The 71321-nt window shown below is 45.5% G+C and overlaps 5 protein-coding genes and 1 non-coding gene across 8 annotated transcripts; 4 read left to right on the top strand and 2 right to left on the bottom strand.

Annotated features, from left to right (window-relative positions):
* Positions 1 to 43435: 43435 nt before the first annotated feature.
* On the top strand, positions 43436 to 43509 carry TRNAI-GAU (transfer RNA isoleucine (anticodon GAU)). Its single transcript has one exon. It is a non-coding gene; the product is annotated as a tRNA-Ile (tRNA).
* Positions 43510 to 43775: 266 nt separating this feature from the next.
* LOC123093297 (methyltransferase FGSG_00040-like) lies at positions 43776 to 46784 on the top strand. Its single transcript, XM_044515217.1, has one exon. The coding sequence runs from the start codon at positions 43970 to 43972 to the stop codon at positions 45584 to 45586; it is 1617 nt and encodes a 538-aa protein (XP_044371152.1). The 5' UTR covers positions 43776 to 43969; the 3' UTR covers positions 45587 to 46784.
* Positions 46785 to 47076: 292 nt separating this feature from the next.
* On the top strand, positions 47077 to 49295 carry LOC123093296 (cytochrome P450 704B1). The gene is made up of 4 exons (XM_044515216.1): positions 47077 to 47464; positions 47555 to 47770; positions 47855 to 48151; positions 48242 to 49295. The coding sequence occupies exons 1-4, from the start codon at positions 47120 to 47122 to the stop codon at positions 49037 to 49039; spliced, it is 1656 nt and encodes a 551-aa protein (XP_044371151.1). The 5' UTR covers positions 47077 to 47119; the 3' UTR covers positions 49040 to 49295.
* A 3624-nt stretch (positions 49296 to 52919) lies between these two features.
* LOC123093294 (pentatricopeptide repeat-containing protein At5g15300) lies at positions 52920 to 59903 on the top strand. Of its 3 annotated transcripts, none has more exons than XR_006445235.1 (3): positions 52920 to 54632; positions 56983 to 57094; positions 59427 to 59903. XR_006445235.1 is itself a non-coding variant. In XM_044515213.1 (2 exons), exon 1 carries the CDS (start codon positions 52992 to 52994, stop codon positions 54630 to 54632), a length of 1641 nt encoding a protein of 546 aa, XP_044371148.1. In that variant the 5' UTR covers positions 52920 to 52991; the 3' UTR covers positions 56983 to 59903. The 3 variants fall into 3 exon arrangements, 1 of the variants encoding a protein (XP_044371148.1); XR_006445236.1 differs by having other exon boundaries at positions 59081 to 59903; XM_044515213.1 differs by having other exon boundaries at positions 56983 to 59903.
* A 161-nt stretch (positions 59904 to 60064) lies between these two features.
* LOC123093295 (uncharacterized) lies at positions 60065 to 62692 on the bottom strand. The gene is made up of 8 exons (XM_044515215.1): positions 62460 to 62692; positions 62136 to 62243; positions 61716 to 62024; positions 61465 to 61630; positions 61125 to 61353; positions 60731 to 60924; positions 60452 to 60661; positions 60065 to 60348 (listed from the first exon to the last, which is right to left on the bottom strand). The coding sequence occupies exons 1-7, from the start codon at positions 62651 to 62653 to the stop codon at positions 60464 to 60466; spliced, it is 1398 nt and encodes a 465-aa protein (XP_044371150.1). The 5' UTR covers positions 62654 to 62692; the 3' UTR covers positions 60065 to 60348; positions 60452 to 60463.
* Positions 62693 to 63115: 423 nt separating this feature from the next.
* LOC123090219 (uncharacterized) lies at positions 63116 to 67317 on the bottom strand. The gene is made up of 8 exons (XM_044511626.1): positions 67006 to 67317; positions 66454 to 66561; positions 66034 to 66342; positions 65762 to 65927; positions 65418 to 65646; positions 65042 to 65232; positions 64839 to 64970; positions 63116 to 63439 (listed from the first exon to the last, which is right to left on the bottom strand). Exons 1-8 carry the CDS (start codon positions 67197 to 67199, stop codon positions 63116 to 63118), a joined length of 1653 nt encoding a protein of 550 aa, XP_044367561.1. The 5' UTR covers positions 67200 to 67317.
* Between the last annotated feature and the right edge of the window lie 4004 nt (positions 67318 to 71321).

Below are 71321 nucleotides of genomic sequence, written 5' to 3'. Positions count from 1 at the left end.
TTTGGTTTCTTGCCAAACCACAGTTCATAAGGTGTCATCTCATCGGATTTTGATGGTGCCCTATTTAAAGTGAATAAGTTGTCTCTAATGCATATCCCCAAAACGATAGTGGTAAATCGGTAAGATACATCATAGATCGCACCATATCCAATAAAGTGCGGTTACGACATTCGGACACACCATTACGCTGTGGTGTTCCATGTGGCGTGAGCTGTGAAACTATTCCACATTGTTTAAAATGAAGGACAAACTCGTAGCTCAAATATTCATTTCTACGATCAGATCATAGAAACTTTATTTTCTTGTTACAATGATTTTTCCACTTCACTCTGAAATTCTTTGAACTTTTTAACTATTTCAGACTTATGTTTCATCAAGTAGATATACGCATATCTGCTCAAATCATCTGTGAAGGTCAGAAAATAACAATACTTGCCACGAGCATCAACACTCATTGGATCGCATACATCGGTATGTATTATTTCCAACAAGTCAGTAGCTCGTTCCATTGTTCCGGAGAACGGAGTTTTAGTCAGCTTGCCCAAAAGGCATGGTTCACAAGCATCAAATGATTCCTAACCAAGTGATTCCAAAAGTCCATCTTTATGGAGTTTGTTCATGCGCTTTTCACCAATATGACCAAACGGCAGTGCCACAAATAAGTTGCACTATCATTATCAACTTTGCATCTTTTGGCATCAATATTATGAATATGTGTATTACTACGATCGAGATCCAACAAACTATTTTCATTGGGTGTATGACCATCGAAGGTTTTATTCATGTAAATAGAACAACAATTATTCTTTAACTTTAAATGAATAACCATATTGCAATAAACATGATCAAATCATATTCATGTTCAACGCAAACACCAAATAACATTTATTTAGGTTTAACACTAATCCCGAAAGTATAGGGACTGTGCGATAATGATCATATCGATCTTGGAACCACTTCCAATACACATCGTCACTTCACCTCAACTAGTCTCTGTTTATTCTGTAACTCCTGTTTCGAGTCACTAATTTTTTAGCAACTGAACAAGTATCAAATACTCAGGGGCTACTATAAACACTAGTAAGGTACACATCAATAACCTGTATATCAAATATACCCTTGTTCACTCTGCCATCCTTCTTATTCACCAAATATTCAGGGTATTTCCGTTTTCAGTGACCATTTCCTTTGCAGTGTAAGCACTCAATTTCAGGCTTTGGTTCAGCTTTGGGCTTCTTCATGGGAGTGACAACTTGCTTGTCATTCTACTTGAAGTTCCCTTTCTTTCCCTTTGCCCTTTTCTTGAAACTAGTGATCTTGTCAACCATCAACACTTGATGCTCTTTCTTGATTTCTACCTTCGTCGATTTCAACATCACGAAGAGCTCGGGAATCGTTTTTGTCATCCCTTGCATACTATAGTTCATCACAAAGTTCTACTAACTTGGTGATGGTGACTAGAGAACTCTGTCAATCACTATCTTATCTGGAAGATTAACTCCCACTTGATTCAAGCGATTGTAGTACCCAGACAATCTGAGCACATGCTCACTATTTGAGCGATTCTCCTCCATCTTTTAGCCATAGAACTTGTTGGAGACTTCATATCTCTCAACTCGGGTATTTGCTTGAAATATTAACTTCAACTCCTGGAACATCTCATATGGTACATGACGTTCAAAACGTCTTTGAAGTCCCGATTCTAAGCCGTTAAGCATGGTGCACTAAACTATCAAGTAGTCATTATATTGAGCTAGCCAAACGTTCATAACGTCTGCATCTGCTCCTGCAATAGGTCTGTCACCTAGCGGTGCATTAAGGACATAATTCTTCTGTGCAGCAATGACGATAAACCTCAGATCACGGATCCAATCTGCATCATTGCTACTAACATTTTTCAACACAATTTTCACTAGGAACATATCAAAATAAACATATGAAAGCAACAACGCAAGCTATTGATGACAACATAATTTGCAAAATACTACCAGGACTAAGTTCATGATAAATTTAAGTTCAATTAATCATATTACTTAAGAACTCCCACTTAGACAGACATCTCTCTAGTCATCTAAGTGATCACGTGATCCAAATCAACTAAACCATGTCCGATCATCACGTGAGATGGAGTAGTTTTCAATGGTGAACATCACTATGTTGATCATATCTACTATATGATTCACGCTCGACCTTTCGGTCTCCGTGTTCCGAGGCCATATCTGTATATGCTAGGCTCGTCAAGTTTAACCTGAGTATTCCGCGTGTGCAACTGTTTTGCACCCGTTGTATTTGAACGTAGATCCTATCACACCCGATCATCACGTGGTGTCTCAGCACGAAGAACTTTCGCAATGGTGCATACTCAGGGAGAACACTTCTTGATAATTAGTGAGATCATCTTAAAATGCTACCGTCAATCAAAGCAAGATAAAATGCATAAAGGATAAACATCACATGCAATCAATATAAGTGATATGATATGGCCATCATCATTTTGTGCTTGTGATCTCCATCTCCGAAGCACCGTCGTGATCACCATCGTCACCGGCGCGACACCTTGATCTCCATCGTAGCATCGTTGTCGTTACGCCATCTATTGCTTATCAATTTGCCTTTGTGTACTTTTCATCTATCCTATTGAAACTTACATTCCATTTAATTCTATTTGGCACGTAAAACAACACATGAACAAACTACTTGACATCCACGAGTAGCACAGTAAAAATACTACTTACATCTAAGAGAAAGGCTACATCAAGTAGTAGAATCTGCATTGGCATGTGAGCTAACCTGGTCTGGATGATGTGAGTTAACGATATTGAACCCCTCTTATGTGTATGATGCCCCTATCAAACACATGCAACCAAAAATAGATGAGACACATCTATTAAGACTACAAAAACGAAAGCTGAAACATGTAACGCTTCGTTTGGATGTTTCCATTGGGGAGCTCTGTATCGTATTGGTCTGAATTCCAAATCAGTGAGGAATCTGAAATGGCACGAATATGAATTCACCTGTTTGGTTGTCCAGTGAATTGGCCCTTGAAATGCCTCTGAGATTTCAATACCAAATCATGTTTGGATGACAAACTTTGGAATTGCATAGCCATGGAGGGGTTTGACAAGAAGATCTAGGCCATGGATCCATGGTGGAGCAGTGTTGTGGCTGCACAAAAAGAGGAGCAGCTCGTACATCCGTAATGGTGGAGTGCTGTACAGAAGGAGCTGCAGCTCGTGGAGAAGGGAGGGTTTGAGCCACGAAACGATAGGCAAGGACGACGACCACACGTGACTAGAAGGGCGGAGCTGACGACGGGGCGCGCCAGTCCTGGGCCGCCGTCGACCTCCATGGCGGAGCGCAGCACAGGGCGACGGGAGATGGTGAGGGGGCGGCAGGAAAAGGGGTGGGGAAGAGGGGAGGGACGGACCTGCGCCGCCGCCGGTTGCCATGGTGGTCGCAGCTGCCACCTGCTGTTAGGTCGCCGCTGCCATGGCCAGGTCAGCCCTCGAGTTCGCCCCTCCCGTTCCCCTTCGCTGCCTTCTGTTTCTGTTCCGTGGGCTGAAGCGATACGTTTTGCGGAAGAGAGCGATTTCGGGCCAATTCTGAGCCCCACCCCTCTGAAACGTGGGAGGGAGATTTTCACGGGAGCGAAAACGGGCCTGAGTTGCTCTTTCATTTCCAATACGAATTCAGTGTCCAGCCAAACGTCAGTGTCCAGCCAAACGTCTGTATTGACCCAGATGATTACGAAATCCATTTTCTGGGCTCCAATGGAGACATCCAAACGCAGTGTAAGGGCATTTGTGCATCGTACAAAAACACACTGACCACTTGCTTTGTTTCAAGATCAAGAACAAAACATGCGAGCCTCTCCCATCAATTACCCCGAGAGAAATTACCTCGGCAGAAGCTTCATACATCTCTGATTTGTCGAGCGCCTTCCACATTCATGCGGCTGAAAAACTTCCAGGTCCCTCCCGCTCCGTCTTGCGTTGATGAAGACCCAGGCTGAGCTTTGATCCATGATGCACTCACTTCCGATCAAGTATGCGAACATCGGAACGGGGAGATGTTGGAGATTATTAAGAGGGGATTGAGGGGAATGGATCCTCACATCAGTGGAGCGCGCGGTGTGTATGCATCTGTGCCGAGTTTGATCAAGCTATAAAAAAGGAGCATAAGCATATGTTGAAGTAAAAGTAAAATGAACATGTACCTTATACCTAAATTATATCCTCCCCTTCCCTCAGTAAACAAATAAATTTACTCTCCTGCATATCGTCTCACAGGTATTAAGAAGCTAGCATTTTTTGCTCATGTATTCAATCTAGAACTTAAATTACGTAAGAAGACCAAAGTAAACAAAAACCAAAAGCTTTTCTAAGTATTTCTTGACTTCATTACTGTTTCTACTGATGATTTCAGTTCCACACTTCTTCCTATAATATTAAAGTAGACGTTAAACCTTGTAATATCATCATCAAAACATAAATACAGGACAAATAAAAATGCAAAAGTAAATCATTTAAGAAAAATTGCGGTACCAAATTTGAATTTTTTCAACACTCGAAGCATGATTAAACTATTTTTATCACACTTTATAGACTTCCCCAAGAAATGTTGCATTCGAAAAACGATCAGAATACAAAACCATGTCACACCTCACGCCGTGCCTTAGTTGTACGCTGGCGCCACCTCCGCCATATGTGGTGTTCGGTTTCGCAGCACGGGTGTGTGTGTGACTTAATTATGTGTGAGAGTGAGGCATGTGTGCCGGCTGGGTGAGGTACTTGGTCTGAACCTGTAACTGAACAATAACAAATCTGAATTGAGGAAATATAGTTCTGAATTCCTCCTCCTATTTTTCTTCTCTTCTTGCTCAGTCAGGCAAAAAGGAGAGGGACTTCACGCAGGACATCACACCGGCAAGGGTTACCAAATCAAATCGAGTATTATAATCCGGCAAGACATGCATGTCAAGTCAAAGGCTAACCTGCCGTGATCGATTCCTTCGCTGGCTGGATATGGAAGTGGTGAATTTTCTCACCGGCTGGAAGCGCACACAAGCAGCGGCAGGCATGAGAAACCAGTCATGGCGCTCCTTAATTCGATTGGACTCGTCAAGTTCGCTATGAGGGCGGACGTCCTGTTGCGGCGACTGGAATCATCAAGTTCTGTGTCAAGATCTCAACCTAACCAGTTGCGGCGACGGGGCGAGGATAGGTGGCGGAGATAGGCAGGGCGGTCGATTTCATTTTCGTTATTGATGGGTGGACCAGTGGATGGTAGAGAGGTGCTCATCCTCCTACTCCTCCATAAACATCGCCACCACCTCCACATCGTTGTCCGGTGGCGGCGACCATCCAGGTCACTCAATGGTTGGAGGGCCGGTCGTTCATGTGGGGGAGAAGTGAGAGAGTCGCTTGTCTAAGGATAGAGTCTCACCTTGGGCAAGCGACGTCGGCGGCGGCGGCGCCAACCCCGGCGAAGATGTAACAGGGCGGTGGCTGCGATATCGTCCCACAACCATGTGACGGCGGCAATGCGGTCGACGTTGAGCGGCGGAGGCTGGGAACTTCCGTGATGGTGGGGTCATCCCAGAACCACACCATAGGAAAAGGATTAAGGAGGGAATTGGATCGTGACAGGAGTTGGATCAGCGGCGGCATATCTTTTTTTTCTTATTAGTTTTTAAATTTAGATTTGGATGTGATTTTGGGGTGAGGGACGTATGGTAAGGTTAATTAATGTGATTGAGGGACGGGAGACCTATAGTAAGGTTGATTAATTTAGATTTGGTTAGAGACTAATTAATCGTGATTGATTCTTTTAAATACAGAATGAAAAATTATGATATGTTTAGATAAAATCGGTTTAAATAGATCATGGATAAAATCTGGTTTAAGTGTGTTGGTGGGATAAAAAACGATGGGGATAGATTAACCGGAGTGAGGCGAGACTACCAACTTAGACATTAGGAGTAGAGATTTTATTCCCGCCACAGTCGGTCTCTAAATTTATGGTCAAAGTTGAACCTCGGAAAGCGTGGGCGCACTATATTTTGAAACGGAGTAAGTAATTCATAATTATGAATTTTTTTTCTTGTATACTCAAGCTCCTCTAAGGTCAGAATACATTTTGTTTTAGAGGTTGATAATTAAAAAAACCATGCTGTATGATTTAGGCAAGCTCATGGCTTGCCTAACTTGGTTCTCCATAGCCGGCCCAAACACCTGAACTAACCAGCACTTTTCATATCTGGCTCATATCTGGGGCGGATATGATGACGCCCGGATGCGTCTGCCATGTCGGACCGACCGTAAGGGCCCACGCGGTCACATGCAGAGTCTGGCGGTCCAACGGGCGCCTCCTTCGGTTCTCGGTGCAGATAAATTCATGGCATCACGTGGCGCAGCTTCGACATGTCGCCCGAGGGAGCAAGCTCGTCTATTTAAGTCGAACGACGGTAACACAACCCTAGCTCATCCCATTCCTTCCCTCTCCCTCCCAGACGGACCACCAACTTCCATCCGCCCCGTAGCCGCTAGCCATGGCCCGAGAAAGGATCACCACCTATGCCATGTTGACGCCAGAACACCGGTTGTAGCTCGAGGAGGAGATCCGGGCCAGCAGGCGCGCCGCTCGTGTCGCTGCGGACCTGCCTCTGAATTCGCCGGAGCCAGAGGAGGTGGCGCAGTAGCAGCCGAAAGCGGAGCAGGATCCCAGGGGGGCGGATCCGGAGGCGGACGATGTGACGGAGCCGTGGGAGGAGGAGCCGGCTATTGGCTTCGCCATGGCGGAGTTCGAGGACACCCAGGAGGAGGTGATGATGGAGTAGACCACCATGCTCGGATCCATCGAAGATGAGGTCTGTGTGGAGTCCAACCGGCGCTTCATCCAGCAGTAGAGGGCGGAGATCGACAAGCTCTTCGTCTCTAGTTCATACGAGACGAGCCGGAGCTGCCACACGTGCCCATCTACCGGGAGCAGGACACGAAGATAGTGAACATCTCCGGCGATGAGTAGTTTAGATATGTATGTACTACATAAGTTTTTATCTGCATTGCTAGCATGGATTTAAGGTTTCATGATTGAGGTACATGAATGCAATGAATGATTTTTGTGTGTTCTTCGGTCACTCTCTGCGGACGCCTCCGGGTGGGTTTGCAGCGCGGATTTTGGAACTTCGGGTTGTAGTGTTGGCAATATGCTTTAGAGGCAATAATAAAATGGTTATTATTATATTTCTTTGTTCATGATAATTGTCTGTTATTCATGCTATAATTGTGTTATTCGGAAATCGTAATACACGTGTGAATACATAGACCACAACATGTCCCTAGTGAGCCTCTAGTTGACTAGCTCGTTGATCAACAGATAGTCATGGTTTCCTGACTATGGGCATTGGATGTCATTGATAACGGGATCACATCATTAGCAGAATGATGTGATGGACAAGACCCAATCCTAAGCATAGCTCAAAGATCGTGTAGTTCGTTTAGCTAGAGCTTTTCCAAATGTCAAGTATCATTTCCTTAGACCATGAGATTGTGCAACTCCCGGATATCACAGGAGTGCTTTGGGTGTGCCAAACATCACAACGTAACTGGGTGACTATAAAGGTGCACTACGGGTATCTCCGAAAGTGTCTGTTGGGTTGGCATGAATCGAGACTGGGATTTGTCACTCCGTATGACGGAGAGGTATCGCTGGGCCCACTCGGTAATGCATCATCATAATGAGCTCAATGTGACCAAGTGTCTGGTCACGGGATCATGCATTACGGTACGAGTAAAGTGACTTGCCGGTAACGAGATTAAACGAGGTATTGGGATACCGACGATCGAATCTCGGGCATGTAACATACCGATTGACAAAGGGAATTGTATACGGGATTGCTTGAGTCCTCGACATCGTGGTTCATCCGATGAGATCATCGAGGAGCATGTGGGAACCAACATGGGTATCCAGATCCCGCTGTTGGTTATTGACCGGAGAGGCGTCTCTATCATGTCTGCATGTCTCCCGAACCCGTAGGGTCTACACACTTAAGGTTCGGTGACGCTAGGGTTGTAGAGATATGAGTATGCAGTAAACCGAAAGTTGTTCGGAGTCCCGGATGAGATCCCGGATGTCACGAGGAGTTCCGGAATGGTCCGGAGGTAAAGAATTATATATAGGAAGTGAAGTTTTGGCCATCGGGAAAGTTTCGGGGGTTACCGGTATTGTACCGGGACCACCGGAAGGGTCTCGGGGGTCCATCGGGTGGGGCCACCTGTCCTGGAGGGCCCCATGGGCTGAAGTGGGAGGGGAACCAGCCCCTGGTGGGCTGGTGCGCCCCCCTTGGGGCCCCCCTACGCCTAGGGTTGGAAACCCTAGGGGTGGGGGGCGCCTCCACTTGCCTTGGGGGGCAAGCCACCCCCCTGGCCGCCGCCCCCCTTGGAGATCTCATCTCCTAGGGCAGCCCCCCCCTAGGGGGCCTGTATAAAGAGGGGGGAGGGAGGGCAGCCGCACCCATGCTCTTGGCGCCTCCCTCTCCCCTTGCTACACCTCTCCCTCTCGCAGAAGTTTGGCGAAGCCCTGCCGAGATCGCTGCTGCATCCACCACCACGCCGTCGTGCTGCTGGATCTTCATCAACCTCTCCTTCCCCCTTGCTGGATCAAGAAGGAGGAGACGTCTTCCTCAACCGTACGTGTGTTGAACGCGGAGGTGTCGTCCGTTCGGCGCTAGGATCTCCGGTGATTTGGATCACAACGAGTACAACTCCCTCAACCCCGTTCTCTTGAACGCTTCCGCTCGCGATCTACAAGGGTATGTAGATGCACTCCCCTCTCTCATTGCTAGATGAACTCATAGATTGATCTTGGTGAAAGCGTAGAAAAAAATTATTTTCTGCAACGTTCCCCAACAGTGGCATCATGAGCTAGGTCTATGCGTAGTTCTCTTTGCACGAGTAGAACACAAAATTGTTGTGGGCGTAGATGTTGTCAACTTTCTTGCCACTACTAGTCTTATTTTGCTTCAGCGGTATTGTGGGATGAAGCGTCCCGGACCGACCTTACATGTACGCTTACGTGAGACAGGTTCCACCGACTGACATGCACTAGTTGCATAAGGTGGCTAGCGGATGTCTGTCTCTCCCACTTTAGTTGGAGCGGCTTCGATGAAAAGTGTCCTTATGAAGGGTAAATAGAAGTTGGCAAATCACGTTCTGGCTTTTTCGTAGGTAAGAAAACGTTCTTGCTAGAACCCTATTGCAGCCACGTAAAACATGCAACAACAATTAGAGAACGTCTAACTTGTTTTTGCAGCATGTGATTGTGATGTGATATGGCCAAAAGTTGTGATGAATGATGAATGATATATATGTGATGTATGAGATCATGTTCTTGTAATAGGAATCACGACTTGCATGTCGATGAGTATGACAACCGGCAGGAGCCATAGGAGTTGTCTTAATTATTGTATGACCTGCGTGTCAATGATTTAACGCCATGTAATTACTTTACTTTATTGCTAAACCGTTAGCCATAGTAGTAGAAGTAATAGTTGGCGAGAAACTTCATGGAGACACAATGATGGAGATCATGGTGTCTTGCCGGTGACGAAGATGATCATGGAGCCCCAAAGATGGAGATCAAAGGAGCAATATGATGTTGGCCATATCATGTCACTATTTGATTACATGTGATGTTTATCATGTTTTTGCATCTTGTTTACTTAGAACGACGGTATTAAATAAGATGATCCCTCATAATAATTTCAAGAAAGTGTTCCCCCTAACTGTGCGCCATTGCGAAAGTTCGTTGTTTCGAAGCACCACGTGATGATCGGGTGTGATAGATTCTAACGTTCACATATAACGGGTGTAAGACAGATTTACACATGCATAAACACTTAGGTTAACTTGACGAGCCTAGCATGTACAGACATGGCCTCGGAACACAAGAGACCGAAAGGTCAAACATGGGTCATATGGAAGATACGATCAACATGGAGATGTTCACCGATGATGACTAGTTCGTCTCACGTGATGATCGGACACGGCCTAGTCGACTCGGATCATGTATCACTTAGATGACTAGAGGGATGTCTAATCTGAGTGGGAGATCATTAAATAATTTGATTAGATGAACTGAATTATCTTGAACTTAGTCTAAAATCTTTACAATATGTCTTGTAGATTAAATGGCCCACGTTACCCTCAACTTCAACGCGTTCCTAGAGAAAACCAAGCTGAAAGATGATGGCAGCAACTATACGGATTGGGTCCGGAACCTGAGGATCATCCTCATAGCTGCCAAGAAAGATTATGTCCTAGAAGCACCGCTAGGTGAAGCACACATCCCAGAGAACCAAGACGTTATGAACGCTTGGCAGTCTCGTGCTGATGATTACTCCCTCGTTCAGTGCGGCATACTTTACAGCTTAAAACCGGGGCTCCAAAAGCGTTTTGAGCAACACGGAGCATATGAGATGTTCGAAGAGCTGAAAATGGTTTTCCAAGCTCATGCCCAGGTCGAGAGATATGAAGTCTCCGACAAGTTCTTCAGCTGTAAGATGGAGGAAAATAGTTCTGTCAGTGAGCACATACTCAAGATGTCTGGGTTGCACAACCGCTTGACTCAGCTGGGAGTTAATCTCCCGGATGACGCGGTTATTGACAGAATCCTCCAGTCGCTTCCACCGAGCTACAAGAGCTTTGTGATGAACTTCAATATGCAGGGGATGGAAAAGACCATTCCTGAGGTATATTCAATGCTGAAATCAGCGGAGGTGGAGATCAAGAAAGAACATCAAGTGTTGATGGTGAATAAAACCACTAAGTTCAAGAAAGGCAAGGGTAAGAAGAACTTCAAGAAGGACGGCAAGGGAGTTGTCGTGCCCGGTAAGGCAGTTGCCGGGAAGAAGTCAAAGAATGGACCTAAGCCTGAGACTGAGTGCTTTTATTGCAAGGGAAGTGGTCACTGGAAGCGGAACTGCCCCAAGTACTTAGCGGACAAGAAGGCCGGCAACACTAAAGGTATATGTGATATACATGTAATTGATGTGTACCTTACCAGTACTCGTAGTAGCTCCTGGGTATTTGATACCGGTGCGGTTGCTCATATTTATAACTCAAAGCAGGAACTGCGGAATAAATGGAGACTGGCGAAGGACGAGGTGACGATGCGCGTCGGGAATGGTTCCAAGGTCGATGTGATCGTCGTCGGCACGCTACCTCTACATTTACCTATGGGATTAGTTTTAAACCTCAATAATTGTTATTTAGTGTCAAGTTTGAGCATGAACATTGTATCTGGATCTCGTTTAATACGAGATGGCTACTCATTTAAATCCGAGAATAATGGTTGTTCTATTTAAATGAGAGATATGTTTTATGGTCATGCCCCGATGGTCAATGGTTTATTCTTAATGAATCTCGAACGTGATGTTACACATATTCATAGTGTGAATACCAAAAGATGTAAAGTTGATAACGATAGTCCCACATACTTTTGGCACTGCCGCCTTGGTCACATTGGTGTCAAGCGCATGAAGAAGCTCCATGCTGATGGACTTTTAGAGTCTCTCGATTATGAATCATTTGACACATGGGAACCATGCCTCATGGGCAAAATGACCAAGACTCCATTCTCCGGAACAATGGAGCGAGCAACCAACTTATTGAAAATCATACATACTGATGTGTGCGGTCCAATGAGCGTTGAGGCTCGCGGAGGATATCGTTATGTTCTCACTCTCACTAATGACTTGAGTAGATATGGGTATGTCTACTTGATGAAACACAAGTCTGAGACCTTAAAAAGTTCATGGAATTTCATAATGAGGTAGAGAATCAACGTGACCGAAAGATAAAGTTCCTACGATCAGATCGTGGAGGAGAATATTTAAGTCACGAATTTGGTACGCACCTAAGGAAATGTGGAATCGTTTCACAACTCACGCCGCCTGGAACACCTCAGCGTAACGGTGTGTCCGAACATCGTAATCGCTCTTTATTGGATATGGTGCGATCTATGATGTCTCTTACTGATTTACCGCTATCTTTTTGGGGATACGCTCTAGAGACAGCTACATTCACTTTAATTAGGGCACCGTCTAAATCCATTGAGACGACACCGTATGAATTATGGTTTGGGAAGAAACCTAAGCTGTCGTTTCTAAAAGTTTGGGGATGCGATGCTTATGTCAAGAAACTTCAACCTGAAAAGCTCGAACCCAAGTCGGAAAAATGCGTCTTCATAGGATACCCTAAGGAAACCATTGGGTATACCTTCTACCTCAGATCCGAAGGCAAGATATTTGTTGCCAAGAACGGGTCCTTTCTGGAGAAAGAGTTTCTCTCGAGAGAAGTAAGTGGGAGGAAAGTGGAACTTGATGAAGTACTACCTCTTGAACCGGTGAGTAGTGCAGCTTAGGAAGATGTTCCTGTGGTGCCAGCACCAACTGAAGAGGAAGTTAATGATGATGATCAAGGTACTTCGGATCAAGTTACTACTGAACTTTGTAGGTCCACGAGGACACGTTCCACACCAGAGTGGTATGGCAACCCTGTCCTGGAAATCATGTTGTTGGACAACGGTGAACCTTCAAACTATGAAGAAGCGATGGCGGGCCCAGATTCCAACAAATGGCTTGAAGCCATGCAATCCGAGATAGGATCCATGTATGAAAACGAAGTATGGACTTTGACAGACTTGCCCGATGATCGGTGAGCGATAGAAAACAAATGGATCTTTAAGAAGAAGACGGACGCGGATGGTAATGTTACCATCTATAAAGCTCGACTTGTCGCTAAGGGTTATCGGCAAGTTCAAGGGGTTGACTATGATGAGACATTCTCTCCCGTAGCGAAGCTAAAGTCCGTCCGAATCATGTTAGCAATTGCCGCATACTATGATTATGAGATATGGCAAATGGACGTCAAAACGGCATTCCTTAATGGTCATCTTAAGGAAGAACTGTATATGATGCAGCCGGAAGGTTTTGTCGACCCTGAGAATGCTAACAAGGTATGCAAGCTCCAGCGATCCATTTATGGACTGGTGCAAGCATCTCGGAGTTGGAACATTCGCTTTGATGAGATGATCAAAGCGTTTGGGTTTATGCAGACTTATGGAGAAGCCTGCGCGCGTTTACAAGAAAGTGAGTGGGAGCGTTGTAGCATTTCTCATATTATATGTAGATGACATACTTTTGATGGGAAATGATATAGAACTCTTGGACAGCATTAAGGCCTACTTAAATAAGTGTTTTTCAATGAAGGACCTTGGAGAAGCTGCTTACATACTAGGCATCAAGATCTATAGGGATAGATCGAGACGCCTCATAGGTCTTTCACAAAGCACATACCTTGATAAGATATTGAAGAAGTTCAATATGGATCAGTCTAAGAAGGGGTTCTTGCCTGTGTTACAAGGTGTGAAATTGAGCTCAGCTCAATGCCCGACCACGGCAGAAGATAGAGAAAAGATGAGTGTCATCCCCTATGCCTCAGCTATAGAGTCTATTATGTATGCCATGCTGTGTACCAGACCCGATGTAAACCTTGCCGTAAGTTTGGTAGGAAGGTACCAAAGTAATCCCGGCATGGAACACTGGACAGCGGTCAAGAACATCCTAAAGTACCTGAAAAGGACTAAGGATATGTTTCTCGTTTATGGAGGTGACGAAGAGCTCGTTGTAAAGGGTTACGTCAACGCTAGCTTCGACACAGATCTGGATGACTCTAAGTCACAAACCGGATACATGTATATTTTGAATGGTGGGGCAGTAAGCTGGTGCAGTTGCAAGCAAAGCGTCGCGGTGGGATCTACATGTGAAGCAGAGTACATGGCAGCCTCGGAGGCAGCGCATGAAGCAATCTGGGTGAAGGAGTTCATCACCGACCTAGGAGTCATACCCAATGCGTCGGGTCGATCGCACTCTTCTGTGACAACACTGGAGCTATTGCACTTGCCAAGGAGCCCAGGTTTCACAAGAAGACCAGGCACATCAAGTGTCGCTTCAACTCCATTCGTGAAAATGTTCAAGTTGGAGACATAGATATTTGTAAAGTACATACGGACCTGAATGTAGCAGATCCGTTGACTAAACCTCTCCCTAGAGCAAAACATGATCAACACAAGAATTCCATGGGTGTTTGATTCATCACAATGTAACTAGATTATTGAACTCTAGTGCAAGTGGGAGACTGTTGGAAATATGCCCTAGAGGCAATAATAAAATGGTTATTATTATATTTCTTTGTTCATGATAATTGTCTGTTATTCATGCTATAATTGTGTTATCCAGAAATCGTAATACACGTGTGAATACATAGACCACAACATGTCTCTAGTGAGCCTCTAGTTGACTAGCTCATTGATCAACAGATAGTCATGGTTTCCTGACTATGGGCATTGGATGTCATTGATAACAGGATCACATCATTAGGAGAATGATGTGATGGACAAGACCCAATCCTAAGCATAGCTCAAAGATCGTGTAGTTCGTTTAGCTAGAGCTTTTCCAAATGTCAAGTATCATTTCCTTATACCATGAGATTGTGCAACTCACGGATACCGTAGGAGTGCTTTGGGTGTGCCAAACGTCACAACGTAACTGGGTGACTATAAAGGTGCACTACGGGTATCTCTGAAAGTGTCTGTTGGGTTGGCACGAATCGAGACTGGGATTTGTCACTATGTATGACGGAGAGGTATCTTTGGGCCCACTTGGTAATGCATCATCATAATGAGCTCAATGTGACCAAGTGTCTGGTCATGGGATCATGCATTACGGCACGAGTAAAGTGACTTGCCGGTAACGAGATTAAACAAGGTATTGGGATACCGATGATCGAATCTCGGGCATGTAACGTACCGATTGACAAAGGGAATTGTATACGGGATTGCTTGAGTCCTCGACATCGTGGTTCATCCGATGAGATCATCAAGGAGCATGTGGGAGCCAACATGGGTATCCAGATCCCGCTGTTGGTTATTGAACGGAGAGGCGTCTCGGTCATGTCTGCATGTCTCCCGAACCCGTAGGGTCTACACAATTAAGGTTCGGTGACGCTAGGGTTGTAGAGATATGAGTATGCAGTAAACCGAAAGTTTTTCGGAGCACCGGATGAGATCCCGGATGTCATGAGGAGTTCCGGAATGGTCCGTAGGTAAAGAATTATATATAGGAAGTGAAGTTTCGGCCATCGGGAAAGTTTCGGGGGTTACCGGTATTGTACCGGGACCATCGGAAGGGTCCCGGGGGTCCACCGGGTGGGGCCACCTGTCCCGGAGGGCCCCATGGGCTGAAGTGGGAGGGGAACCAGCCCCTAGTGGGCTGGTGCGCCCCCCCTTGGGGCCCCCTACGCCTAGGGTTGGAAACCCTAGGGGTGGGGGGCGCCTCCACTTGCCTTGGGGGGCAAGCCACCCCCCTGGCCGCCGCCCCCCCTTGGAGATCCCATCTCCTAGGGCCGGCGCCCCACCCCCCCCCCCTAGGGGGCCTATATAAAGAGGGGGAGGGAGGGCAGCCGCACCCATGCTCTTGGCGCCTCCCTCTCCCCTTGCTACACCTCTCCCTCTCGCAGAAGCTTGGTGAAGCCCTGCCGAGATCGCTGCTGCATCCACCACCACGCCGTTGTGCTGCTGGATCTTCATCAACCTCTCCTTCCCCCTTGCTAGATCAAGAAGGAGGAGACGTCTTCCTCAACCGTACGTGTGTTGAACGCGGAGGTGCCGTCCGTTCGGCGCTAGGATCTCCGGTGATTTGGATCACGACGAGTACGACTCCCTCAACCCCGTTCTCTTGAACGCTTCCGCTCGCAATCTACAAGGGTATGTAGATGCACTCCCCTCTCTCGTTGCTAGATGAACTCATAGGTTGATCTTGGTGAAAGCGTAGAATTTTTTTATTTTCTGCAACGTTCCCCAACATGTAGATGCTCTTAAACGTCTTTTTAACACAGTACAAACGCATATGCTCACATACACGTGCATACACTCACCCTGCCCCTATGAGCACATTTGAGCTACTGAGACTAAAGAAGTCATTTGAATCCTTGTGGGATGATTCCATCACAAGGAACCTAACAATTTAAGCTACGCTCAGTTCGCGGCTTACATGATTTTGATGATGACTAATTTGTCACCTTGAATTTCAAACTATAGTTTTACGTTATTTCTCTCGTGAAATGTGTTATAGACGCTTTTCATGTAGGCTACCTTCTATTTACTATAGTTCTTGCAGGTAAAAGTTACTCCATCCGTTCACTTTTATAAGTCGTTTCAGACAACAGAAAATGAGGTACTTTGCACCCTGTCTGAAATGTCTTCAAGGCCTTATAAAAGTGAACAAAGGGAGTATAAATCATCAAATTACAGGAAACACTATGAAATTTCCTCTGATATTGAAATAATTCCATTAAACCATGTGAATCACAAACATGCATGGTACATGTTGTATTTTGACAGATTTACTCCATTGATTTGAAAAAGGTGACTTTTTCTAAATCGACTAGGTCTTAATGTGAATAATACTTATTTAACTTTAACTGTGACAACGCCTCTAAGACAGTAAAATATTTTTACCGTACCGTCTAAAAATAAGCTTCTAACTTTTCATGATAGGCAACAGAACATAAAAACATAAAAACAATCTTGGGAAAATACCATGTTTTTTAGGATATAGGCAAGCTCGCGACTTACGCGATTCTGATAGTGACTAATGTGGCAATCTTGACAGAAATGTGATCGTGAGTTTTACAATAGAGTTTTTTATCGTCTCTCCCACGATTCTCTCCTTCAGTAGCAACAATGAACGTGCTATATGCATTTTTCATGATGTGCTATAAGAAATCAAAGTTTATTATTTTGATGAAATCTTTGGCCAAACTTTGATTTCTTATAGCTCCAACAAGAAAAATAATATAAGTCATCAAGTCACACAAAACACTATGAAGTTACCTTTGACATTGAAATAAGTTCATCAAAATCACGCTAATCGCATTAATACTTGTTATGGGTTGTATTTAGACATAGCTATTCCACTGTTCGCAAAATATTGCCTTTTAGACATCAACATGGTCTTTAATCTGACCAAACTTTTATTTAAGTTCAACTGGGATTACCCTTTTTAGGTACTCTCAAGCCCATTTGAGACAATAATATTTCTATTGTACAGACTGAAAATAAGCTTACAATTTTTATGACAGCCAACGGAATGTAAAAAAACAAATTTATTTGGAAAAGACAATGTTTTTCTAGGGTTTACGCAAGTATGGCTTGCACAATTTGATGACGACTAATTTTTTTGATCTTGATAGAAATCTGATGGTGACTTGGTGAGCGTTTAGAATAGAGTTTTGCATTCACTTTTCTCATGATTCTCTCCTTAACTAGCAACAATCAACATGATATTCGTACATGCTTTCATGTCGTATAGCATATGTCTTTGTAACAAATCTTTGGCCTACCTTCAATTTCTTATAGCTCCAATAATAAGAAAAAGAGTCACCTTTAACACTGAAATACGTTCATCAAAACCATACAATCGCAAAACACATGCTACATATCGTATTTAGAAATATCTACTCCCCGGTTCAAAAATAGATGAGATTTTAGATTTTGATACGGTTTTAGTTTTTAGTATGTATCTTTGACCAACACCATAAAATTATTTTGAAAATAGGTGTCGCCGCCAAGACAACAAGATATTAGGGGGTGTTTTTTTTTTGAAAGGAATGCCCTGCGGCTCTTTATTTAAATACTCCTTCCGTCACAAAATTCTTGTCTTAGATTTGTCTAGATACAGTAGGTATATTCGTATCTAGACAAATTTAAGACAAGAATTTTAGGACGGAGGGAGTAGTTGGAATAATTACATCAGCAATTACAGCCGGCGTGATAAACGTGGGTGGGTCACCATCCCAAATAATAATAGAATCTGAATCAAAAGCATGCCCAACTAAATTATGAGCCACTTTGTTTGCATACCTTAGACAATGTTGGAAAGAAATCAACCCAATCCTTTGAGCACTTGCAATGGTTGCAACAATGATTAGTGGCGTGTGTGTGCGATGGACTTATAGCGAAGGTCGTCGTACGAACAAAATTGACACTTCGATCTTCTTTAATAGGTTGGGCCGTGTGGTTAGGCCGTGACTTAATCCTTTGTTAGGGCTTGGTCTACGGCTTGTCTCATACGAGACTCCCTGAGGCAAACTCCAAACTTCTCTTCTGCGATGTCGACAACCAAGTTGTTCAAAACTCCTCAGACTTGACTTAAATTCCCAGAGTGAAACTTAGAGCTCCCAGGCGTGAGTAAATGGCCTAAGTAATGCGAAAGTGGCTTTCTGCTCCCGAACTCATTTGAGCTTAAAATAAAAAAAAAATTGAAAAAAAACAAAAGAAATTTGGAAGAAACATTGACAAAAGTTCTAAGTGCTTGCAAAAATTCATCATGAAATCACATTCCTGTAAGGCGTGGCAAAAAAAAAACAAATTCAGTGCTCCAAAATGCTTTTGGAAGTAGCATTTTCGAAGTACCGATTTTTTTTTGCCACGTCTTCTAAAAATGTGATTTCATGGTGAATTTTTTCAAGCACTTAAAACTTTTGTCAATGTTTCTTCCAAACAAATTTGAATTTTTTAGAATTTTTTTATTTAGTTTTGATTTTACTGTTCACCCGAGCTCATTTGAGCTCGGGTGCAGAAACTCCGCGCTAATGCCTAAGTAATGGAGAAAGACCACATCAATTCTGCATAGTCGACCACCATAGTGCAGCCCCTCCCACCAGGATTTGTGCTCCAGTGTATACCAGTGTCCCAGGACCAGCTACCAAATACGCTTGGGTGTAAATTAGAAAATCACAGTATAAGATGAAACTATTAACTTTTTATTTAAAAATAAGTAAAAGTGGGATTATCTATATTGAGTACTTCCTACAATGTTGAAGCACCCAGCTGAACGCCAAGTTGATCCGTTGTCAATTTGTCATCCAACGCGAGGTTTTATTGGCTTATTCAATTTAGTTTTCCAGAACTTTTGTTCAAACCGAAGTCTAACCTATATATCAATTGAAGCATTCCTTTTGCATTCTGGACAGCCTCAACAGTTTTTGTTTGCATATTTTTACATAAATATTAAATAATCATTTGCACATTTTTACCTATCACATCCTTGCCCCTCTAAATGACAAAAGATCTTGATCTGTTCAGTAGGATGAAGCAAAATGGTTGCGCGGTCAAAATAAGTAATGTATAGTCCTTAGAGCAACTCTAGCAGACCCGCATCCCGCCCCGACCCGTAAAATAACCGCCAAAATGTGGGTCGGGGCCGAAAAAGCATCCCGATCAGAACCCGCATCCCGCCCCGGCCCGTAAAAAATTTTGCAGGGCGCGGCAAATTCTTCACCCCAACCCGGGAAAACGTGGGTTCCCCCCGCGGCTGTGGTGCCCTGCATATAAGCAGAAGCGGTTGGTGGTGGTGGGGGGGGGGCATTTCATCCCGCGCTTTCTCCCACCAACCACCCCTCCTCCCCCCTCACGCCGCCGCCGGCCGCCGCCCAAGATTCCGGTGAGAGCAACCAGCAGGAGCACGCCGGAAGGCCACGAGGCCTCCCTTCCCTTCCTCCCTGCGTCGGCGGACCGCCGGATTTGCAGATCTGCGGCGCTTCATCGCAGGCCGCCGGATTTGGTTTTTTTTCGGCCGCCGGTTGCTGCCCTAGGCGATGGAGTGGTCGGGGAGCCTCTCCCGCAGCCCAGGCAAGGGCGCATCGCCGCATGCAGGCACGGGTTCGTCCGCCCGCCACCGCCGAAGGTTTGCGGGCATGGACTCGTCCGGCCGTCCACCGGGCTCGATGCTTGCGCAGCGTCTTTGTGGCCTGCCGATGCCGCTCATACAGTGCGACGACTGCCCGCGCCAAGTCCTGCGGCTCACTTCGGGCACGCCGAAGCACCCCGGATGGGTGTTCTACAAATGCGAAAACGACGGGGTACGTGTACTTGCGGTAGCTCATTCTTAAGTTCAAGTACCGTAGCTCACTTCGAGATTGCTCAATCTTTTGTGTAGGATGATGGATGCTCATTTTGGTTTTGGGAAGGCCAATACATTGATTTGTTGATAGAAAGAAATTTAATAGATGTTAGTGCACTCCTTAGTACAATCGAAGGCAATGATGCGGCTACATGTGCAACTAGAGGGGAAGCAACGTCGACTTCTTCGAAACCAAAGATGTAGAATGAAGAAAGCATCAAGAATGAACAATAACAAGATCAAGAATCCACAGATCAACAATGAGTGCATGGAGAAGATATTGCTTCAACTAGTGGGAGCAGTTATGGAAATTGGAAATCTTCTGAAATGCATTTTTGTGGTTCTTGTTTTCTTTGATTTTGCTATTCTAGCCAAGATTTGGTGATATATTTTGTATTTAATGTTGTTGCAAAAGCAAATAAAAGCATTATGATAGATCAATCTAAGTTTTACGGGCCGGGACGAGCTGCGCCAGATCAGAACCCGCATAAGCCGACCCGTAAAAAAGTATATTCTGCGAATATGCTTTTTTATGAGTCCATTATGCGGGGTCTGCATCTGTGCCAGCCCGCACCGGCCTCCAAAAATTGTTTTGCGCGAACTGCAAATGAGTTATGCGGGTCGGCGGGATGCGAGGTCTGCTAGAGTTGCTCTTAGCTAGGGGCTGTTCGGATTGACCCCCATCTAGCGCTACCAAATGAGTAACTAGATCATAAAGGCGCGCGGTGCCGCGATCGTCCATCTTAACAAAGGGGAATATAAATACTTAGGAATACGATCAATGTAATGTTGTTTAAAGTGAATACATGCATACATAGTGTTAAATTTAAATGCTCCAATAGAGCGCATAATATCCCTAAGCATGTATAGACACACGAACAGACTCACGAAGCACAACACAGCAAAGTATGACAAGGCATTGAAGAATCCAAAATGTTTGGTATATGTAACGACATCAAATATCAACCTGTCTAATACAATGGTGAGGAGGATGTCGGTATATTATTAATAAATAAAAATACAATAACATAAATGATTAATTGTATTGTACCTTTTAGTTGCATGGATATATTGTGTGTGATGGATGAAATATTTTGAGATTATTTTGGATAAACCTGTGTGTTCTGTATATGTGCACGCTGCAGTAAGGCCTAACCACTACTAAATATACTTGGTTCTTGTATCATTATTGAGGATATGACATCTTAACATAGTTAAATAGATTATATTAGTCACATAAATGTAAGAAACAAAATCCTCATCATATATCATATTCCAGTGTTGCTGAAGTGCAGATGGAAACGAGATGATACCAATTTATTTGTGCTAGAAATCTACATTTGGCAGCGGGTTAATCATTCCACTATACCTTTTATTTGGATCAGCTCCAGTCCTTGGAGGTTTCATCCAGTAGGTGGAACCTGAAGTTATTTAGTCATTGGTGTTCAACTTGTTCAGCTGGATCCTACAACATAGCTCGTTGGTAGTTAAATATAAGGATCTTTAATCTTGGAAAATCATATAACGGAGTGTGCTTCTCCTCAGCCATTGAAAGAAGCACATGTTGTGCACCAAATAACAAGAATAAATGATTGGGAATTCGTAGCTGCAGAACAAGAAGAAAACAACGAAATTACTGAACATCAAATCAGTTCCACGAAAATAGAAGCTGAAATAATATTTGGTTTGGTTCACGATGGGACTGGACTGAACAGCATCGCGGCAGTGGAAGTTGACCGTGCTATGTTGTCCTCGGCCTTTTACTTCCAGGGGAGCATGAAGAGCATGAAGGAGTAGTGATTGGGGATGGCAGGGCTCATGCGACACCACTGAACCAAACTATTTTGGCGCTCGGAAGAGGAGCAGATCATTTATACTTGGACTGCTGCTTGTCAAATTTGACGGGACGTTCTGCACCTTGGGTTAGATTTCACTGATGTGGACCGGCGTCGTCGCCATCTTCTAGATCCGCCGTCGATACCCAACGCGCCAGGCCAGATTTCCGCCGCACCGGAACGCGGCGCAGCTGCAGCCGAGACGCCCTTGTAAGCGCCTTACCGCCAACATCCATTGATGTGGATGCGCCAACGCCTTTCCCTTGCCATCGTTTACATGCGAGAGACTGCCCCGGCGGCAGCGGCAGCGGCGGCGGCCCTGCTTCCGTTGCTATCTTTTTTTTTCATCGCTATCAGAAGAGTGGAAGGTGGGCAGCCTAACGAGGAATTTTCTCATAGCCTGGAGGGTGCCTACCAGCAGCCCATCCGGCCCGGCATGCATTTCCAGCCCAATCAACCGTAACAAGCCTAGGTAAGTCAGCGGAGCAGCAGCCCACGAAACGCCGGATGTGAGGCTAGAGATCGACCGATCAATAATCGGATGGCCAGGGATGTTAAGACGCTGTGAGCAGCCGTAGCTTGTCCCGTTATACTGTTTCTTAATTTATACTCCTTACTTAGTGAGTGGCACGTAATGTAAAAAAAAAGTGTCGCACGTAATGTCAAAAAAAGTGCGTGGCACGTAATGGCTTGCTCAAACGAAGTCTGCCTTGGAAGTTGTATGCTCCTCCCTAAAGTCTGCCTTGTTCGAACATCCATAATGAATACAAGTACTTCCTCCATTCCACAATATAAAATCGTTTTGCAAGCTGCAACACTTTTTCTATATCCATATAAAAGTACATGTGTACTTCTATATCCTCGAGTCAACTTTCTCTTACAGTGCCACTTGCAATTGGAAAACTCAGGCATGGCTCAGATGTTGACTTGGAAGTACTCCCTCCGTTTCTAAATATTTGTCTTTCTAGAGGTTTCAATTGATGACTACATACGGAGCAAAATGAGTGAATCTACACTCTAAAATATGTCTATATACATCCGTATATGATGACCATTTGAAATCTTTAGAAAGACAAATATTTAGAAATGGAGGGAGTAGTAACCATGTGCATTTTGCATCGATCGATAAGTAACCTGTCCATGTATTCGTGGCTAGTCAGTTAACTATGATAGCAAATTACCCAAGTGTTCCTAGACGCCTAGCTATAAATAGCATCGCATCCGCTTCTACATATCACTTGTGCTAGCTGTGTACACACCTTCCTTCTCTTTAGTCGCTCCATTTCCTCTCCCCTCTGGCCAATGGCTTCAGATTCACCCTCTCTCGCGCTCAAGGCAGCCATCGTCGCTGCCCTCCTCGCCACGCTGGTTCTGCCTTCCCTGGGGCGTTGCGGTCCGCCGCTCGAGCCGCCAGCGCTGGCGCCGGCGCCGGCTCCAGCCCCTGCCGCGGCCCCGGCGAAAGTATCATGCGGTGAGTACTGTAGGAATTACTGCCCCATGAATTCGACGTGCCAGACCACCGTTGGCCTTCAGTGCGCTCCCCTATGCAGAGGGGATGGGCAGGTGGGATGCAACGGCTGCTGGAGCATGGGCATGAACGACTGCCTCAACGCCTGCGTCAAGGACTGCGAGGCCAAGTGCGCCAGCGGGTAACACAGTCCAAACGTTCAAAGTCATGTACTGAGTGCTGGTCTTGATGGATTAGCAAACCGTGGAGTTGTTAGTCTTGTTCAGGAAAGCAATAAGCTTGTTGTTTGAGTATGTTCAAAGTCTAGTGGGTCGCCCGTGCATGTATACATAGCCCGGCCATATGTATGTGTGAGAGAAGGGAATCAATAAAGAAAATTAGGCCCTCTTTGATTCCTAGGTATGATTCTCTACAAAAAAATGCACGATTAGAGTGACATGTTCACTTGAATCCTATATTATTAGCATAGAGTGTTTGCTAGCAGAGAACAAATGAATTGTAAAAAGAGGTTGTGGTGGATGCTAGATTTCCAATGAAATGTAGCACACATGATTCTTTTTGGAAAAATTCCTACATGATTCAATCCAATGAATCAAACGACTGACGTAGAAAAAAAACCCTAGGGATTCTAACCCTACCAAAATCCTATATAATCCCTCTGAATCAAAGGAGCCCTCAGATGGCACGAGACATTCCTTTAGCTAAGAGTTTTCTTAATACGACTAATCATTGATAGCACACGATGCCGCGCCCCATCTATTTATACAACAAAATTACATGAAATTTATTAAATAAATGGCTAGATAAAACATATTGAATTTACATAAACATAAGCATACATTATTCAGTGATCAAGGTAAATCTCGAGGTTCATAGATACAAATTGGCTTGGTATGACAACATGCACACCAGTGTTTATAGTAATTATAACTAATCAGTTCTGACAAGACATAAACAACAGAAAAATAAACATGTAGCAGGAGACACAAATTGCATTGTACATTGTATACATGGTGCATTAATGAAATCTTCACATGCCTCTACGGCTCTACCCAAAGCGTCGTCATGTTCAGCAACAAAGAAGAATTAGGTGAAGGCCATTTCTTGTGTAAGAGTGCTAACAAGGATTATTAGTTAGGAAATACAATAAAAAATAACTACATACTACCATACGAGGAGGTGTGTGGATATGTACTAATCAGATATTTCATTTTCATTTGATTATTTTGTACAAGAGCAACCTAGCTGAAAGCTATATGTAAGGTAGTGTCACACCGGCAGTTTCATTTGATACATGAAGTACATTTCCAAGATATGAGACATGGAATCAATTTTTTTTTAAATCCCAACATTGTTTGGCAATCAAATATGAAAATTTTAATTGGTTAATCAAATAGTGGAAATTTAATCTGCTCAGGTTCAATGCAAATTATCTTGATGCTGCCTTTTCTGTTTGGCAGCAATCAGTGGCGGAGCTTGGCCCAGAAAACTGGGCGGGCCGACAGTAGGAAAGAACTATTGGGATGGTGTTTCATGGCCCAAAAGTAAGTATACACTACAGAAAAATCGAATGGGCTGGGCGGGCCACGGCCCATTCGGCCTTGCTGTAGCTCCGCCACTGGCAGCAATGGTGATGAGCTACAAGGATAACAAGCAGAAAGCAAAGAACAATCTGCCTGAAGAACACACAGATAGCAGGCCAATATATGCTATATATTCTAATAAGTAGTGTTGAGGATGTGGGACTGGAGGTTCTTCATATGTTGTTAATATTAATTCGTTCACGACATTCTTGCAAATTTCCATGTACATGAATGACAAAATGTGTTTGACTATTAGAATGTCTTCAAACAGCAGTATAAACCAACATAGCCCATGAATAAGACTCTATGCTCTAACTGAAACCGGCTTAAACGCCAAACACGATATCTATCACTGACCTACCAAGTAATCAAAGAGCAGGTGACCTGCACCATAATCCTATCGATTATGTTCCACTTGTGAAACATTTCGAAAGGTCGCACAGACCAGTTTCTACCACCAGGCAATTCACCGAACACCTAGAGTGCGTCCTCTTGGTACCACGTTACACCAATGCCCAAGAGATCATCAAGAACAGAGCACGCACATGTAAGTGACGGGGGCAAACACGGAATATAACGGGGACGAAAAGCGACGAGACCTTCTTCTTGGGGACGGCCATGAGTTTCATAGCAGGGGCGATGACGGCGCCAAGGCCGGGGAACACGAGGGACTTAGCCTCGGAGAGAGCAGCGGGGGAGGGGTTGGCGTGAGGGTGATTCCAGAAGGCAGGCGATGCAACGCCGCCGCTGATGCCGCTCGCCGGAGCCAACACGCCGCCGCCATGGATCGCCTTCGGGGTTCGGGGAGTTTCGGTTGGGAGGTTTCGGCGAGGTCGCGAGGAGAGTGGAAGAGGCGCCGATCTGACCGTCCAGCGGATCAGATCCTCGGATGGTTAGCGACTGAATCTCGAATTGCCATCATCAAAAAATTAAAATTGCCATGCTCTATAAACTAAAATTGCTGCATAGCAACTTTAGTTTAAGCACTATGGCAGCTATAGTGTAAATATCATGGTAATTTTTAGGTAAAAAAATTTCGTCGAAACATATTAACATGGGGTCTAGTTTTGAAGATCTCGTCGAGACGGATTTAATGATGAAAACGAATTTTTAATTCGATTTTTAATTAGGAGATAAAATATTCTTAAGCCGAAAACCAAACTTTTTTTTGCTGATGACATCTATTCATACGTGGCAAAATAAGTGATGATGAAGGTGTGTGAGCGACGTGCAAGGTACCACAAGTGTGGGCGTTAATTTTTTTTTTGAAAAGCATTCAGGGCCTCTTTGCTTCTCTCCGATACTCAGGATTTTTGAATTGCAGGAACAGAAAAAATGTAGGAATAGAATGTCATGTCTTTTTTATCCTACGGAATTTAGAGAAGTATTTGATAGCACAGAGAAATTAAAAATATTATATATTGAGCGGATGAAAAGTTTCCTTCGAAACGTAGCACAAATGAATCCTATGAAAAAATCCTAAGGATTTCAATCCTACAAATCAAAGGACCATCACAAAAAAAATCTTAAAGACCCAAATCTTATAAAAATCCTATGAAAATCCCTTGTATCAAAGGAGCCCTCAACACTTTTGAATCAGAACAAACACTCCGACATAGACGCCAACCAAGCGTACGCGTGGCAACGATATTTTGAATCCGAACAAACACTCACGGTTGCTTGCTGGATAATATAAATGGCTTAGAGCATCTATAGTCGAATTTGGCAGATACGCGAACGCGCTCGGACACGCCCGCGGATACATCCGGACGGGGCCTCATATTTCGCTCTCGACGTTCACATATCTCAAATTCGGACTCTTAAATCCATGCAAATTTATGCACGTCGATCATACAAATCAATATCGCACGTAAATAACAAATATTGGTACCGAACATAAATAATGTTTGCATAAATTTTATTTTAAGTGCACAACTCAAACATCAGCTCTTTGGTTTTCACTCTGGGTCCACATATGCTCCACAAGATCGATGCATCTGCAGAAAGTTTATAAGTTGACCTGCATCTTGATCTTCCGGGATTTCAATTTGTTCTACAGGTGCTTTAAATCATTGGTTTGGGCTACACCATTACCCTCATCCTCAATAATCATATTATGCAAAATAATACAACATGTCATTACCTGCCACAAAGTTTCTGATTCCCACATCATCACAGCCCCATGAACAATTCCCCAACAAGCTTGAAGCACTTTGAATGCCCTCTTCACATCCTTCCTAGCTGTTTCCTGCATTGTTGCAAAGTGGCTCTGTTTTGTTGCCATGCGGTTCGGATATGGTCTTCACAAACACTGCCCACCGAGGATAGATGCCATTGGCAAGATAGTATCCCATGTTGTAGTCCCGGTCGTTGATGATGTAGTTGCATGGCAGTGATTCCCCATTGCAAAGCCTCCTGAACACCGGAGATCGTTGAAGCACGTTGATGTCATTGTGAGAACCCGGCATTCCAAAGAAAGCATGACAAATCCATAAGTCATGTGATGCCACCGCTTCTAGTGACCTTGATACATTCCCAACAAACCTTTGGGGCAGTTCTTCCATTGCCAATGCATGCAATCAATTGATCCGAGCATTCCTAGAAACCCCCTGGCCTCTTCAATAGCCAACAACTTCTTTGTGTCCCGTGCATTTACTTCTCTGAGATACTCAGGTCCAAACACATCCACCATAGCGCGGGCAAACTTGACAATAGTCTTCAGGCATATCCTCTCCCGCATCCTGACCATCTCACCAATGGCATCTGCAACAGTACCAAGTGCAAGCATCCTCAAAGCAGCCGTGCGCTTCTGCTTGACAGAGAAAGAGAGTTGTCTGCAGCAATCCCTTGTGAGCTTGAAGTAGTCAGCGTGTGCCTCCACTCCCTCTAGCGCAAACATAATGGTTTCCGCATGCGAAAACGGCGATGAAACCATGGATCATCCAGGAAAGTAGGCTTGGGAGCAAAGTAGTCTCTGTGAAGTAGCTTTGCTCTGGACACCCTATCCTGATTGATTGCTCCTCCCTTTGATTGAGCCCTTAAAGTTGAGAATATGCTCCACTTGCCGGTCCATTTTCTCTTGCATGCTCATGAGCATGATCATCTCCACTTCTTCGCCCGAATCCGAGGAATCGAAGAACTCATGTTGAATCATTTGATCAAGCTCCGTCGGTCCATACTCCTCGTTCGACGAAGCTATCGAAATCCATCACTTTCCCTAATAAAATCACAAAAAATTAAGTCAGACAATGTGTCGAACACATAAAGCGCAAGGCGGAGCCATAGAGTTGCCAGATGTAACACGATGGCGTCAGGGCCGATGATGATGTCCCCCACGGCGAGGACGGGAGATAGGATTGCTCTGCCGAAGCTGGCAACGCAGAGGCTAGGAACTGCTGTGGAGCGGGCGCGGCGGCGGAGCTGCGAGACGGATTGCGGAAGGAAGAAGTAGAGAGGAGAGACCAAATGGAACCGGCAGCTCTGGGGATGGGTTTGGTGCAATTTAGGGTGGGGCCAGGTTGTCGGGTCCGACGTGGCGTGCACGCCCGGGCGCCCCCATATTTGGGTTGGGTATGAGGGATACCAGTCAGTCCGGAGTTTGAGGAGGCTCCCGTCTGAATTAAAATTTCATGACCGGTCAGTGATTGGACGCCCGGGCGTTTGAGTCCAGTTTGGGACGCCGACTGTAAATGCCCTTACATCCCCGTAAAAAGTGAATGGTGAGATTGTGGTTGTCCAAATCATAGGACGCCGTGTACAAGACACCTTGCTATCCATTCTTTTTTTAGCAAAAGAGGGTTTCCCCTCCGATTTCCATTAAAGGAACCATCAAGCATCCGACAGGTTTACCACCGATAATATACTAATCCTATTACAACCCAGAGAAAGATCAAAAATAAAGCAAGGATGACAGAAAGAAATGAAAACCAGGGAGGCCACTGTTTTAGACAGCAGAGACCCCAACCACAACAGAAACGAAAATGCTGAGCCGCCTGCTCAGGCTTCCACTTCCTTAGCCAAAACAGAAGATCTTCTTTTTTAGTCACTTCTGAATCCGAAGAACTCCAAAACTCCACCCTTGTGTCGCCTTGTAGACATCACTTGCTACTTGCTCGATGAGTTTTGCTCCCAGCATCAACATTCTTTCCTCTGGATCCCTTTTCTGCAAAATAGCCCAATCAGAAATCCATCCACACATCAGTTTCACAATCCCCATTGGGTCAGAAATCTTTTTTCTATCAAATACAATATCATTCCTACATCTCCAGATCGCCCACAAAAGTGTTGAGGTGCCAACCAAGATAAGCTTCTTGCTATCTTTTTGGAAATTTTTTAGCCAATCCCCAGGGCAATCATTAAGGTCTCTAGGGGTATGTTTTAGATCAAAAGCACATCTCACTAATGCCCAGATGATTCTGGCTACAGAGCAAGAAAAGAACAGCTGATCAATTGTTTCATCCTTACCACACAACACACAATGCTTATCTCCTTTCCAGCCTCTCCTTAATAGGTTGTCTCTAGTAAGCACACTTTTCCTGGCCAGAAGCCACAGAAAGAATTTAATTTTGGCAGGCACACTACTAGGGAAAAGCCTAGCAGCAGCGCGGGTTTTAGGCCTATCAGTAGCGCGGGCAGGAGCACTACTGATAAGGCGCTACAGCTAATGCTTAGCAATAGCGCGCCTGGACCCACGCTACTGATAAATTGACTTAGTAGTAGCGCTTCTTCAGAACCGCGCTACTGGTAATTAGTAGTAGCGCTTCTCCTTTCCCGCGCTACTACTATTATTTAGTATTTTGTTTCTTTTTTATTTCATATTGTATTCATACACCTTTACACAAGTTTTCATACAACAGGAATTTAGAGATTGGTTTTACATCATAATGAGTTATTACATCACGGGGGGAAAGAACCGCAGATTAGTTTTAAGTGGATGTCCATCCACTTGAAACTAATCCGCGGTTCTTTCACCCAATGATATAATAATATCATCATCATCATCATATCATTAACAACTTATCATCATAATACATCATTGTCATATAACACCTCCTCAAGATCATCGTTTTCATCATTGACATCACATAACACCTCCTCAAGATCATCATTATCAACTCTAACACATTACCACATAATAAACATATTGTACCTCATAGGACCTATTATATTCGATTAAGACCTACTACATTTTCTAAGGTAAATAGCAAAAAACAAGATGGCCCCTGACTCTCCATTATGGAGAATGGAGATTAGCCTGTCTCCAATTCTTGCCTTACGTTGAATGTTACTTCTAAGAACCTCCTTGCGAATGTCCATACATTTCTTCCATTCTTTGATGAACATGTGTTCACGGGTTTTAGAAATCCGATATGCACAGGTGAGCTCCGTAGATTTACCTGGCAGTATGTTCAGAACTGAGAGGCGACCATGCAAAGACATCAGATGAGGCACACAATCCATCGGGAGTTTCTGTTGAAAAACATAATAATAACTTCGTAGTTAGCAATGATGTAATAGTTTTAGAAGTATGCAAAAGATGCACGGATGTCGTAATAGTAAAAAATCTTACCAGGATATCTCCAGAGAAGTTACCGTGGTTCAACACATGCACTAGTGGCACGTATTCACCATAATTTGGAGGAGTTCGATAATAGTTATTGTAATTCTCAAGAAGAGTACAAAATGCGATCAGATGATTTTTCTCCTTATACGTTAACTCGGTGCCATCGGTGTAGTGGGTTTTATCTACCATCTTCCGCACAGTCTTTGAAGAATCAAAATAAGCTGTCAATGGAAATAAGCTATCAACTATTTTAAAATAAACACTATAAATTAGTTAATAACTATGTTTGAGAAACTCACATAGCGGTACAATTGGAAGCGTATCAACAAGGACCCAAATGTCCATATTGTCTTGCTCGATGTCAGGATCACCAAGATCCATGGTGACAATCATACCCTCATAAAAACCATACATTTTTGCAAAGTGCTTCCAAATTTTGGCAACCAAAATGGGTTACGCTCTGAGCATTGCAGATTTACTTCAAAATCCATATCATGATGGGTCCTTAGGTGTATTTTCTTTGTTTCGAAATTTTCATGGTCTTCAAAACCCATCCTCTCCAAGACATAGCGTCTTGCATGGCATGGGATAAGCTAGTCGAATTGTAAAATATGAAAATTAGACGTTGAAATAGTTGAAGTCATGCTTAATTACGAAAAAAAAACACTTGTCGTTGTTGTGTACCGTTTCACAATCGAAGGTCTCCTCGAGCTTAATGCTGAAGCGCCGATCTTCGTCCAGCCGAACGAACCTGTCGCACATACCCCGATCGTCGTGGCACCAGCTACACTCCCCCAGGAGACTGTCGTTGTCCGAGTACGACATTTCCTACGTTCATAATTCAAAGATTAGACTTGTACATATTTTAGCACAAGTCATGCCAGAATTCACGAAAAAATCCGGCATGACCTTTGCTAAAAAAAGGACATATCGAGCGCCTGAAATTTACCGGAACGGAAATTAATCAACACTCCGGCAAAACATAGGCCACTGGAGATGTAAACTGAACATGAAGGGCCACTTGGGCAACCACATATCCTATTTGAGCAACAACACAAGATATACAAAGATATTTGGCTGGTCTCACCTCGATGTCGGAGGGGGTCGGTGAATGGGATGACGGCGGAGATGTTGGAGGGGGTCGGTGACAAGGACGACGGCGGGGATGTCGGAGGGGGTCGGTGACGGGGACGACAGTAGTCACCTGAAACCATATAAGTTATCACTAATACATCCCGAATAATTGCTTAAACTAAAAAATAACAACAAATATGACATGTTCAACTAGTTTTATTAATTCAACTAGTTCTTACTAAATATAAACTTACTATAAATAGAAAAAAAAACTAGTTCTTTCTAAAAATAAAGTAGTTCAACTAGTTATATTAATTATCTTACTAAAAATACATTAGTTCTATTAATTCAACTACTTCAACTAGTTTGTTAATTTACTTACTAAACTAGTTATGAACCCTAAATTAACATCTACTACTACTAAAAATCTAGTACTAACTAAATTAACATCTAGTACTAGCTATGAACCCTAAATTAACATCTAGAACTACTAAATCTAGTAATAACTAGTGGCAGGGGGTGGGGGCGACGGAGAGGTAGCTAGGGGCGGCGAGGTCGAGGGCGGTGGGAGGAGGGCTGCCGCTGGAGGAGGGAGAGGGCGGCCGCAGGCGGAGGGAGGAGGGCGGCGGCGGAGGAGGGAGGGGCGGCCGCAGGCGAAGGGAGGATGTGCGAGGAGGAGGGAGGAGGGACGGAAGGAGGGGAGTACCTCGGCGGCGGACGGACGAAGGCGGCAGCGGCGGCGACGCACGACGACGGTTATCGGCACGGGGGACGAGAGTGAGAGTGTGAGTGAGGGCGCCGGTCGTGTGCGTGGGGATAAGGTATGGATAGTTGTAGCGTGTTTGCCGAAACGCGCTACAGATAATCAGAATAGCAGTAGCGCGTTGCACATAAACCGCTACTGCTAAGTGTAACTATACAAAAAATACATCAATGCAAAAATACATTGGCCATCAATGATCTTTTTGTGTACAATCTGAATTGTCAATATGAGTCCTATCCGGTAGGAACCGGAGAGGACTCATATTGCGGCCACAAATTTTACACAAAGAGTTCAGTGAAGACCAACTGGTTGTGGTAGTTTCAGAAATAACATATTTAAGGTGGTAAACACCCTGTTCATGGAGCGAGGTGGGACTAAACTTGTGGGCTGATCTTAGCAGTAGCGGTTTTCCCATAAGTGCGTTGCTGCTAACTTCTATAGCAGTAGCGTTGTTCAATAAAGTGCGCTACTGCTATAACTAGCGGGGGGCGAGGTCATGGCAATTATAGCAGCAGCGCGGTTTGCGGTGGCCGCGCTACTGCTATTTTCCTGTCAGCAACGCGTTTCTCTAACATGCGCTGCTGCTAAATAGCAGTAGCGTGGTATTTTAGGGAGCGCTGCTGGTAAGATTCTGTGTATAGGCTTTTCCCTAGTAGTGGCACTTTAGTTTTCCACAAAAAAATTCTGGGAAACCCCACATCAGTCTTAATCAGATGTCTATACAAAGATTTGACAGAAAAATTTGTGTCAGTAGTCATCGTCCACATAGGTTTATCCCTCCCCCCATAAATCAGTACTTCCACACATCTCACTCTCATGCTATTCCAAAGTTGTCCAGTGTCTCCAAATAGAGATCTCCTGAAAGTGAAACCACTCCAGCCTTTATCAATAGCATCCCTAACTAAAATTCCATATGTTGGGTTATGCAGTAGGGTGCGTCGACTGCAAATTAAAATTTCCTACGCGCAGAACAACCAAGAACATGCTACGGGAGATGGATCATAGTTCGTTACCACTAGACGCGCAGTGCCGTGCATCGGAAGAAGAGTTGGGGCAGCGCATCCGCGTGGATCGTCTCCTCCTTGTTCGATCTCCCTCGAACATCCGGTCATCTGATCCCACGTACAAGTTCGCCGGAGCGGCGCAAGTGCACCGCCTCTAACGGTATCCGCGCGTGCAGGAGGAACACTGTGCGGCGGACTGCTAGGTCCGATCACACAGTCGGCGGCGAGTGGAGGTGGCTATTCGCAACACATGCAAACCCTAGTCACAGCGCCGAAGCGATCAACCACATGAGTGTGCCGCACCTCCACTTTATATAGGCGTCCGTTGCAGGCTCAACACTTGGGCCTCGCACGGACCCTAAAGCCCAAAGTCTAGTCGGTCACGTTCCTAGTATAGTTCGGATCACATCCGACCAGTGTCCTATGAACCGACCTCGTAGGTTCCTTCCCTTAAGCGCGCGACCCCTTAGGTTCAAGTCAGCTTGGTCACAGTTCGGATCACCTCCAACCTGCACGGTTGGTAGCGGCCTCTAGCAAGGCGTGCCAACCACCAAGCAGACTATGGAGCTGGTTAGGCAAACCTGTACAACGTGTCACACTTCTGTTCTCTTTGCCGCATGATATATGTTGTCGGGCTCAAGGCGAGATTGTCATCCTTGTGCTAGCCCGACCTCTTTCTTGTTCTAGTGATACCGACCACAAATCGGATTATCTCATAATCCTTGTTGCATGGCCATGCTTATCCTTGTCGGATCACACGAGGAGCCCAGAGTATATCTCTCCTTATTGGAGGGGTAAATCCCATCTTGCTCGACCATGTCTCGCAGCATGGGACTGAACAAACCCGAAACCTATCTTTGTAACTACCCAGTCACGGAGTAGCGTTTGGTCGGCCCAAAGCAAGTCTGTCACCATCCCGAGTACATGCGTCAGCTCAGGTCTTAGGACATAGAACGTATGTTGTACTAGAGACTCACAGATGACATATCGCTGCGTCTCATAGTTGGGTCTGTCCGACTTGGACCTTATCTCGATTCAGATCCGACTACGTCGAATCCGACCAGACCTTTTCAAGTCCATATTATCCAGTTAGCATCCAATGCTCCATGTCTAGTGAGACCGAGCCATCGACCGTGTCATCTGCTAGTCTAGTCGGCTACGCGTCCACACAACCCTTTCGACTAGGGACATTTTAGGACAGTCATCATACAATGCATAGTCCCACAAACAAGTCACGTACTTGCTGATACACATCATTGATAATGTCCAAGGACTATCTTTATTCATAAACACATAGGAAATAACATCATACATGATTGCCTCTAGGGCATATCTCCAACAGTCTCCCACTTGCACTAGAGTCAATCAAATAGACATCGAATGCCCATAGCTCTAACGTGCCCCTCATGCTTGGGTTGTGGAAGCGACTTAGTCAATGGATCTGCAACATTCGCATCCATGTGAATCTTGCATAACTCTACATCACCATTCTTTACGATCTTTCGTATCAGGTGATATTTCCGATCTATATGTCTGACCTTGTGGTGATTCCTCGGCTCCTTGGCTTGTGCGATGGCACCAGAATTATCACAATAAAGGTCCAACGGTTTCAACGAGGCTGGGAAAATACCAAGATCATCCAGAAAATGCCGGATCCAAACACCTTCCTTTGCAGCTTCACAAGCCGCAATGTATTCGGCTTCTGTGGTAGAATCGGCCACCGTATCCTACTTGGAACTCATCCAGTGCACTGCTCCTCCGTTCAGGACGTACACGAATCCAGACTGTGATCGGCAATCATCTCTATCGGTTTGGAAACTAGCATCGGCGTAACCCCTTACGACGAGCTCTTCCTCACCTCCATAAACTAGGAACATCTCTTTAGTCCTTTTCAGGTACTTCAAAATAGTCTTTATCGCTGCCTAGTGACTCTCACCTGGGTTTGCCTGGTATCTACTTGTTAGGATTATTGCAAAAGCAACATCAGGCCTTGTACATATCATGGCATACATGATGGATCCGATTGCCGAGGCATACAGAATCCTACCCATCCCGCTTCGCTCATCAGATGTTGAAGGACTCTGAGTCTCGCTTAGCCTTATACCATGTGAGAGTGGCAAGAACCCTTTCTTCTCCTCACTCATGTTGAACCGCTTCAACACTTTATCTATGTACGTGCTCTGGCTTAAGCCGAGCAGCCTCATCGATCTATCTCTATAGATCTTAATGCCTAAAAAATACACTGCCTCACCAAGGTCTTTCATCAAAAACTTGCCATTCAATGATTCCTTGACCAAGTTTAGCATCGAAACATTGTTCCCGATCAACAATATGTCATCCACATACAAGATCAAAAACACTATCGAGCTCCCACTTAACTTCTTATATAAACAAGAGTCCTCTTCGCTTTTGATGAAACCGAGACTAGTGACGACCTCATCAAAACGAATGTTCCAACTCCGAGATGCTTGCTTCAACCCATAAATGGATCTCTTGAGCTTGCATACCTTACTAGTGCTAGTTGGATCGACAAAACCCTTGGGCTGTATCATATACACGTCCTCGGTTAAATTTCCATGAAGGAAAGTCGTTTTGACATCCATCTGCCATATCTCGTAATCAAAATATGCAGCTATAGCTAGTATGATCCTCACCGATTTCAGCATCGCTACCGGCGAGTAAGTCTCGTCGTAGTCAATTCCTTGAACTTGTCCATAACCTTTAGCGACAAGCCGAGCTTTGTGGATCTGAACATTTCCATCCACATCGGTTTTCTTCTTAAAGACCCATTTGTAACCAATGGCTATTACGCCAGGCGGCGGATCAACCAAGTCCCAGACTTGATTCTCATCCATGGACTTTAACTCGGATATCATGGCCTCCAGCCATGCCTCGGAATCTGGGCTCACCATCACTTCCACATATATGGCCGACTCGTCGCTTTCTAGAAACAATACATCGCGCACTCTGCGCAATCTTTCCGACCTCCATGGTTCCGGTGCCACTTCCACTACGGGTTCCCTGACTGACTCCGGTATGATCTCATCACCAGCCGAGCCGTCCCCGAGTGGTCCTCGAATTTCTTCGAGTCGGACCGTCCTCCCACTAGCCTCCCGACTGAGAAACTCTTTCTCAAGGAAAACCCCGTTTCGAGCAACAAACACTTTGTTCTCTTCCTGGTTGTAGAAGCTATATCCGAAGGTTTCCCTCGGATATCCCACGAATACGCATTTATCCGATTTAGGTGTAGGCTTGTCTGACATAAGTCACTTGACAAATGCTTCACAACCCCAAATCTTTATAAAAGACAAACTGGGACTCTTCTCGGTCCACATCTCATGTGGTGTCTTGTCTACGAATTTTGATGGTACCCTTTTAGTGTGAAAGCTGCAGTTTCTAGAGCGTATCCCCAAAATGACAAGGGTAAATCCGATTTGCTCATCATAGACCAGACCATGTCCAACAAGGTCCTATTCCTCCGTTCTGATACGCCGTTTCTCTGTGGCGTACCCGGAGGTGTGAGCTGAGGTACTATACCTCGACTTTTCAGATGATCATCAAACTCCTGGCTCATGTACTCACCTCCACGATCAGATCGCAGAAGCTTTATAGTCTTGCCAAGTTGATTCTCAACCTTGTTCTGAAACTCTTTGAACTTTTCAAAAGTCTTTGACTTGTGCCTCATCAAATAGATATATCCATATCTACTCAAGTCGTCGGTAAAAGTCACGAAGTACTGATAGCCACCTTTGGCAGTTGTGCTCATTGGACCACACACATCACTATGTATAAGTTCCAATAGTTCGGATGCCCTCTCGCAACTCTCTGCGAAAGGAGACTTAGTCATCTTGCCGAGCAAGCATGATTCACATGTCTCGAATGACCCGAAGTCGGACGAAGTTAGGAGCCCATCATCATGGAGCTTCTTCATGCTTTTCAGACTAATGTGTCCAAGCTGGCAATGCCAGAAGTATGTCGGATTTATCTCATTAGGCTTATGCCTCTTGACATTCACGTTATAGACCGGTTCCTGCTCTAGATTCAATATAAATAGCCCATCAATAATGGGTGCATAGCCGTGGAACATACCATTCAAAAATATCGAACAACCATTGTCCTTTAAATTGAATTCATAACCTTGACTCATCAAACATGAGGCACAAATAATGTTCTGACTAAGTGCAGGAATGTAATAACAATTATTCAATTCCATAATGAATCCGGAAGGAAGCTGGAGCTGCATCGTGCCGACCTCCAACGCAACAACTCTTGCTTTGTTGCCGACCCTGATGTCAATCTCCCCTTGTGCCACACGCCTAGTTCTTACCAGCCCCTGCATCGAGTTGCAAATATGAACAACCGATCCGGTATCAAATACCCAAGAGCTACTAGGTATGTCAGCAAGGTAAATGTCTATAACATATGCAACAAGTGTACCTTTACCTAAAGCAGCATTCCCGGCCTTCTTGCCATGCTCTGCAAGCCACTTGCTATAGTTCCTCTTCCAGTGACCGGTCTCCTTGCAGTGAAAGCAAACGGTCTTCGAGTCCGGTCCAGACTTTGGCGCAGCGGCGGAGGTTACCGTCTCCGTGCCCTTTGCCTTAGCCTTTTTCTTGGACCAACTCTTCTTGAACTTAGCCGATTTCTGCACCATCAATACTTGATGCGTGCCTTTCTTAATATCCTGTTCTGCCACTCAGTAGCCAGCTCATCCAAGAGCGGGAAGCCCAAACGATCCAAAGCTTGCACATATCTGATCATCTTGATCACATGTGGGCTCAGTGGATCACCTTCCTTCAGCTTGCAATCCATCAAGGATCGCCAGACGTTGAACCTTTCGGTCCTAGCCAGTGTCTGAAACATGCTCTTGAGACTCTCGATCATATCGTAAGCCTCAACATTTTCGAAATGCTGTTGCAAATCGGGCTCCATACAAGCCAGCATCACACAGATGATCTCTGTTGATTCATCAACGAGTTTCTGGTAGGCATTCTTAGTTGCGGCATTAGCATTATCGGCAGGTTCCTCTGGAAGTGGATCCTCTAGAACATGTTCCTTTTTATCGTGCTTGAGAACAATTCTCAGATTTCTATACCAAGTGGTAAAATTTGTTCCATTCAGTTTATCCTTTTCCAGAATTGATTTCAATGCAAAGTTGGGTTGAGCAGGTGGTGCCATTGATCTACAACAGAAAATATGCAATCACTAAGCAATGTGTTTATGTAGAGTAATTCGCCTAAACAGAAATACTCCCACTGAAGTCAGCATCCCTCCGCAAACTCTCAGTGATTCAGGATCCCACTAGCGCATGCGACTAGTGAGCTTTAGCATCACTGCTAGCCAACATACCTATCCGGTAAGCAACTCCTTGCTAATCGTATCTCTATACGACTCCCATCGGTCGGGAAGGTATCTTATACCCCGGCTCCCAACCTTCTTTTCCACAAGGCCCAAAACCGTTTTGATAGCCTCGTCAAGTTAATTTGATGCAGTGCATGTCTATGTCCGACACGAACCCTTTAGTTCAAGGACACCTAGCAGCACCCCAATTTTATGAGCCCACTACTAGACGTACTTGACGTGCGAAGGTGCAACATCGGGAATGGCAATTTACTTGATATTCATGAGGGGTCTTTCTACCATTCTAACATGCATAGAAACAAAAAAGCATAACAATCATAAATAAACACATATTGTGAAATAGTATGGCTCCTTCATGGACGTTCTTCTAGGTCGGCTCCGACTCCGATGACCATCTAGGAACTCCATCTTGTTTGTCACGCCGGGACGCCAAGCCACCAACCTGATCTCTATTATCCAACTACTATAACTAGTAATGAATTTACATAGAGTCACAAGTCGACACGCAGGTCGTTATACAATATAATGACAACATTTTGGCTCCTGCCGGCTGACAAACATGACACGCAGGCCATGTATAAATTACAAATATGCATCACATACACATGAGCCATACTATTCACATCAAACCTGCAAAACAAAGTTATGCATAGAATCGCATTCTACTGGTTTGTGTGTCGCTACGAAATACACGGCGCTACGCACACGGCGATCCCGATTGACAAAAAACATGGCCTCTTCAATCCCCATGTGCAATTGATCTCATCAACTGTTCACATAGCCGATCTCATCAAGGACAACAGATCTCATCTACTGCCTCCACATATCTAATATGCATACGATCTGAATCCAAATCCTATAGCAGAGGCTCTGATACCACTGTTGGGTTATGCGGTAGGGTGCATCGACTGCAAATTAAAATTTCCTACGCGTAGAACAACCAAGAACATGCTACGGGAGATGGATCACAGTTTGTTACCACTAGACGCGCAGTGCCGTGCAGCGGAAGAAGAGTTGGGATAGCGCGTCCACGTGGATCGTCTCCTCCTTGTTCGATCTCCCTCGAACAGCCGGTCGTCTGATCCCACGTACAAGTTCACCGGAGCGGTGCAAGTGCACCGCCTCTAACGGTATCCGCGCGTGCAGGAGGAACACTGTGCGGCGGACTGCTAGGTCCGATCACACAGTCGGCGGCGAGTGGAGGTGGCTATTCGCAACACATGCAAACCCTAGTCACAGCGCCGAAGCGATCAACCACATGAGTGTGCCACACCTCCACTTTATATAGGTGTCCGTCACAGGCTCAACACTTGGGCCTCGCACGGACCCTAAAGCCCAAAGTCTAGTCGGTCACGTTCCTAGTCCAGTTCGGATCACATCCGACCAGTGTCCTACGAACCGACCTCGTAGGTTCCTTCCCTTAAGCGCGCGACCCCTTAGGTTCAAGTCGGCTTGGTCACAGTTCGGTTCACCTCCGACCTGCACGGTTGGTAGCGGCCTCTAGCAAGGCGTGCCAACCACCAAGCAGACTATGAAGCTCGTTAGGCGAACCTGTACAACGTGTCACACCTCTATTCTCTTTGCCGCATGATATATGTTGTCGGGCTCAAGGCGAGACTGTCATCCTTGTGCTAGCCCGACCTCTTTCTCGTTCCAGTGATACCGACCACAAATCGGATTATCTCATAATCCTTGTTGCATGGCCATGCTTATCCTTGTCGGATCACACGAGGGGCCCAAAGTATATCTCTCCTTATCGGAGGGGCAAATCCCATCTTGCTCGACCATGTCTCGCAGCATGGGACTGAACAAACCCGAAACCTACCTTTGTAACTACCCAGTCACGGAGTAGCGTTTGGTCGGCCCAAAGCAAGCTGTCACCATCCCGAGTACATGCGTCAGCTCAGGTCTTAGGACATAGAACGTATGTTGTACTAGACTCACAGATGACATATCACTGCGTCTCATAGTTGGATCTGTCTGACTTGGACCTTATCTCGACTCGGATCTGACTACGTTGAATCTGACCAGACCTTTCCAAGTCCACATTATCCGGTTAGCATCCAATGCTCCATGGCTAGTGAGACCGAGCCATCGATCGTGTCATATGCTAGTCTAGTCGGCTGCGTGTCAACACAACCCTTTCGACTTGGGATATTTTAGGACAGTCATCATACAATGCATAGTCCCACAAACAAGTCACGTACTTGTTGATACACATCATTGATAATGTCCAAGGACTATCTTTATTCATAAACACATAGGAAATATCATCATACATGATTGCCTCTAGGGCATATCTCCAACACCATGATCATTACCAATAAAGAACAGAGAGGGGTAAGCCTCTTTAAGTGGTATATCACCCACCCACCAATCTTCACAAAACCTGGTACTTTTCCCATCTCCCATTTTTTTCTTAACATGTGGGTAGAAGTATTTTTTAACTTTCAAGATGTTAGACCAAAACTAGGAGTCCCCATTTTTATGTTCAATCCCAGATAGACATTTGTCCCTAACATATTTCTTCTTAATAATCCCCTGCCAGAATCCCTCATCATTCTCTAATTTCCACAACCATTTAGCTAATAAAGCAATGTTAAACATTTCAATGTTTGTAATCCCCATACCACCTTGCTGTTTTGGAAGACAACATGTTTTCCAGTTCACCAAATGGTATTTTCTCTTATCTTATTCCGATTGCCATACCATCCTGGCTGTTTAAAAGTCCATTTTTTTCTAACCCCAGCTGGTAGAAGATAAAAAAGACATCATGTATATAGGAATATTGGATAAACAGGACTGTACCAAAGTAACTCTACCTGCTATATTCAGCAATCTACCCTGCCAGCAGGCACATCTTTTCTCAATTTTCTCAGTTACATTTTTCCACATATTGTTTCTGATTATTTTATTGGACACATGTAAGCCAAGATATTTCAGGGGGTTTCCCCCAGGGTGCAAGTGAAAATTTCCTGATACAAATATTTTTTCCCTCTAGCCTCCCCAAACAAGAATATTTCACTTTTATGAAAATTTATTGTCAGGCCAGACATCTGTTCAAAAGCAGTTAAAATAAATTTAAGATTTCTAGCAGAATTTTCATCATCTTGAATCAAGAAAATGGTGTCATCTACATATTGCAGCATGTTAACCCCATTTTCATGGTAATCAGTAAGGACCTCTTTCACAAACCCTTCATTTCTAGTTTTATCTAATATAATGGCAAAAGCATCAACTGCTAGGTCAAAGAGCAGGGGAGATAATGAATCACCTTGTCTAAGCCCCTTGAAGGTATTGAAGTAAGGACATATGTCCTCATTCACCTTGACTCCTACATGACCCCCCCCTCATAGTGTGCATCACACAGTCACACCATTTATCTGGGAATTTTTTAAGTTTGGGCATCTTATGAACAAAAGGCCATTTAATTTTATCATATGCCTTTTCAAAATCAACTTTGAGCAGCATATCACTTTGTTTTTGGGTGTGAATAGAATTTAGAGCCTCGTGTAGGATCACAACACCCTCCATAATGTATCTACCTTTCACAAAGGCAGTTTGAATTGGAGAAATAATTGGGTTGACTACCTTACTTAGTCTGTTCATCAACACCTTAGTGATAATCTTGAAACTGACATTCAAAAGATATATTGATCTAAATTTTTGAATTTGCCTAGCATCTTTGACCTTTAGAACTAGGGTGATAATCCCATAGTTCAGCCTGGCCAAATCAACTTTTCCACTATGAAAATCATCTAAGATAGCTTTTAGATCTGTCTTAACCATCTCCTAAAAATGCTGGTAAAAGTCCACAGCAAATTCATCAGGACCTGGGCTTTCGTTTTTCTCCATGTTGAAGACCACTTCTCTGACTTCTTCCATGCTAAAAGGTTTAATCAGTTCAGTTTCTTCCCGTGGGGAAATTCCCTTAGGGTTTTGAATGTCCAAATTAATGTTGGAATTATCAGCTTGACCAAATAGCTTTTTGTAGTAATTAGTTACATGTTCCATGAGTTTGACATCTCCCTCTATGGGCTCACCCTCATGCTCTAGAGTAGTGATCCTATTTTTTCTTCTTCTCCCATTAACCTTGGCATGGTAGTATCTAGGATTAGTATCTCCCTCCTTAATCTCTCTATCTTTATATCTCTGCAACCATTTGACTTCCTCCATTTTAAGAATGTCTTTCAGTTCTTTTTCTCAAAGCTTTTCTGCATCTCTCTATCTTGGGCACTAAGACCATTAGTCTCAGCATTCTTATCCTTGCTCTCCACTCTGCACCGGTTATTTAGCGGTAAGGAGGTTTGAGCGAGGTCGCAATGAGTGGTTTTTGTTTGTTCCTGTTGATCGTCTACTAAACTTGTACTACTTAATAGACTTGATTGTAGCTCTATGTTGTTTGTCTTGTTTCATCGTGGTGGTGACAATTCCCTGTGATGGGGTGCGCCTGCTGGGGTAGTCGTCGTTATGCATGTTTCGATTTTATAGTCTGCTCCAGTAGTAGTTTGGTCTGTGGTCTGGGTCCTTTAAAAACTGACGCTTATACCTCGCTTTTTTTGAAACGGGCTTATACCTCGCTTTTGGTTTTCCTTAATGAAAATAAGCCGAAGAGGGAAGCCCCACTTTGATTAGAGAAAAAAAGATTATCAGATGGCTAGCAACAGAATTGTGTTAATCGAGAGTGAGAGTCGCCATCATTTTTCCTAACCCTTTGATTTTAATTTTTATTAGCTTAATAATATGATTAATTGCCATGGTTCTGTAGCTCAGTTGGTTAGAGTTTCCGTCTGATATACGGAAGGTCATGGGTTCAAGTCCCATCGGGACCAATACTTTTTGTTCTAATTTTAATTGTGATTTCTATATATTTTTATAGTATACTCAATCCCCCTCCCCTCCGAGGCCATCATGTTTTTCATTGTATACCCGCTGAAAATAACCTTGTAATTTTTCATGAAAACAAGCTTGTAATTTCATGTTACTAGTACTCCTACTTCACAGAGTATTAATCCAGCCAGCCATTCTGCCAGTCCTTCGTGTTGACCGCAATAAAATCACCTGACCTACAGTGACAGCTCGTAGCCGTTGCCACTCCACACTCCACCGCATCCCCCCAGATCCGAACGTTACAATCCAAAAAGCGCTCAACCCGACGTAGCCGCCACACTGCTCGTGCTCCACACCACTCGCAGCTCACTCGCCAGTCGCTACCCACCAAAGAACCCAGGCAAAAAAGGGCCGCGTCGGCCTCGCACGAGCCCTGCCCGCCCACCCACCACGGCGTCGGCGATGGCTGCCGGACCCCGGGACGGCCTCGACGAGGAGTCGCTGCAGGAGCTGCGTAGCCGGGCGACGCGGCTGCTGCTCAAGGAGGACTGGGAGGGGTACGCCGCCGTCTGCTCCCGCATCGTGCACGGCGCCGCCGCGACGGACCGCCGGGTGCTCTGCTCCGCGCTCGCCCACCGCGCCGACGCCCGCGCGCGCCTCGGCGACCGCCCCGGCGCGCTCGCCGACTGCGACGCCGCGCTCGCCGCCGACCCGACCCACCCGGCCGCGCTGCTCGCCAAGGGCGCGCTCCTCCGCGGCCTCGGCCGCTACGCGCACGCCGCCGACTGCTTCCGCGCCGCGCTCCCTGCGGGCGCCTCCGGCGCCGACGAGGTGCGGGAGATGCTCGAGCAGTGCAGGCGCCTCGAGGCGCAGGCCAGGAGCGGGGCGGTGGACCTGTCGGAGTGGGTCCTCGCGGGGTTCTCCGGGAAGTGCCCGGACCTCGCGGAGTACGTCGGCCCGGTGGAGGTGCGCCGGTCCGCGCACGGCGGCCGAGGGGTCTTTGCGGTGAAGGGCGTTGAGGCGGGGGCAACGCTGATGATCTCCAAGGCGGGGGCGACGGGGAGGGGGGTGATCCCGGATGCGGCAGACAGCGACGAGAAGATGGTGGTCTGGAAAGACTTCGTAGACAAGGTGCTCGACGCCGCGGAAAAGTGCCCGAGGACGGCGTCGTTGATCTATGCTCTGTCCACCGGCGAGGAGCAGGAAGACGAGCTCGCCGTGCCGGACATGGCAGTTTTCAAGCCAGAATCAGAGGATCTCAGAGACGGCGTACCGGAGGCTGGCATTGGCACACGAGAGGCTCTCGATGTGGACAGGGTCATGAAGGTGCTCGACGTCAATTGCTTGACGGAAGACGCGCCGTCCGCCAATCTGCTCGGCAACAGTGGCATCGTCAACTGCGGCGTGGGGCTGTGGATCTTGCCGTCGTTCCTAAACCACTCCTGCCACCCCAACGCCCGGCGCACCCACGTCGGGGACCACGCCGTTGTTCACGCCTCGAGGGACATCAAGGCCGGGGAGGAGGTCACGTTCCCCTACTTCGACGTGCTCACGCCGGTGGGGAAGCGCCGGGAGGCAGCAAGGGCGTGGGGGTTCGAGTGCCGGTGTGACCGGTGCCGGTTCGAAGCCGAGGACGCCGTTCTCAGGCAGGAGCTCGTGAGATCAGAAAACGAGTTGTTCAATGGAGGAGCAGACATGGGAGCACTGGTGGTGCGGCTTGAGGACAAGATGAGGAAGTCCATGGTGAAGGAGAGGCGAAAGGCATTCGTGCGTGCATCTTTCTGGAGCGCGTATTCTTCATTGTTCGACAATGGCAGGTTGATGAGGAAATGGGGGAGGATGGTTCCCGGAGAGGCCGTCGTCGCAGAGAGCGTCGCCGGCGCAGTCGGCGGGAGTGAGAGTGTGCTGAGGGCAATGCTGAGGGGCTCCAACGATGGCAATGGCTGCGGCAATCGACTGGAGGTTGAGGACAAGGTGGTGAGGATTGGGAGGGCTACCTATGGCAAGGTAGTGAAGAGGCAGGCAATGAGGGCTCTCTTCAGACTTACACTGGACGGTGACAACAGCAAAAGCCTCTAGGTTTTATTCTTGCCCTTATTCTTTATTCGTTGGTTCAGATAGGTTTGTTGCAGCAAATGTTCTTGTTTGCTCAGTGTTTTGTAATAAGAGGATGGCTGAGAGTCAAGATCATACATGAGAGCTCTATTTTTATGCTCTCTTGGTCTTGGTTTTGGGTAATTCTTTCAGTGTTGAACACGAATTCTCCGATTTTACCGATTTCATTTATCAAGTGATATCCTTTAAAGCAATATTGGATTAGGAATGAAACTGTGCCTTACACATACTTCAATTGTGCTCAACTTGAAAATCTTAGCAATGTTGGGCTATTCATTCAGTGTTTGGCATAGAGACATGTTTGTCATGAACTCCCATTGTATATACATGTCATTTATCAGTGATGATGTTCTTTAAAGTATATACTGGATTAGGACTTAGGAGTGAACTCTGCCCTACACATAATTCTCAGCTGATAGGAATCAATTCTTATCAACTTCAAGGTCGTAGGAATACAATGTTTGGTTATTCTTTCATTGTTTGCCATGGAGACATGAGTTATCTTCATCAGATCATTGTCAAATTTAAAGTGTTCTTCATTTATTTTACATCATCCACAACTCCTACGGTAGTACCAACAGAAAATGATCAGCTTGAAAGTTTTGAATGCAATGTTAGGGAGTACTATAAAGTAGAGCATATATGTGATAGAAGTGTTCTGATCTATGGAACATATTTATTTGGCAGCAGTAGATGCTTCCACATATTTCAAGGTTTTTAATATTTGTGATTTTTCCCTGTTACAAGTTTCTAATAAATATCCTCGCAAAAAAAAGTTTCTAATAAATAGAAGATGGCCACTTTCTCAAAATTTTCATTTGTCCCAAAGTGGTCGGATCCTTCCCTTGACCCTGCGCAAGCGGGAGCTACATGCACCGGGCTGCCCTTTAGCTTCTGCTAAAAATTTCTAGCAAGTATAGAAGGGCGGAACTTTCAACAAAGATATGAGAACATCAGAGCACTCCTTGACACCCCTTCATTCCAAATTTCTCAACTTGCTCTGCTTTGACTTCAAAAACTGTCTCACTGAAAGATGCACTTTGTATTGGTTAGTGCGGGTTCATTAAAGATCAGACGGACCATAACCATGGTTCCAACTGTGAAGATGAGACCATCACAATGCTAACTGTCATCAAATGCATCACCTACATTCCCTGCAAAATAAAAATAAAAATGCACGACCTACATGTGCAGTAAAACAGAAGGAAAATGCAGAATCCATGACCTAGCTCAGCATCAAGCACATACAAACATATCTAGTTATATGCATATAAAAATCAGTATTTTCTTGGTCAGCAGATCACAAAAAGGACACAAACGGTAGGTTCCATCTAGTCAGGGGGTTAGGTTAGGGACACCATGTGGATGAGGCAATCTTAATTCTCGGCCACACCAAGATTGTTTGGTGCTCGGCAGCACTAATGCCCAATATATTACCTAACCGAGCCATCCAAATGCTACATAGAGTTAATCCTCCTGTAGACCTGAACCCCCTTCATGAGCAGCCCCATGGAGGAAGCTCACCTTGGCATGCCGTCGACGACGGCCTTCTTCCCGCTGGCAGGGCTCCACAAGTTCATGGCCGTCTTCCTCGTGTTCCTCTCGTGGATCCTGGTCCACTGGTGGAGCCTGAGGAAGCAGAAGGGGCCACGGTCATGGCCGGTCATCGGCGCGACGCTGGAGCAGCTGAGGAACTACTACCGGATGCACGACTGGCTCGTGGAGTACCTGTCCAAGCACCGGACGGTCACCGTCGACATGCCCTTCACCTCCTACACCTACATCGCCGACCCGGTGAACGTCGAGCACGTGCTCAAGACCAACTTCAACAATTACCCCAAGGTGAAACAATCCTCGAGATGTCAGTCAAGGTTCAGTATAATCGGTACTGACAGTGTTACAAATGTCTGAAATCTGGAATTGTGTGTGTAGGGGGAGGTGTACAGGTCCTACATGGACGTGCTGCTCGGCGACGGCATATTCAACGCCGACGGCGAGCTCTGGAGGAAGCAGAGGAAGACGGCGAGCTTCGAGTTCGCTTCCAAGAACTTGAGAGACTTCAGCACGATCGTGTTCAGGGAGTACTCCCTGAAGCTGTCCAGCATCCTGAGCCAGGCTTGCAAGGCAGGCAAAGTTGTGGACATGCAGGTAACTGAACTCTTTCCCTTGGTCATATGAACGTTGATTTCTTGGACAAAATCTCAAGATTCTGACGCGAGCGAGCCAATTCAGGAGCTGTACATGAGGATGACGCTGGACTCGATCTGCAAGGTGGGGTTCGGGGTGGAGATCGGCACGCTGTCGCCGGAGCTGCCGGAGAACAGCTTCGCGCAGGCCTTCGACGCCGCCAACATCATCGTGACGCTGCGGTTCATCGACCCGCTGTGGCGCGTGAAGAAATTCCTGCACGTCGGCTCGGAGGCGCTGCTGGAGCAGAGCATCAAGCTCGTCGACGAGTTCACCTACAGCGTCATCCGCCGGCGCAAGGCCGAGATCGTGCAAGCCCGGGCCAGCGGCAAGCAGGAGAAGGTGCGTACGTGGTCATCGTCATTCGTCAAGCTCCCGATCGCTGGTTTGTGCAGATGCCACTGATCACTGACACATTAACTGGGCGCGCAGATCAAGCACGACATACTGTCGCGGTTCATCGAGCTGGGCGAGGCCGGCGGCGACGACGGCGGCAGCCTGTTCGGGGACGACAAGGGCCTCCGCGACGTGGTGCTCAACTTCGTCATCGCCGGGCGGGACACGACGGCCACGACGCTCTCCTGGTTCACCTACATGGCCATGACGCACCCGGCCGTGGCCGAGAAGCTCCGCCGCGAGCTGGCCGCCTTCGAGTCCGAGCGCGCCCGCGAGGATGGCGTCGCTCTGGTCCCCTGCAGCGACGGCGAGGGCTCCGACGAGGCCTTCGCCGCCCGCGTGGCGCAGTTCGCGGGACTCCTGAGCTACGACGGGCTCGGGAAGCTGGTGTACCTCCACGCGTGCGTGACGGAGACGCTCCGCCTGTACCCGGCGGTGCCGCAGGACCCCAAGGGCATCGCGGAGGACGACGTGCTCCCGGACGGCACCAAGGTGCGCGCCGGCGGGATGGTGACGTACGTGCCCTACTCCATGGGGCGGATGGAGTACAACTGGGGCCCCGACGCCGCCAGCTTCCGGCCAGAGCGGTGGATCGGCGACGACGGCGCCTTCCGCAACGCGTCGCCGTTCAAGTTCACGGCGTTCCAGGCGGGGCCGCGGATCTGCCTGGGCAAGGACTCGGCGTACCTGCAGATGAAGATGGCGCTGGCCATCCTGTGCAGGTTCTTCAGGTTCGAGCTCGTGGAGGGCCACCCCGTCAAGTACCGCATGATGACCATCCTCTCCATGGCGCACGGCCTCAAGGTCCGCGTCTCCAGGGTGCCGCTCGCCTGATCTTGATCTGGTTCCGGCGACGGTGATGGACGCTCCGGTGGCTGTCTGGCCAGACGGCCGGCGTGTTATGACAGGCTCGATTTAACTTAGCAATTGTGATAAACTCGTATATGTAGGCAGAGTGGAGAGTGTGTTGATCGATTTGCCATGGACGTTGCTCGTCCGTTGTTACCGTCGTACCATGTTTGTATTGCTTCTAGATCATTATAGTTCGTGTTTGTTCTTGAGCCTAAGTATTTATTGCACATTTCAAAAATGACAAATGTGTGCAATTGTCTTTTTTGGGTGTTTTCTAAGGGTAGTATTTTCGCAGATTTATTCTGTCGACCAAACCTTAGCCTTTGACCCCTCTCGCCGTCGTCCGGATGCGACGTGGGCAGGAAGGCTGCTCCTCGTGGGGTGCCAGACATGTTGGAGCTGGTGGAATGTTGCAGGACAGCGACGGTGATGAGTGGTCAGATTGCCGTTGTCGACAGGCGATGCTCGATGGTGGCGCTGGTGAAGGTGACGGTGGTCGGAGGATCACATATCCAGCACGACGATCTTCAACAGCGGCCCGGCTTGGCTAGGTCATTGGACAAGCAATAATCCTACACCTACGAAAATTGCTACGTAGGCTTACTTAACCTTTCATAAAATTCTCTCCTTCCCCGTGACTTTAACCGGGGTGGACCCCAGCTGCTAATCCTGGCCCAATTAGCAACCTCCACATCATCTTTTACGTCAGATCTATACGTAACATTACGTATGTGTAGCATTGCTCACAAGCTTGGACAAGAGGGTATTGATGCATGGTCCTGGATGGTGACGAGCTCGACATCAGACCCAGAGCTATCATGCAACGATATGTGTTTTTTCAGGTTTACTTTGCCGAGTCCTAGTTTAGGAATAATGTTCCCCCAGTTTCCGTTGGCGTGCTTATCGCCGGCGGAGGGCGTGTGGAGCCGTGTCTTCGATTTGTCTTCCGGGTCCGATCGGTTTACGTTTTTAGCGGACCCATCTGGATTCGGGTGACTTCCGTAGTCTATCGAGTTTCTACGCCCTCATCGGCATTTTCATCTCCGGGGCGGCAATTTGCTCACAGATCGCGGCTGCCGGCATCTTCAAGTCTAGATCAACGACTTCCTACCTGTTGCTTCTACAAGCTCATGAGTTTAAAAAAGTTTGCTTCTTCGAGGTGAAATCCCAGAGCGGCATCAAGCTATGCTTACGACACGTTGTCAGTGGATGCAGGAGGAAGAATTTGGCATAGCCAAGGATTTGAATGTAATTTTTTCTGTGTGAGAGTGTTTGGAAGGACCTGTAATACTTAATATTTGGCCTTGGGCCCTTTCGAGAGAAAAAAACCAAAACAAATGAAATTAGGTGATCTTATCTTTTTTTGGAAAAGGCCTAAGGCCATATATTAAGAATCACAACACCTTACAAGCATGGCCATGTCGAAAAGGAAAATTACAATAAAAGCTTTAGGATCTTAGCTTTGATTCGCATGATTCCATAAATACATGAATAAGGAAAACGTATCACTACAATGTCATGCTCAGTTGATTCAGATTGGACGTGTTTGGTTGCATGCATATACGCCAACCAGGCCCGCGCGGGAAGATTGTGGCCCGTTTGGTTGCATGTGTTCGCTGTTCGGCCTGCATAGCACGAAACCCAAAGCACCTCTGGGCCTGTCTCGCTAGAAACGCTTAGATCGGCGGTTTCTAGCGAGCCAGGCCTATGTGATGCACGTGGGCGGCAGGACTGCATGTGCGGAGCCACGCTCGAGAAACAGCTTTGCTTCCCGAAGCGCTGCAGTTATTACCCTCACCGCCCCCTCACCGCTACCTCTCCCCTCACCCTTGTCGCCGCTCTCACCGTCGCCGCCGGCGGTGTTCAGCAGATCGGAGAACAGCAAGGTGACCTCCGGCCCCTTCACCGGCATCCGCATCATCACCTCCGGCACAACAATGGCGGTAAGCACTTTTTTCACCCTCCTCACGTACTCATTCAATTTGATCCACGTTAGGGGAATGGGGAATCGATGTAAATAGCCACAAGAGTGATCATAACATTTTCATGAGTTCGCAGTACTGATGGATTTGAGGTTACTTATCGGGATTGAGTACAAGGGTAATTGGGATTGGAGGTAAATCTTGCACAGTAGTCCTAAATTTTATCCTCGGCGACCCTGGAGGCAGTTGGAGCGGCGGGTGGCCTTGCCCTTGTTCTTCTCCTCGAGCTACACCACCGTCTCTTCTTCCTCGCTAGATTCCAAATCGATTGGCATGCTTCGGTGTCCTGGCTCCGGCGTCCTTACAACCATCGCCACCACAACTTCTTCTTCCACCTCCATCGCCAACGCTTCCTGTTCCTCCTTCACCGCCGCCATAGTCCTTGTCGTGAAGTACGATGCGACACGATGGTCATGAGGATGCCTGTACTCTCTGTACTTGGCCCACCTTTTCCTCCGTCAAGCGTCGCCGGAGTCGGCCTGTTTCATGGCCAGCGAAGGATGTTGACTAACATAGTGCCCTTCCCTGGGTCAGGAAGCAGCGTCTTGACCTCCTCCAGTGTCGCCTTCTTCACCACGCGTCCGACTCTTTCTGCATGTCTGCCATGCTGGTGAAGTTGGAGTAGACTTCCATGGTGTTCTCGAACTTGGTGCGGTCACCGAGCAAGCACCCGAGAAAGAAAGCCCTCCATCTAATGCCCCAAGGGAAGGGGTTGGGGATGGGGTTGGAGTTGGAGTTGCTGCTAGAGTTCATGGCGGTAGATAGGAGGAAGAGTGAGAGACAGAGAGATGACTGAGTGAGATGGTTAGATGGTGGGTAAGTAGTCACCGAGGATGGGTAAATAAAGGGGTTATGGATGATAGGTTTTAATGGCTATCAACCTCGGAACTCTGTGCTCTTCATAATGCACGCTCTTCGTAATGCAGATCGACACGGACAACAAGGGCAAGGAGGTGGTGCCGCCCATGGAGAAGGGCAAGGAGGTGGTGGCGCCCATGGAGGTTGTGCCGACTACGCCTAAGGAGGTGACCACGGATGAGGACGTGGTGACGGCTAATGTACGACAGGGTGACCCTCGATCAGGGTTGGGCTCCCTTCGCCGCTGTCCATCAAATCAGAATCGACTACATGGTGACGTTCAAACTGCCCACTCCCGACACACTCAAGGTCATCGTCTTCAACGACGAAGGCATTGAAGTGGTTGCGGCAAGCACGACAACGCCTTCGCCGTGAACGTCTAGGACTGCCCTTCCTATACTCCAGTTGGTTTAGTTTCTTATCGTACTGCTTTTGCGTTTGAACTGATATGTTTAAGTGTGGCACTTTATTTAAAGTGCGGCTATAGTTTACAACTATCTTCTGTTGTGTGTGCATAATTTTTTCTTCACGCCGCTGGTGCTGATAACCTCACCACCTCGCCAAAGAGGTTACCACACAACAACTATTGCATGAAACCCAACACCATGTAGTTGCGTGAGCTGAGCCAATGCAGACAACCAAATGCTATGCTAAAATTGCTCACCTAATGCGATAGGCCTAGATGCAGGCAACCAAATAATGTGCAGATGTCGACTTTTTGCCTGTTTTCCTTCAACCAGGCTCGGTTGAGCCAGGCCCGGCTCCTACGGCTACCAAACACGTCCATTGTGTTTGCATCAAGAGTTAGACTGCATCATATTTTCTCCGGAAATCAGTCTTAAGAAATATTTTAAAAACTTTCTTATAAGATTCAGTTCTACAAATCAAACTATTCACATAAGAATCAAATTTGTATGTGCCAGAAATAATGTAATGTGGATGCATAGGTCGGACGTAATTCTTCTGTTTTCTTTTTAATCTAATGTGGAAGTTTTGTGTACCAGCGAGGCATGAGTGTGCTTATGGCCAGTTGCTAGCTCTGGGGGGAAGTGCACTCGCCGCGCTCTGTCGCCTTTTACGCGCACACAACGCAGATGTTGCGGAAGTCCGGCACCCAGCGCCGGCAGCCGGCGCTGTGGCGGCGGTGCCGTAGCCTCCGCCAAATCAAGCAGGTCCACACCCTCCTGGTCCTCCGGGGCTTCCTCTCGGACCCCTCCGCGCTCCGCGAGCTCCTCTTCGCGTCCGCTGTAGCCGTGCGCGGCGCCATCGCCCACGCCTACCACGTGTTCGACCAAATCCCGCGCCCGGACCTCTTCATGTACAACACCCTCATCCGCGGCGCCGCGCACACCTCCGCGCCCCGGGACGCCGTCTCCCTCTACGCGCGCATGGCGCGACTCAGCAGCTGCGGCGGCGGCGTGAGGCCCGACAAGATCACCTTCCCGTTCGTGCTCCGGGCGTGCACCGCCATGGGCGCGGGTGGCACCGGAGCGCAGGTGCACGCGCACGTCGTGAAGGCTGGACTGGAGTCCGACGCGTTCGTCAAGAACGCGCTCATTGGCATGCACGCGAGCTGCGGAGAGCTGGGTGTTGCAGGTGCTCTGTTTGACCACAGGGCGCGTGAGGACGCCGTGGCGTGGTCGGCGATGATCAGCGGCTGTGCAAGGAGAGGGGATATTGGTGCTGCCCGGCAGCTGTTCGACGAGTGTCCTGTGAAGGACCTTGTGTCCTGGAACGTGATGATCACCGCGTATGCCAAGCGGGGAGAGATGGCCCCAGCAAGAGAGCTGTTCGACCAGGCACCTGAGCGTGATGTCGTGTGCTGGAACGCCATGATCTCTGGGTATGTGAGATGCGGCTCGCACAAGCATGCCATGGACCTGTTTGAGCAGATGCAGCGCATGGGCAAAAAGCCAGATGTTATCACAATGCTGAGCTTACTGTCAGCTTGTGCCGACTCCGGTGATTTGGATGTTGGCCGAAGGTTGCATTCCTCTCTTTCAGAGAAGTTCTCAGGAACTGGTTTTACTGTCGTCCTTGGCAATGCGCTGATTCACATGTACGCAAAATGCGGGAGCATGAAGAGTGCACTGGAGGTGTTTTGGGTGATGCGAGATAAGGATGTCTCAACTTGGAACTCTATCATAGGAGGTTTGGCATTGCATGGTCATGCCCTGGAGTCTGTTGACGTGTTCAAGAAAATGCTGAAAGAGAAAGTCCGGCCTGATGAGATCACCTTCGTCGCTGTCCTTATCGCATGCAGCCACGGCGGTATGGTTGACAAGGGACGTGAGTACTTCAACTTGATGCAACAGCAGTACAGGATTGAGCCCAATGTCAAGCATTACGGTTGCATGGTTGACATGCTGGGTCGCGCGGGGCTTCTGAAGGAAGCATTTGAGTTCATTGACACCATGAAGGTGGAGCCTAATTCTGTCATCTGGAGGACGCTTCTTGGGGCTTGTAGGGTCCATGGTGAGATTGAACTGGCTGAGCACGCTAACAGACAGCTGCTAAAGGCAAGGAGCGATGACAGTGGGGATTATGTGCTCCTCTCGAACATCTATGCTTCAGCTGGAGAATGGTTGGAGTCGGAGAAGATGAGAAAGTTGATGGATGACAGCGGTGTCAACAAGGAGGCAGGTCGCACGGTTGTAGATGGCAGCACAAAGGATCCACTGCAGTCTTTCAGACGGTCGAAATCACATCCTGGACTGAAAGGATTTATTGGTTGAGTAAGTACTTTTGAGCTCCCAGCTTCTGGATTTATTGGTTGAGTATAAGTACTTTTGAGCTCCCAGCTTCTGGATCGGAAACTGAACATCTAGCACTGATAAAATTGAGATGTGCATCTGATTGCAATACCGTCACAATATAAAATCGCCAATAATGCACATGGCACATCAAAAACACATTCCTAAAACTGTGAATCTCTCTCTGTTACTCATCCTACGGCGAGTAATAGAATAAAACAACATAGAACCAAGGCAAAATGTCCAACACAGGACCTCCCCAAGTAAGGTTAGTTATGCGGCACTAACCTTCTGACTGTTTTAGACTGGAGGATTAGGCTCAGGCTCCTTGAGAGACATGCTTTCTTTCTTTCCTTTGCAGGGGCAGAAATATGCTTCTGAACTACAAATATTGAACCACCCTAAATCTTGTTTCTAACACATCATTTGTTTTGCAGTTTCATTGTAAATGGCATTACATAAAAATTAATTACATTGGCTAGTCACTTGGAAGCCTGATGAATATATACTGGCAGCTCCATTACCGACACTAACTCAAATATCAAACATAACTCCATTAGAGATGTAAAGCACTAAACTTTCCTGCAGTACAGGCAATTCAACAATAACATACAACTAAGTCCAAAGCAAATGACAAATGATGGTGCACGACAAGTTCCGCCCATCCCAAAGATATTGGAAATTAAAAAAAAACAGCAATATCCCCCACATAGATTCCTTTGCTGTCTTCGCCATGTAGTCAGGTCCCTGAGTGGAGAGTCATGAACCAAAACATGCTATGAGATTAATGGCCAGAGAATATGGACTACCCATAAAGGACAGATATGCCAAGCAACATCAACTTTCCTTGTCTAGTTCAAGTTCTGAAAATACTAAGAATACTAGGCCCGTAAGGGATTCTTTTTCCTGGTTTTTTTGGACTTTTTTTTACTGCCCTTGTTTGCATGACGCGTGTGATAGGAGCGTATCTTTTTTTTATCTCGCTCAGCGTTTTGGGGTGTGCCACGTACTCTCCACGTGTTCGGTTTCCATGCGTGAGACAATCTCTCGAAAACTCGGGCGAAGTCGTCCACCGCCCTATGGGCCTACAAAAGCCCACCTCGCCCCGATCTTAGATGAAACCCTCCCTCCTCGAACCATCTCTCCTCTAATCCCTAAACAGAACCTCTCCTCTACTGCCTCCGTGGTCACCTCAAAAAAAGAAAAAAAGCCCCCAGGGTTGCGAAAAAAAAGCGTAGCCGCCGCCGCTTCGGATTCGAGGGTGTCGAGCCCCATGGCTCCGTCAAGGGCCACCGGGATGAGGGCAACGCCCTGCCGACGATTTCTCTGGCTACTTCCTCCTCCCGACGACCCTTGCCTGGACCGGACCGTCTCCATCTTGAAGAAGGCTCGATCTTTTCCAGCGTCAGGTGAGCAGCTGGGTGTCCTTTTTTTTCTTGGGACGTATGGCCGGCGGTGGCTTGAATCTAAGTGGTGGTCGCCGTCCGGGCCAGCCGCCTTCTGTTCGTTTTTCTTCTTGCCTTCCTTGTCACATCTTCTAATCGCAAGTGCACGCCTCCACGAGAGCAGCGAACAGAGCAGGCATCCATGGCGCAGATTCCTTCTTTGTTTTTTTCTCCACTCCTCTTCCTCCCTCTGGTCGAGCCCCACGAAGAGGAGGGGCTCGAGCCAGGCGATGCCAACATTCCGCCCCAGAAGCCAACCTGAGGAGGTGCCCAATCTCGCTGTTGCTCCCCTTTGCGGCGAGTGCACGCCGGCTGCCACTCGGCACTCTCTTGGCCATGTGATATGTCGCGTGCATGTGCGGCTTGTGTGCTCCTGCTGCAGCTGCGTCATGTGTGTGCTAGCTGATGCATTCGCGTGTCTGCCTGCAGTTTATCCGCACGGTCCAGCTGTAGCATTCAGCTCTTCCGACATCGGTGTTCAAGTCAACTGCAATGTGTTCGGTCAATTGACCAAACTAAGCCAACGTAAAAAATATGTGTGCTTTTTTCAGTACGCAACCAACATGGCATTATCTCAACACAAGGGATGAAGTATTTACATGTTTTCTGTTCCATGGGTGTACTATTTTGTGGACGTATGGCCGGAGCAATTAGTTTAGTGCAGGGATGCCTTTTCACAAGTGCTCACTTTGTTCCTGGTTTTACCAATCATGATGCCAATATGCTTATGGCGTGTACTTGAATATCTTTTATGATTTTTTTTATGTAATTGGATGATCTCTTTTTTATTTGCAAATTAATATCAGATCAAGCAAATGAATATCTGGATGACTATCTTCTATGATGGTATATATTTACTTGACTTTGTCTATTTGTTTTTTTTTCAGATTGATGAGTTCGTGATGTACAAAAAGAGAATGCCTTAGAAAGCCTGGTCATACGAAAGAGGAATTATTACTATTGAGATATTATGGTGACGGTGTTTAGCAGTCATAAAAGGTATATCTTCTCTCAGATTCATATGTGCTGCCCTTCAAAGATAAAAGTAAAAATAAAGTAGGGGAGATTGTAAAATTGACCATTGTAGTACCCTAATGTGGAGAAATGTCACATGCAAATTTAGCAATCCGTAATTGTAGTTTTTGACTGGAATGTTTATTTCATAGAACTACAAATAATCATATTGCTTCTACTTCTTTGTGGTATTACTGTGCCTTATCTCATGTCCAAGAGACATAGGTGTCAAGTTTCTCATACGTGAACTGTTTAATTGATTGCTTCCATGAGATCTTCTCAACGGTCCTATGTGTGATGATGTAGTCCAGATCAGGGTTTGAACCAATGTTATAAATAGCGGGCTATGGATAATAGGGGCGGACCTCCGAATCAGCTATAGCGGGCTATAACTCCTATTTAAAACTATGGTTTGAATTGTACTTTTTCCCTCAGCAATACTTTCAGTGAGAAGTAGCAAGACTATTCCACCAATATAGATTCTGCGATGTATTTAACATTGGATATGGTCCAGTTAGTGGTTTATTATTCCTTGCATTCAACATGTGTGTATAACACATCGACGATGCGTTATTCTATATTGAACTTTCAGTGAACCTGAACTCTTCTGATTATTTTGTGTAACCATGAACTCTTGGCGTGCAGGTGTAAATTGATTTTTTTTTCAAACAAAAAAAGTGCAAATCGTATCAGGCACATGGACAACTAACATCGTGCTTCCTCTATTTAGACATTACTCTACCACGTAATTGGTCTTTGGGTCTCTAGGAGATCGTGGTCCATATTTGAGTAACTTACAAAAATATATGCATTAACATGATAAGATGGTGTAGAAGCTTTGGTAGGAGTATTTTTACTTGCTATCACCAGGTAAGTTATGTAAAGGGTAAACAATGCTTTATTTGTTCTATCCAATCTGAATTTAGAAACTTTTTGTAAAAAAAATGGCCAGGCATTTACCAACAGGCAAGATCTAGCAGCTTACCTCATTTTTATTCCTGGTGGGATGTTTAGTCATGCATCCGAATTTCCAGCATGATAGCTCACTTCTTTCATGTGTAAATAGTTCTCTCCAAGGCATTCCTTAATTTATTTTCTATCCTAGCAGTTCATACATATCTATATTTTGTGTGGAGCGTTTTCCATTTCATTTTTCTTTTACTTACTTTGTTTTCATATATGGATTCTGACTGTAGTAATATAGTTTTTCCACCAACTGTTGGATGTTTAAATTACCTTAAGAAGTGTTTTTTCCCGCTCCCACATAGCATGCAGCAGTTATATGCATCATTTGACTGGCTGTGGGGTTGTACAGTTAAAAGCTTAGTATTTTTGCTCATACAAGGAACAGATTCAGTTCAGTTAATTTAGCTCTAATGGCGGTATCAGTAAAACATGGAAGTGTGCAGTTTTGCTGTACATACTCCCCTATTTGTACCAGTTCAGTTAATTCAACTCTAATTACGTTATGTGTAAAACATGGAAGAGTTCTTCGCTGGGGTTCTTTTCCCCTCTCCTTTAATGCATAATAGGCATACTCGGGCGTATTCTAGAAAACAAAATACATACTCCCCTATATATGCCCTTCTTATCCTTTCTTAAAAATAACTTGATACGTACAAGCGAATAATTACTTCCTGTAGATCTCCTTCCATGTGTTATTTACTTGATCTTTTTTCCTTTCACTTCTCTTGACCTATTTTTTGGTGCACTAACATAGTGTCTTCAGTGGAAAATTCTGATGCTTCTATGCTTTTATGACTTCATAATATTTTAAATATGATTTAACATATGTTCTTTTCTCATGGAAAATCAAGTTATAAGTAGCTTAAATGCTTATTATTGTTGGCTTGAGATCTATGGGTTCTCTCTTAGTAATTAAGCACATCAACTTCTTCGATTGAGAGAAGGATCCATGTTTCAATGTTCTTTCTGAAGTTAAATTGTCATTACAAATTTTGTGATCAATAGCTTTCAGAAGAAAAAGGTTGCTCAAGCTATCTTCATCAACTTTGCACATATCACGGTATAGTCATCGACGACCACAATCATACGCGCTCAAGACAATAGTGGAGCGGAAGCGATCATTACTTTAGTGATTTAGAAAGGGGAGTATTACTTTACAGAGGGAGTACATTGTAGTACTGTAGTAATTTGGTTTTCCTTGCAATATTTAGAGCATAGAGATAATCTAGAGCATTCTGGGGGAATTAACAATACTGATGCATATATATATTTTTCTGGTGTAATTTGCTTCTAGGATGCAGCAACCATTTGAGAAAATTTGATACTTCCTCTGTCCTTAATTATTTGTCAGATAAATGGATGTGAGGCGAACAAGGGTCCTCAAAAAGATTTTTCTCCAATTTCAAGATAATTTGCCTAACCGTCGAGAGCCAGGACGTGCATCCAGTAGCAACTTTAACATTGCCTACAGATCAAACAAACCACCAAGAACAAGAGCAAAAGAGCCAGTTTCATCTACCACCACCAAGAACAAGAGCAAAAGAACCAGCTTCATCTATCTACCACTACATCGTAGAGACAAACCCAGCTGGATGATCAACATCTCAGGTGTAAGAAGAGAACAAGAGCTTCACAATTCTGCATCCAGTATCCACTATCACTACGTGTTGTAGATCACCTATGCATGTACCAACTAGATGTACCCTTTGTTGATCACCTATGCATGTATCAACTACATGTACCCTATCCTTGTATGAACTACTTTGCTATGTTCAAGTTTTGGGAGGACTTACCCGATATTTAGAAAAAACTAAATAGCTTATCGATCTATGTGGCGCGGCGTGCCGCCGCGCACTACCCGCTAGTATGAGGGCTATGAAGGAAAACAACTCATCAATTGGAATTTCATTTTTGGCAATTTGGCATGTACATGATAGAAATATGTATAAGGGAGCAATGGCAGGACGGCTGCAATTATGGAATAACACATGTCGGGAACATATATTTTAGTTTCTAATAATGCATCCTCGTTCACTATACTTAAAAAGAAAAATAAGCCTTAAAAGAGTTTGAGAGCATTGGTAGTGCATCGATCATAATGACACAGGTTCTTAAATGTCCAGAGAAATTTGGAAACGATTGCCCTTACACTTGATAATCTCTGTCAATGCCATGCAATCCATAATGTTTCTGGACCCAGGCACTAGTTTTTCTTTTTCTTTTGTTGACAGAGAGGATCCATGCACTAGTTGATCAACTAAAGATTCATTGACCTTGCAGGAAATATGCAATGTGATTGTAAGAATACAATAATCTTAGTGAGATCAAACATATGCTTAAATCAAACCAAATTTATCTAACTAAGCATATATATACCTGAGAGGATACTTAAACCAAGTGACGCCTAGCAGGTACAATGTATTTTCCGCTTCCCTGGCCATCATCTCTTTTAGCCAAACCAGCATCCTCTCTCTTGGCCAAACAAACACCCTCTTTCTTGGCCAAACAAGCATCCTCGCTCTTGGCCAAACCAGCAGGCATTTCTGCACCATCCGGTTTTGCCAGACTAGGAGGTTCATCACGGCACTGAAGGAGAATAATAACACCTCAGTAACATTACTAACAAGTACGAACCACACAAGATATAAGCATTACCATGTTTACACGTCTTATCCTAGCCTCCTCATCCGCCAGCCTGTCCTCCTCATTCTTGATGTATGCAGGTACGCCTGGATGGACGGCACCGCACCATGTTTTGTGCGGGCGAGAGTGGCGACCTTCGTATTGATCAGCATTGACAGGGTGCTTCAAATCAACATTTCCATAAGTCGTACAACCATAGCATTGGCCTTAGGCAAAAAAAAAACATGTGTAGACAGTCACTACATATGTCTGGGCATGAACTAGCTTAGATATTAAAACTAAAGTAAAACTCAAGGACAGTGGACGAGATGAAGGGAAACATGACACAAGGGGCAACCAAATGACGTCTACCAGATAAATGTGACCCAGAACTGAAAGAGCAGAACTTAAAGGCGGAACAAAATACCATTGTCATTATGTTGCACCATACAGAAACAATTGAGCACATATTCTACATTTTCGCCCTTTATTCGTGCGACCTCAGCAAAGAATAGATTGTTGCTGCCACCGTGAGAACCATCAGCTCCTTTAGTTTTTGTAGTAAAATTGAGATGACAGTACATTTTGAGGCAGCTAGTCTCCCCCATATAAAATTCTTGGAAGGTCACAAGACCATCAAGTTCATATGCAAGATCCTAAAAAGGAGGCATGGACTGTATCAGCAATTAGTACATGAATACAAGAAATTAAGACAACCCTGGTAACAGGACAAGGATTGAAGGCGGGAGGAGGAACAGAGAGCAAACCCCCAAAAGACGGTGATCTTCACTGTACTTGTCCAGTAAAGCTTGAACCAATAGGTTGATATTCCGACGTGTTGGATGGCTTTTGGAAGACATCCTTCTTGTGCCATCAGGCCAGTAAAGAGCATGCCATACCGCTTTTTCCGCTTGCGGAAGCCCATCTGTGCACCTAGTTCAGGTCAGAGCATTCTATATATTAGTAGATTGTAATTTCTGCTATCTTGGAAATCCATGACAAAGTTGAGAAAATTCACATTATTGGAGAGCGCAGGTCATCAAGATGGTTATCGAAAGCATTCTCGGCTTCCTGCAAGCTCTGGAATGGCCCGCTCAGGCGAGGATACGTGTGGAAAGAACCTCCACGATCTGTTCTGATGAGAAACTGTATAGGCCAACCAGGAAAAAACCAAGCCAAAACAGGTGGAGACGAGTGGCTTGGCATTGGCGGGACGTCATGAGTTGCCGCCTCTGCCTGCGTGGAGGAAGAGGATGTGCTGGTGTCCTTTGGCTCCAGCAGCGGCTTTTCCGACTGCGCGGGCACATCGTGATGAGGGTACTCGCACCTGAGGTGGAAACATGTCACAAGGTTAGTAGACAGCAGAACATCTTTGAAGATGAATAATCTAATATTATCATGGATATAAACTAGAAATAAGGGAACAAGAGGCACATACCGTCGATGTCGAGGCAGCCACGGTGTGCAGGAAGCCCGGGTTTTCTCCTGGAAACGTGACATTTGAGGATCAGGAACAGACGTTTTTCCAGATGCCGCATGCTCACCTCTGAAGTGGAACACAAGCTCGATGAGTTGAAGAGCAACTTACTTATCAAGTTATCAACTAACCAACCATCCACTGAATATGGCATCCAGCATAGCAGAGTGGCATGCACGAGTAGTAGAAATCTAGTGAAGGCGAGGTGCTAGAATTTGGCCTCGTTGCTTCAGGGACAGTGACTTTTATAAAAGCCAGAGAGGGACGGTGCGGTGAAGTTCATACCGTGGTGGAAGCTGCCGCCCACCGTGGAGCTGGAGCCTCGTCTGGACGTTGGAGCGGGCGGCGTCCACGGTTACATCTGCAATGCGTCGAGATGTTCCATCCACGTCGGTGAGGAGTTGTCCACCGCCGCCGCCAGCGTCGGCACGGATATGGCGGCCGTCAGGAGGATATGCCGGATGAGTGCAGCGAGGCATAGCGGCGGCATAAAGAAGCTTTCCTGGGAAGGGAGGGGGAGCGGCGGTGCGGTGTCCCAACGTGCGCGTATCGCCTCCGTTTATAACGTGCAGAAGGAGAACAGACCATGACTCCAACTCGGACTTGGAAACGCTCTGGCGCTCTGCTACACACATACAGAAGTAGGAAACCACATCATCCAAGCCAAAGCGGTGGGGAAGAAGCAGAGACAAGAAGTTAGAATGTAATGTATATCCTAAACGGATTACTACTGCAAGGTACTCCCTCGGGGCGTGCTACCCGTCAGCCAGCGGATCTTATCCGCCGCCTTGCGAGCCGTCAGATTGGACTCAATCTGTTGGCTGAGCATCGTCCTCTGCTTCTGCAACAAATGTCTTGTTGCAGAATCCTTCGCAATAGAGATTTTATTGCGGAAACATTTGCAATAGAGGTTCTGTTGTAGAATCTTTTCACGACACAAATCATGTTGCAGAAACATCAAGATATTTTCTTTGCAACAAAAGGTTAGGATGCAGAAAATTTATGCAGTTTCTTTTTTGCAACAAAGATAATGTTGCAGGAACTGTTGTGTGAGGGCGGAGGAGGCTCCAATGGAGGTGTGCCTTGCAGAGGCGGGTGACGCGGGACGATGGGGCCGCGGGGATCTCAGGCATGGCCGTCGACGCCGGCAGGCAATCTAATCTAGGTGCAGGAGGGAAGAAGCCTCCAGCACCAATGTGTGCGTCCAGGTTGCCGGCTGCCCGGTGTGAGTTGTGGCGGCGGCCAGCTGCCAGCGCTCGTCCTATCTGGGAGAAAAGACGTGAGAGGAAGAGAAAAGTTGTGGGGAATATAATGTGGTTGAGGCATTGTTTCGGGAATCAGAAATCAGGTGGAGACGTGCGTGGCCCATAGGGACACGTGTTAGGTAGAGAAGAGAGCGGACACGGCGGCACTTTTCAGCCGGTTAAATCTGAGCATTTTCCTTTCTGAAAAGTGTTATAAATTTAGCGGATGCTACACGTCGGCGGAATGATAATCCTAAGGGACTGTCCGCCCTAACATCCGTTTGATGGAGCCATGGACAGCTATCTGATCCTTCCTCGTGGGCCACTGAGCATTTGCAACAAGCCTCATGTTACTCTCAGCTTTGTTGCAATCCGAGCCTTGTTGCAATCTGTTAAACAATTTTTCTTCTTTTGTGTGAGTCGATGAGTCTTTACAACAAGTCTCATGTTATCTCATGCTTTGCAACATGAGCGTTGTTGCAATTCCCAAACAATTTTTATTTTTATTTTTTCTGGACGTCTGTCGTCCGATTGTCAGCTATTTGCAACATGGCTCGTGTTATGCTTGGGTTTTGCAACATAAGCCATGTGGCGCTCCATTCAAAGCGTTTTCTCAAGGAAGCCTATGCGCTCGCGCGTTTTGCAACAAGTTCCACGTTGCAAACGAATATAGAGTCAGGGTTGTGGCGCGCCTCGCTTTCATCAATCTGCAATGTAGTTCGTGTTGCATCTTCATCAATCAGGGGCATGTGGCGCGAGGATGGTGTGGCGGACTTTACGCGGCCGGCCAAATAGAAGTATTTTTCTATTATTTTTTTGCCTGAAGTCGCACGATGAAAAGTTTGACCAAATTTATGGGAATAACTATCAGAAACTAGAATACCAAATTGATGGTTAGATGTATACTAAAACACATTTTCGTATTATATCTATGTAGTATTGTAGTTATTGATGGATTTCCTTACAAGCAGGGTCAAACCATGCAGCATTTAACTTTCGACAAAATTTATAAGCCTTTTTTTAGGGCCAAAGGGAGTACTACACTACAATAGTAGGAAGCAATGTTAGAACATTTTATGTCCCATAATATAGTGCATATTAGATTTTTTGTGAACTTTGAATATCTAGAATATCAAAGTTATATCATCAAATTTATCATGAAATATACTTTCATATGATATTTATTTGGTATTATATATATTAGATTGAGGGAAATATATTATAGTCCTGTTCGTTTGAACTCTGTTACTCTGGTTTTGTTGTGATCAATGGAAGGGGGGTGAGGGCTTTGGCCGCTCTGATCTTGTAAGAAAATACACATTTTTTCACATAATATCAATTTGGTACTATACATATATAGGGTTTAGGCATTACAGCTTTGTGTACGGGATACTCAAACCATCTAACGCCTAGCAGGTACAATGTATTTCCCGCTTCCCTGACCACCATCTCTTTTCGCCAAACCAACATCCCCTCTCTTGGCCAAACCAACAGACATTCTTGCACCATCCGATCCATCCGATTTTGACAAAATAGGAGGTTCATCAAGGCACTGAAGGAGAATAATAACACTTCAGTAATATTATTAGCAAGTACACCAACTGCACAAGATATAAAAATTACCTTGTATAGACGTCTTATCCTATCCTCCTCATCGGCCAACCTATCCTCCTCATTCTCGATGTATGCAGGTAACCATGGATCGAAACCGCAACCTAGTGTGAATGGACGAGAATGGCGACCTTCATATTTATCAGCATAGACAGGGTGCCTCAAATCAGCATTCCCGTAACTCATACAGCCATAGCATCGGCCTTGGGCAAAAAAAACAAGTGTACACAGTCACTACATATGTCTGGGCATGAATTAGCTTAGATATTAAAATTACAGTGGATGAGATGAAGGGAAACATGACACTAGGGGCAATCGAATGACGTCTACCAGACAAACGTGACCACAAACTATTTGAACATAACTTAATCTAAGGTGGAAGAAATACCATTGTCATTGTGTTTCACCATGTACAAACAATTGAGCACATATTCTATTTTTTCGCCCTTTATTCGTGCGACTTCAGCAAAGAATAGATTGTTGGCGTCGCCGTGAAAATCATCAGCTCCTTTAGTCTTTGTAGTAAAATTGAGATGATAGTACATCCTGCGGCAGCCAATCATCCCCATATAAAATTGTCGGAAGATCACGAAATCATCAAGTTCATAAGCAAGATCCTAAAAAGCATGCACGGATTGTATCAACAATTGGTACATGAATATAAGACAATTAAGAAAACCCTGGTAACAAGATAAGGATTGAAGACGTCGAGGAGGGAGAGAGAGAGCAAACCCCCAAAAGACAGTGATCTTCGTTGTACTTGTCCAGTAAAGCTTGAACTAATAGGCTGATATTCCTACGGTCCGAATTGCTTTTGGAAGACTTCTTCCTTGTACCATCAGGCCAGTAAAGGGCCTCTCGTATACAAATCTCCGCCTTCGAAAGCCCATCTGTGCACCTAGTTCAGGTCAGAGCATTATATATGTTATTAGTAGATTGTACTTTCTGTTGTGATGAAACTTTCTGTTGTGATGAAAATCCATGAAAAAGTTGAGGAAATTCACATTATTGGAGAGCGCAGGTCAACAAGATGGCTTGCAATGGCATTCTTAGCTTCCTGCAAGCTCTGAAATGGCCCACCCAGAGAAGGATATGTGTGGAAAGAACCCCCAAGATCTGCTCTGATGAAAAATCGTAAATGCCAACTAGAAAAGTAACAAGCCAAAATAGGTGGAGACGAGTGCCTTGGCATTGGCGGGATGTCATGAGTTAACGCCTCTGCCTGCATGGAGGAAGAGGATGTATTGGGGTCCTTTGGCTCCAGCAGCGGCGTTTCCAATGGCGCAGGCACATCATGAGAAGGGTATTCACACCTGAAGTGGAAACATGTCACATGGTTAGTAGACAACAGGTAATCTTTGGAGATGAATAATCAAATATTATCATGGTTATAAACTAGAAATAAGGGAACAAGAGGCACATACCGCCGGTGTCGGGGAAGCCACGGTGTGTGGGAAGCCCGGGTTTTCTCCTGGAAACGTGACAGTTGAGTGTCAGGAATAGATGTTTTTGCAGATGCCGCATGCTCCCATCTGAAGTGGAACACAAGCTCGATGAGTTAAAGGACAAACTTAGTTATCATGGGAGATGTATACACGAAGTTGAATCGATCAACAATGTAGAACCAAGAGAGAGGGAGAGAAAAATAGTTTCCAATGTACCCCCTCTGTAAACAAATATAAGAGCGTTTAGATTACTAAAGTAGTGATCTAATCGCTTTTATATTAGTTTAATTGGTTTACGGAGGGAGTAGCAACCAGCATAACAGACACAGCAACTAGTTTTTTTGAATGTCGACACAACAGGCAGTACAAATCTAATGTGGATCATGATTGAGAACTTGAGATAGGAGAACTGAGGATTATACATTACTTTGTGTAACTGGAAGCGAAGACGAGGTGCTAGAATTTGGCCCATGTTGCTTCAGGAACGGTGACTTTATAATTAAGAGAGGGACGGTGTGATAAAGTTCATACCGTGGTCGAGGCTGCCGCCGGTCGTGGAGCTGGAGCCTCGCCTGGACGTCGGAGCGGGCGGCTTCCACGTTTACATCTGCTACGCGTCGTCGAGATGCCAAATCCACGTCGGCGAAGGGTTGCCCGTCCCCATCAGCGTTGGCACGGATGTAGCGGCCGTCGGGAAGACATGCCGCACGAGCGCGGCGAGGCATGGCGGGGAGCGCGGTCGTCGTCGACCGGACCGCGTAAAGGAGCTTTCCTGTGAAGGGGAGGGGAGCGACGGCGGCGCCCCAGCGCGCGCGTATCGCCTCCGTTTTATAACGTGCGCAGGAGAACAGACCGTGACTCCAACCCGGACTTGCAAACTCTCTGCTACACATAGAGAGCTTGGAAATCGCAACAATCGATGCCAAAGCGGCCGGGAGAAAAGGAGAGAGAATAAGTATGTCGTGTGACAGTACAACGAACATAAAAAAAAATCTAGATCTGTAGACCATCGAGAGACGACTACAAGCATTGAAGCAAGCCGAGAATGCATCACCATCATCGCCCCTTCCTCACCGGAGCCAGGCAAAACTTGTTACTACAAGCCACTCCCTCTAATTCTAAAAAGTAGTCCTATAAATTTTGTCCGAAGTCGAGCAATGAATTTCTTTAATTAAATTTATAGGAAAAACTATCGAAAACTGCGATACCAAAAATTGATTTTTTTGCGGGAAAACTTCTGATCTATTCATCTTCAATCATGAATAATAATAATTCCTAATTATATCTATAACCACCTAGTGACAACCACAAACACTAAAGGGAGCCCAATATTAATATCACTGGATACATACTAGAATATATTTTTATATTATATCTATCTAGTATTGTAGAATTGTAGTTATTAATCGTGTTGCTTATAGGCATGCTCAAACCACAAGTAAATCTATTGGGCGGAAGCCTGCCGCCCACAACTTCCTCTTATCTGATTCGTGATCCGACATCTTGGGATTGCTCGGACTCTGGCCAGGGCGAAATCCCTGCATGCTATGCTGGCAACGACGACACCCGCGGGTGGCGTCCCCTCTTGGAGATGTTGTCATGGCCGTTATCTGAGCCCCTCTTCAAGCATCAGAGAAGACCCTAGCTCCGTTTATCCGGACTGGACAACGGTGGCGTCTCAGCATCATTCTCCTTCATGCATGCGTCGTCTTGTTTGATTGCGGCAAGCTTGGATCTGGATCTAGAGATTATAGTCATCTTGTTGTTGGTTTGGGCTACTTTTCAAGATGACGAGTTTAGTTGTGTTTTTCTCGGTTTGGACTTACACCCCTTACTTCTCTACTCCGGGCACCATGTTCACGTCTATTCGTCATATGTTGTATCACATCTTGTACTTTTTCTAAACTGCTTCTATCAATAAAATAATACCCAAGCTTTGCGTATTCATGAAAGAAAAACTTAGCCCCTTGGCACAACTCTCAGGTCTCAACCCATGTACTCCACTTCTCCACATTTGTCAGACAGGTACAGGAAGAGAACTTTGTGATTAAATGTAGGACTCTTAACATTCAGTACTAAAGTATTGGTGCCATGCATAATTGTTCCCATCATCACGCATAAACTTTAGTATGGTGAAAACATATTTTCATTGTAAATGTACTTTCCCAAGTATATTTTCATCGTACTAAGTTCAAACAACATATTTTCATCGTAATATATTTTCCCGTTCTAGAACCACACCACAATGGCCAACATCTAGTTCTGGAACCACACCACAACATAGGTTGAATGGGCCAGAATAGAGACCTTCGTATTTATCAGCATTGACAGGGTGCTTCAAATCAACATTTCTGTAACTCATACAACCATAACATCGCCCTTGGGCAAAAAAAAGCATGTGTACACAGTCAGTACATAGGTCTGGGCATGAAATGGCTTAGATATTAAAACTATACTCCCTCCTGTCCAAATTAATTGATGCAACCACTATACAATATCTTATATTGTATAGTGGTTGCGTCAATTAATTCGGATCGGCGGGAGTAGGAAAACTCAAGGATAATGGACGAGGTGAAGGGAAACATGACACTATGGGCAACGAAATGACGTCGATAAGAGAAATGTGACCACAAATTATATGGGGGGGGGGGGTTCTACTGAAGCAGGCCTCAACTTAATATAAGGTCGAAGAAATACCATTGTCACTAGGTTTCACCATACGGAAACAATTGAGCACATATTCTTCATTTTCTCTTTCTGTTTGTGCCACTTCAGCAAAGAATAGATTGTTGATGCCGCCGTGAAAATCATCAGCTCTTTTAGTCTTTGTAGTAAAATTGAGATGATAGTACATATTGAGGCAGCCCATCTCCCCCATATAAAATTCTCGGAAGATCACAACAGCATCAAGTTCATATGCAAGATCCTGAAAAAGAGGCATGAATTCACTACTAGGGAAAAGCCTATACACAGAATCTTATCAGCAGCGCGCTTCAAAATAAGTCGCTGCTGCTAATTAGCAGTAGCGTGCCCAGCCGAAACTCGCTGCTGAAACAAATATAGCAGTAGCGCGCCCTCTCAAAGACGCGCTGCTGCTATAATTCCCACGAGGCCGCCGCGAGGCTAGTTATAACAGCAACGCGTTATAGCGACACACGCTACTGCTACGTAGCATAGTAGCAACGCATTTCTCAGATAAGCGCTACTGCTAAGTTTCCTACAAAAATTTAGTCCCACCTCGCTCCGTGAAGAGAGTTTCTACCACCTTAAATATGTTACTTCTCAAACTTTGACAAGCACTTGGTCTTCATTGAACTATATGTGTAGAATTTGTGGCTGCAATATGAGTCTTCACCTGTTCCTAAACCGGTGAGGACTCATATTGACAAATCAGATTGTACACAAAAAGATCGTTGATGATCAATGTATTTTTGATATATTGAACAAAGTCTATTTTTACATGCTGACACATAGCAGTAGCGCTTTATTGTGAAAGGTGCTGCTGCTAGATAGCTTAGCAGTAGCGTCTTTTCCTACAGCGCGCTACTGCTAAGCCATTCATCTCCCCACACTAGTAGAAAAACACCAATTAGTCCCGGTTCGTAAGGGCCTTTAGTTCCGGTTCATGAACCGGGACTAATGGGTCGTTACAAATACCTCCACCCATTAGTCCCGGTTCAAACATGAACCGGGACAAATGTGCCTCCACGTGGCCGGTCCGCTGAGCCCAGTCAGGGGGGCCTTTGGTCCCGGTTGGTGGCACCAACCGGGACCAAAAGTCCATGTTTTTTTTACAAAAGTGGCTGCTTTAGGGTTTTGGGGGGTTATTTTTAGGTTGTTATTAGCTAGCTAATAGAGAGAAGTGTCCTCTCTTATATCTTCGTCCTTGGTTTATCAACGCTGCTGCTATGTTCATTTCACCCGTTGATATAACATGCTCATGCATGCTTGCATCATACATCATCATATATAATAACAAGTCCTACTAATATCATGCATCATCATACAACTTCTACTCGTTATTAATAATAAGTCATACGATCATCATCCTCATAGTCATCGAACCCAACCCTACATAATTGTTCTTAGCACATGATCATCAGTATCAGGTAGGACCTAAACACCCTTAAGGTAAAATAGCATAAAACAATATAGACCCTGACTCTCCATTATGAAGAATGACGATCATCCTGTCTCAAATTCTTGCCCTTCGCTGCTTGTTGCTTCCAAGAAGCTCCTTACGACTGTCCATACATTTTTTCCATTCTTTGATTGTTATGTCTCCACTTCTTTTAGAAACCCGGTATGGACAGTTGAGATTCGTAGGACGACCTGGTTGTATGTTCAAAACATGAAGCCCAGTCCCGAACATGGCCCTGATCAAGCAAGCCTCCACCGCCGAGTCGACGACGACGAGGATGCGGGATAGGCATCGCCGACGTTGATGCGGGAACTACTTCTATATATAGTTAAATAAAATAGTTTATTAATTAAATCAACTATCTAGTTCAACTACTAATTAAGCACTTACTATAAATAAATAAAGTACTACTTACTAAAAACAAACTACTTCTATATATAGTAAAATAAATTAGTTTATTAAATCAACTAGCTAGTTCAACTATATATATATATGAAGCACTTACTATAAATAAAATAAAACAGTACTTACTAAAAATATGAACTACATATTAATTACACAATCTAAATTACACAATATGAACTACATATCTAAATTACACCACATCTAATCTAACAAAAAGATCTACACATCTAATCTAACAAAAAAAATCTTCTAACAGAAAAAAAATCTAACATAATATGAACAAATTAATTACACAATCTAA

This window comes from Triticum aestivum, chromosome 4B, assembly GCF_018294505.1.
Source record: "Triticum aestivum cultivar Chinese Spring chromosome 4B, IWGSC CS RefSeq v2.1, whole genome shotgun sequence".
NCBI lineage: Eukaryota > Viridiplantae > Streptophyta > Magnoliopsida > Poales > Poaceae > Triticum > Triticum aestivum.
Note: the sequence above shows the minus strand (reverse complement) of the source record. Positions and strands in the feature narration are given on the sequence as shown.

Bases quoted from the DNA above. Each gene is read 5' to 3' on its own strand.
- LOC123090219 (XM_044511626.1), bottom strand. From the start codon at position 67,199: ATGCCTCGCCGCGCTCGTGCGGCATGTCTTCCCGACGGCCGCTACATC. The intron at 66,343-66,453 runs GTATGTGCCTCT...TTTCCACTTCAG, and splicing joins TGGCTTCCCCGACACCGGCG to GTGTGAATACCCTTCTCATG. The intron at 65,233-65,417 runs GTATTTCTTCCA...TTTTTGCCCAAG, and splicing joins GGTGAAACACAATGACAATG to GCCGATGCTATGGCTGTATG.
- LOC123093297 (XM_044515217.1), top strand. From the start codon at position 43,970: ATGGCTGCCGGACCCCGGGACGGCCTCGACGAGGAGTCGCTGCAGGAG.
- LOC123093296 (XM_044515216.1), top strand. From the start codon at position 47,120: ATGAGCAGCCCCATGGAGGAAGCTCACCTTGGCATGCCGTCGACGACG. The intron at 47,771-47,854 runs GTAACTGAACTC...GAGCCAATTCAG, and splicing joins GCAAAGTTGTGGACATGCAG to GAGCTGTACATGAGGATGAC. The intron at 48,152-48,241 runs GTGCGTACGTGG...CTGGGCGCGCAG, and splicing joins CCAGCGGCAAGCAGGAGAAG to ATCAAGCACGACATACTGTC.
- LOC123093295 (XM_044515215.1), bottom strand. From the start codon at position 62,653: ATGCCTCGCTGCACTCATCCGGCATATCCTCCTGACGGCCGCCATATC. The intron at 61,631-61,715 runs GTGAATTTTCTC...GACCTGAACTAG, and splicing joins GACCTGCGCTCTCCAATAAT to GTGCACAGATGGGCTTCCGC. The intron at 61,354-61,464 runs GTTTGCTCTCTG...CCTCCTTTTTAG, and splicing joins AAGATCACCGTCTTTTGGGG to GATCTTGCATATGAACTTGA.
- LOC123093294 (XM_044515213.1), top strand. From the start codon at position 52,992: ATGTTGCGGAAGTCCGGCACCCAGCGCCGGCAGCCGGCGCTGTGGCGG.